Source organism: Gallinula chloropus (genome assembly GCF_964237585.1).
Source record: "Gallinula chloropus genome assembly, chromosome: 1".
Taxonomy (NCBI): domain Eukaryota; kingdom Metazoa; phylum Chordata; class Aves; order Gruiformes; family Rallidae; genus Gallinula; species Gallinula chloropus.
In genome coordinates this window covers 4,176,926-4,249,014 of record NC_140085.1, presented here as the reverse complement: position 1 = coordinate 4,249,014, position 72,089 = coordinate 4,176,926, and the positions used below count along the sequence as shown (strand labels likewise).

General features: G+C 45.1%; 2 protein-coding genes across 2 annotated transcripts; one reads left to right on the top strand and one right to left on the bottom strand.

The window, feature by feature from the left end:
• Positions 1-17,832: 17,832 nt before the first annotated feature.
• On the top strand, positions 17,833-42,370 carry LOC311204972 (uncharacterized protein; the record flags this gene model as incomplete). The annotated part of the gene is made up of 5 exons (XM_084279239.1): positions 17,833-17,893; positions 31,246-31,431; positions 32,098-32,220; positions 33,570-33,806; positions 42,309-42,370. The coding sequence occupies 5 exons, from the start codon at positions 17,833-17,835 to the stop codon at positions 42,368-42,370; spliced, it is 669 nt and encodes a 222-aa protein (XP_084135365.1).
• A 4,960-nt stretch (positions 42,371-47,330) lies between these two features.
• On the bottom strand, positions 47,331-50,947 carry LOC311204970 (endonuclease domain-containing 1 protein-like; the record flags this gene model as incomplete). The annotated part of the gene is made up of 2 exons (XM_084279237.1): positions 47,331-47,887; positions 50,669-50,947. The coding sequence occupies 2 exons, from the start codon at positions 50,945-50,947 to the stop codon at positions 47,342-47,344; spliced, it is 825 nt and encodes a 274-aa protein (XP_084135363.1). The 3' UTR covers positions 47,331-47,341.
• Between the last annotated feature and the right edge of the window lie 21,142 nt (positions 50,948-72,089).

The following is a 72,089-nucleotide window of genomic DNA, read 5'->3' as shown; positions in this document are numbered from 1 at the left end:
CTTCCCTTCCCTTCCCTTCCCTTCCCTTCCCTTCCCTTCCCTTCCCTTCCCTTCCCTTCCCTTCCCTTCCCTTCCCTTCCCTTCCCTTCCCTTCCCTTCCCTTCCCTTCCCTTCCCTTCCCTTCCCTTCCCTTCCCTTCCCTTCCCTTCCCTTCCCTTCCCTTCCCTTCCCTTCCCTTCCCTTCCCTTCCCTTCCCTTCCCTTCCCTTCCCTTCCCCTCTTCTTCTTTTCCCCTCTTCTTCTCCCTTCTTCTCCCCTCTTCTCCCATCTTCTTCTCCCCTTTCCTTTCCTTTCCTTTCCTTTCCTTTCCTTTCCTTTCCTTTCCTTTCCTTTCCTTTCCTTTCCTTTCCTTTCCTTTCCTTTCCTTTCCTTTCCTTTCCTTTCCTTTCCTTTCCTTTCCTTTCCTTTCCTTTCCTTTCCTTTCCTTTCCTTTCCTTTCCTTTCCTTTCCTTTCCTTTCCTTTCCTTTCCTTTCCTTTCCTTTCCTTTCCTTTCCTTTCCTTTCCTTTCCTTTCCTTCTCCTGCCTGATTATCACTGCCATCATCCCAATGACCTTGAACATTGCCCATGTGGCGAAATGGAATATGAAGAGGACAGTGCCAGAAGAAAATTTATCCTGGCTGGAAAAGTTTGGCTTAGCTTTGCTGGCTTGAAAACGAAAAACAACTTGAAGGCATAATAACCTGAGAGAATTGAAAATAGAAAGGCATCTGAAATACTATTTCTTCTGCTAAGGGAACAACTGAAAATGCCACTGAAGAAAACTTTTGCCATATATAGAATGACCCAAACCCCTAGAAAACTGTGGCTTATTTCACCTAGTTTTTATTTCAGGCTTTTACCTAGATTCCTGTTTTACCTGAATTGCATAATGAAAATGAGTAAGTGTCTCAGTACAGAAATACTTCATCACAGATGAAGTTTCCAACACACACATTTCAATATTTTTGATCACAGCTAAAGAAAGCTCCGTTGCCATTGACACGGCACGGTGGAGTGTTTCAGTTTGGCCAGGGATGGATGATAAAAAAAATGCTATAAATGAAGAAATGACCATTTTGTCCTACCATCACTGTCTCAAGCTTGTTTGAAGAACTGAGAAAACATGTTGAAAATGTAACAGTGAAAATATTACACATGACTAGACTCGGTACAGATGGGATGTCTGCCATCACTCAGAGAAAATAAATAAATAAATAGTTGTGTGCCTCTGCTAGAGGAAGGGGTTGGGTAGGAAGTTTTTCAGACCCCTCTGCATTAGCCATAAAGGATATTTTTGTGCCAAAGAGGCAGGTTTCTTACATGCTTAAAATCCTACTCTCTGGGCATCAGTAAAATCTGAGGGATTCAGGAGTTTTGTGTTTGCTGAGAGTTGGACTTGATGATCCTTGAAAGTCCCTTCCAACTTGAGATACCATACAATTGTATGAAAAATAAAGCAGGGGGAAAAAAGGGGTTAGACATCCATTGTATTGGTCATCAGGTTTAAAACTAAATAGCTTTGAAAAGGATTTTGGAAGCCAAAGCAAACAGCAAGGGAGGAATTGGAAGAGAAGGAGAAAATCAGCTTTACAAGCTGGCTTCCCAACCATCACTGTGCGTGCCTGCGGGGAAAGCTTTCTCTCTAGTGTGTCTTTCTTTTAGTTGGCTCTTCTATCAGAGCCAAACCTTGGCTGAACCAGTATTTTTTTCAAAAATTTCAATAGCTTTCATTAGTTTTTGAAGATCAAGTGATGTGAAGTACTACAGTGGAGAACCTTTGCTGTTCAACTCGTCTCCAGGTTTGAAGATTTTACACCAGCAAAGGCCATTGGTTAAAGTCACTTGAACCTTTTCCCACTCCAAAGTGCTGTTTCCCCTTTAGAATTATTTATTCCCTTTGATTTTCCATCCTAAAATTATTGCTTCAATTTAGCACAGGTTTGATAGTGTCACTAATGCATCTCCTATGGCTTCAAGAGCCCGACCTGAGGCTGCTTGAAGGATTCTGGGCTTCTCTTCTCTGCAAATGAAAATATCTCAAACTGAGCACTCAAAACCAGGAGGAGCCTCGGATGGCAATTTTCAGCATCAGTTGAAACATCTGAATGAAAGCTCCCTCCAAATTTGCAGGTACGTTTTTCTGAACTGAAAATACCGATTCTGGATTTGAGATGAAATTCTAAGAACTGTGGGTTGTTACTGAGTGATATGACATTGCTCTGGAAATGCACCGGTACTGATGAGTTACAGATAGGTGAGGTTACCCTTCCGCTTGCTGCAGATTTATATCAAATTCTTGTGAACGACCGTTTTCAGTCCAAAACAGCTGAATCCAAGAATTTGAAGCTCAAATACAATACTTTGGGCTCCTGTCAATGGCCACTGTGACACTCTCAGCATAACCAAGGGTTATGTGGTGGTAATTAGCACGATGATGAGCGCTAAGATGCTCAAAGGGTTTGTGCAGTCTCCATCCTTGGTGGTTTTCAAGACCCAGCTAAATAAAGGCAGGTGGGATCTTATAACACACCTGAGGTTAAGCAGCAGGTTGGACCAGTCCTTTCCAATCTGAATTATTCTATGAGTCATTGATTATTTCTGTGGCTTTGTTACTTGCTATAATTCTAGAGAGAGATGAGATGATGGAGAGGACTTAGCTCCAGGCTTGCTCTGGAATACGGAACAAATGCTCTGACCATGAGAATTGGTGCAGAAGGAATTCTCCTCCTCCATTAGCTGTTTATTTCAGAAGTGGCATGAGTAATATAAAATGGATGAATGCACCTGCTGTGTTCCTTGAGTCATCCACCTGCTCATCTTACCCCAGTGAGGTCCCTATTGCCTGCTTCCAGATGATCTTTGTTCTCCATGGAGGAGCACCATGTCAGAGGTCCAGCTAAGACCACTTAGGTCAATGGAGAGGGCTGGATATTTCCCTTGAGCTCTCTGAATCACTCTAGCAACACTCTGGATCCTTTCTAGTCACTGCATGAAGACTCCAAACACTTAAAATGACTATCCTAAAATATCTGGTAAGATAATCCTACCCAGGCATCAAAAAGGTGTAGGCCACCTAAATAGTCCTCCCATTTCTGATCCTCAGCCTGAATCTCACATACTAATACTGATCTTTCATAGACCAGTACCCTAGTGTAAGCACAACTGTTACAATTTCACAGAATCACAGAATGATTGAGGTTAGAGGGGACCTCAGGAGGTCATCTTGTTCAACCAACTGCTCAAGCAGGGCCACCTGGGTCCTATTGCTAGGACCATATCTAGACAGCTTTTGAATATATCCAAGGAAGGAGACTCTACAATTTCCCAGGGAACCTATACTAGTGCTCAGTCACACTGACAATAACAAGGTGTCTCCTGATGTTCAGGGGGAACCTGCCTGTGAGGATGTGCCCATGGCTTCTGGTCCTGTCCCTGGGCACTACTAACAGAGCCTGGTTCCATCCTCTTTGTGCCATCCCTTCAGGTATTTGCAAATACTGATAACATCCCCCCTGAGACTTCTCTTCTCCAGACTGAACATCCCCAGCTCTCTGCCTTTCTTTACATGTGAGATGCTCCAGTCCCTTCATCATCTTCATGGCCCTTCGCTGGACTCTTCCCAGTATGTTGATGGTCTTTAGGATGGATTCAGGCCTCTTCATGGAAGTGCTGGTCTCCAGCTATGGGATGCTACCCAAGCTGGTGATTTCATGCAATTTACAGATTGCTCTTCTGAAGAACATCACAAAATCTCACCTAGACTGTGCAAGGGATTGCCACATTTTACACAGAAGTCCAGATTCTTTTCCATGTGTAGCCTTTTTTCCATATACAGCCTGTTGTGTTGAAACCTGTTCTTGTCTGTTTTTAATATGGCTTTCTTCCTGTGTGGGGAATGTGCAGTATAACTGGCCCAGAAGCATGTCCAAGTGAATAGCACTGAGGTGAATTTTTGAAGCTGAGATGAAGGTGTGACAAGCAGAATGTGTTGAATGAAGGACTGATAGTTTGGAGTAGTCTGAGAGGACTTGGAGAGTTCTGGAGGACTTAACACATCAACCCTTCATGATTGTCTCTGCCACAGAGGTGCTCAATGCAAATGGAGACAGGCATATTGGAACATCCTCATCCTTGACGCTGGAAATGGATCAGTCTGGTCTAAATGATACAACTCTCCTTTGGGATGCGGACCTGCGGCAAGCCCCAGGCAGCATCTCCCAGCTGTTTAGCAACAATACTTCCCACCCCAGAGTAGGAGTGGGTATGATGGATACATGGGCAAATAAGATCATGTAAGATGTCTTATACAGTTAGAGTTAATCTAATCCAATTTTATCTATCTAAAATTGAGGTGCACATTAAGTTTTCAAGCATAGGCTATGACCAGGTAGTGAATCAGCTCTAGAAGACAGTCCATAGAACAGCACTTTCTTAATTTACTGTGACAGGTTTTTTATATTCTACCTTATGTGCCAGGGGTTATTTTTCTTCCCAGTTTTAATTTTGTAAAGAACTTGACTTGCCTTGGGGTTTTTGGTAACTACAATTCACAACATACCGCTGCAGTAAGAAACAAGGAGCTGTGTGTTTATTCAAAGTATGCTGTCTTATAAAAGAGATAAAAACTTTTACCTTGTTATAAAATAACTCAATGACTGGAAATTAAGACAAGATTAAGAACAAGGGCAGATTAATGTGAATTTTTCAGGGTGGGATTTCTTCCCTCTCCCTTTGGAGATATTATTCTGATTGTTGGAACAGGGCCTGATACTGAACTGTATTGATGGGGAATCTAGCCCAGCCTGGAAATCCCTATGTTTCTCCAGAAAAAGCACTATAACCAGATACAGAGTACCCTAAAGTTCTTAATGATCTGGTCCTACCTTCCTTGGTGGTATGGAAGGGCAAATGAAGAAAATGGAATTCTAAGCTTTCATAATTTTAAATATGAAAATGTTCATCACGTATCTTGTTTTTCTTTCTAGGCTCTTTCCAATTTATGTAAAACCAAGACCTTAACCATGAGTGAGCAATGCCCAGGTATGAACATCACTCATCCTACCGTTCCTGAAAAACAAGGCAGACAGCAGAAAAAAACCCCTGAACCCCACTTTTCAGGTACAGCCTTGTAAACAGCATTATCTCCACTGTCAGAGCAGACCACATGCACGTAAAAGGATGTGTTATCAAAAATATCTATAATGGTGACCTTAAAAAAGTACAAGAAGTGCTAATGAATTTCTTGTTATTTTAGAAAGGGACTTTCTTCTCTGTTGGTGCAGAGCGCTTCCTGAAGCAAAAACAAATGAAGCTCTTCTCTCTTTCTTTTTAAACACAAGGTAGAAACCTTTCTGACTGGGCTTCTGCTCAGTTGTTTCCTAGCCAATCAGAATTAGGAGGTGACGCTCTGAATTAGGACTTTAACAGTGTTGTCTTTGCTCAGAGGCTTCATGACATTAAGCAGGAGAACTTTAAAGACATTTCTGCAGTTACAATCCAGGTTGCTATTAACTATTGTTATCAACAGCAGCTGGCAAGGGGGAAGGCAAGAAAGTGACTTGGAGAGAGTGGAGGAGCCAAAATTACGGTGAGGTGCTCTTAGCTGTCTCCTCTGAGCTCATCCTTCTGATTCTTGTTGCCTTTTAGCAGCAGGTCCTCATGAAGCTCTCCCTTGTCTGGTTTCTCAGTTATGTTTATTGGTTATGACTTAATTTCATTGAATCATAGAATGGTCTGGGTTGGAAAGGACCCCATGGATCATAGAGTTCCAACCCCACTGCCACAGGCAGGGACACCAACCTCCAGGCCTGGATCTACACAGGGCTGCCCAGGGCCCCATCCAACCTGGCCTTGAACACCTCCAGGGATGGGGAATCCACTACCTCTCTGGGCAGCCTGTTCCAGCATCTCACCACTCTTTCTGTAAAAAAACTTCCCCCTAATATCTAATCTAAACCTTCCCTCCTTTAGCTTTAGTCCATTCCCCTTGTCCTGCCATTATCTGCTCTTTTAAAAAGTCGAATCCCCTCCTGCTTATAAGCTCCCTTCAGGGACTGGAAGGCTGCAATGAGGTCCCCTCGCAGCCTTCTCTTCTCCAGGCTGAACAAGCCCAGTTCCCTCAGCCTCTCTTTGTAGGGCAGGTGCTCCAGCCCTCTAATCATCCTTGTGGCCCTCCTCTGAACCCTCTCCAACAGTTCCACATCCTTCTTGTATTGGGGGCCCCAGCTGTGGACACAGGACTCCAGATGGGGCCTCACGAGGGCAGAGTAGAGAGGGACAATCACCTCCCTGTCCCTGCTGGCCACTCCTCTTCTGATGGAGCCCAGGATACCATTGGCCCTACGAGCTGCAAGAGCACTCTGCTGGCTCATGTCAAGCTTCTCATCCACCACAATCCCCAAGTCCTTCTCAGCAGGGCTACTCTCAAGAAGCTCTTCTCCCAGTCTGTATCTGTGTCTGGGATTCTTCCGGCCCAAGTGCAACACCTGACACTTGGCAGTGTTGAACCTCATTAGGTTCCCTCGGGCCCATCTTTCAAGCCTGTCAAGATCCCTCTGGATGGCTTCCTTTCCTTCCGGGGTGTCGACCACACCACTCAGCTTGGTGTCATCTGCAAACTTGCTGAGGGTGCACTCAATTCCATCATCGATGTCATTGATGAAGATGTTAAAGAGCACCGGTCCCAAGACAGACCCTTGGGGACCCCGCTTGTCACCGGCCTCCACCTGGACCCATTAACCACCACCCTTTGGCTACGGTCTGTTAACCAGTTTCTTATCCACTGGACGGTCCACCCATCAAATCCACTTCTCTCCAATTTAGAGATAAGGATGTGGTGGGGGACTGTGTCAAAGGCCTTGCACAAGTCCAAGTAGATGACATCGGTCGCCTTCCCTTTATCTATTTCAAGTCTCATGGTGGAACTGGATGTGGCTGGAGCCTTCCAAGGGTCAAACCAGGATGTCCCATCATGTGGAGCATGCGGCAATGCTCGGACAATGTCACATTTCAGAGTGAGATGCCACAGTAACCGGGGTGCAAACCCAGTTGCATTACAGCAGGTGCAGTTAACACTTCTGTCCTGAAATCCAAAGGAGAGTTCTTTACTTTTGAGCTTATCCTGCTAAAAATTACATCATATGTTAACGCTGACTGGCACTGCTGGACACACCAAGCCACCATGAGAAGCACCATGTGCTGGTTTTGTGTAGATCCGAAGCAAGCCATATTCTTGCTACTTGTCCAGTCTCAGCATGTTTTCATCTCTTCCCCTCCCTCTGTGGCTGATTTAGCAAAGCTCTAGGGCAGTGCCTATTGAAGACGCAGCAGAAAGACTCCAAGTCACACTGCAAAGCTTGATAAAGTGAAAAAAAAAAGGAGCAAGCTATACATGAAAATGTCTGGCCTGAGAACTGGGAACAAAACCATTAATTTGAATGTCTCTGTGCAAATCTTTCAATTCTTAATCTTCTTATTTCCACTCAAGAGAGATAATACAGATACGGTCATCTTGGTGGACATGGTTTTAACACCAAAAAACCAAGCAGGTAGATACAATCTTTCTATTATACTTTATATTTTCATGTTTTCCTTTATCTCTTCTTTCTGTAGTAGCTGGGCTGCACCTATCTGGCATGGCATCTGGAGTACTTTCCTCTTCTAACTTGAAATAAACTGAAACAGCCCTCCAAATTGATGAAGGTCAGTATCTGGATTTTATTAGTCACATCAAATATTTTGGGTTTTCCACTAGCTCACCATAAAACCAGCTAATGACGCTCTTTGTGTCGTGCAGGTAACACACAATGACGTTGGTCATGAGGACATCTGAGCAGGGGGCTGTTAAGAGTCTGACTGATATGAAGTAAATCAGCCCCAGGAAATCTTGCCATCTCTTCACCACTTCAACACAAGTGACGTCAGCATCTGGAGACCATGCAAACCCCCTGCCCCTAAAATCCTCGCTTTTAGAGGCTTCTTTCTTCTACTTTGAAAAAAAAAAAACAAAAACAATTTCCTACATTAAAAGAGAGTCACTGTTGCAAGTCAAACTCTCCAGATGAGGAAATGTTGATGTCTGGAGATTAGAAGTAAAGAAATTTAGGAGCTTGTTGTATGTACCTTAGGACAGGGCCTGTGATTATAAGATTGTTTTAGACTTTTTAAGACCCATTCTCCTATAGCACTGTCTGCAGTTAGCAACATGCAATGATGAAAATAGGGCTTCAGAAAGGCTGAACTGTGACATCAGAGGTATCAATGAAGAAGAGAGTTTGTGTATGTTCCAAACAGATGTAGAAGATCCCACATCTTGCTTTTCCATCCAATTTCTTGCCTCCAGTTTTACTGTACCCTTGCGAAGCACAAGACCATCGCACCTGTGATGGGATTTTGCTGGATGAAAGTGATCTCCAGCCAAGTTTGCACATCACTTGTGCATTTGGGAAATGCAATAAGGTTCAGCTTTCTGGAAGAACAGCCACAGGAAATATGGACTCCTTTATAGACATGACCCCTGCACTTCATTAACATGTTTTACAGTCAGCTTGATCCTGCCTAGTTCACCTTTGTCCTGCATTTTCCTCTCAAGTCCTGGGCACACAGTGGCTATCAGAGGCCCTAAACAGCACAAATGTTAAGACTGGTTAGGATATCTTGGACCTTTTAATACTACAGATTTGCCAGCTGCAGTTCATTATTTTGACCTTTAATGGTATTCACCTTCAAGACTGAAGTTGCCCAGAACTCAGTGCCAAAAACTGCCGTGCTCCTTATAACCTGTGCTCAACACTGCAAGAGTGGGGTTGGCGATAGGGACTTTTCACAGCAAACTGGGGGATAAATCTGATGGTGAGGAGATTGTTTTTGCCAAGGCCCCTAAGAGCTGGTAGACAGTCATAGACACTGAGGCAATGAAGGGAAATTTTTGCTGCTATTTACAGCAGATGGACTTCATAAGTGACAGACAAAAGACAGGTGGGAAGGTCTGGTGAGTGTCCTCAGAGCCAATGTGACATTTGCAGTGTTTGGGTGCTCAGCTTATTGGCATGGAGAAGCAATTCTGTGATGCAGTTCATCTCACCCAAATGCAGACATCTAAAATAGGTCACCTGAACTATTCATCTCTGTTGACTGTGATATTGGACAGGTGACTAACTCAAAAATCTGCATCTGCTCCACCATATGGTATTGAGAAAAGACAAACCCCACCATCCCAAAGTGTCTCTTAAGCTACATCATTGAATCATTTGGCACCCCAAACTTCCATTATCTCGTGGTGATTTGGTAATCCCAAGGTCTCCATCCCAAACCTACAGCTTCTCCACTGCACAATTAGTGCTTCATCCAGGACAACAACACCAGGGTAGCAGTAACAAAATGGACCACAGCAATCTAACCTGATGGAAAAGATACCCGTCGCTTATCTATTTATTTAATGTTTCACCCATAAATTTATCTCTCCAGATGTACATCTCTATTAGAATCAGTGCTCCTTCTCTAGCCAGAGCAATGCTTAATTGCCCCATCTTAGATTGCCTTCATCTGCAACCCCTCAAATGCTGGTTTTACAGAAGGATTTGAGAGCAGCTGAATGCGCATTAGAAAAACACCCTACAGAGAAAATCCTAGAGCAGCCACAGGAAATGATGATTCTTAAAATGATGCCCTGAAGCATGAAATCTGACTTTTGTAGCATAAGCTCAGCCTGAGTTATTTTGACAATAATTTGAGGGATTGCTCTTGATACGGTAAGAAGAGGCTTGGGAACTCATTGAAAAGATGTCATAAGAATGTTCTGAGCCTCATTAAGAGCAAAAGACAAGGCATGAACCCTTATTTTTCTGTGAATAAAAGGGCTAGGTTTAATAATTTATGCTCAAGGAGGAAAAAAAAAAAATCTGTTACTTTAACCTGGCTGATGCAAAAGCCATTTTGACCTTTCTATGTTCAGCTTTTCATTTTCTCACAGTACACTTCCTTTCTGAGGACCGCATCAGTTTTTCTCACTTATACACTTATACATTTCTTGGTTAGTGGTTAGATGTAAAAACCTCCAAGTTACTCTAGCAGAAGATATTTTCTAAATATTTCCTAGTACTACTATATGCATTTAGAATTTGGGTAGGGTTTTTTGTTTGGTGTGTGTTTTTTTATTTTATTTTAATTCATTTTTAATTTCTGTAAGGAACCCCCAAGATCTGTATGGTTCAGAAGGGGTTTTTTTTTTCATTCCCAGGGAGAAGGAACTAGATTAAACTCGCCTGAGAACTGAAATGCAACCGTTTACATTTATTTCTGTGGCATAGTATTCAGCCCCAGTTCTTGGAACATCTATAACAGCTTCCTATGAGGTGGTAAATTCAGAGCTGACTCAACAGAATTCATATCTGTGCCTTCACTGAACTAAAGGAAGGCCTTGAGCTGTGCTTTCTTAAGCAGAAGCATCTAACCTGCTCATAAAACTAATTATGTAAAAGGCTTCCTTATGACATGCAACAGAGAGATTTCTCATGATGGTCTTTAACCATTCACTTGGCAATATAAGGGCCAAAGAGCATTGGGAATAGTATAATGCATCAGTCTGTGCTTTAAAACTTGCTGGAGGTCAGGCTTGTTTCCTCTGATGTTAGATGCCTATGATAAAGGGTATCTTTGTGTGAGTTTACCATCTAGATCTTTATTTTCAACAGGGAAAAGCAAAAAACATCTACAGCATGTTCCGTCTGACCTGTTTAAAACATCTTTTTAAGATATAGCAGTGCCCCACTTGAGTCTGCTTGCCCTCAGAAGTGGTAAAAAGAGTTTGGACAGGCAGCTCAGGTGTTGTGCTCCTATGTGAGTCCTCAAAAAACGGGTTATGACTTCCACCTTTGGTGGGAAAGGGCACTGTCTTGGTTGGACAAAGGCAGATATTACATGTTTGGTGTCCAAGATGGTTCTTATGTGCAATTTCTGTCTGACTTTTATGGCAACAATGCCAAATGCAAATCATGCATTTGTTCATTTGGTCTTAGACCCCAGTACAGTCACAGACCTCTTTAAAACTGAAGGCCTAGCTCTTTCCTGGGTAAAGCAAGTATAATTGGTACAAAATCAGTCAGATACTGAGACCTCCTGGAGATGGGTTAGATGGCAAAAAGGAGGTAAAAATAATAGAACCATAGAATGATAGTCATCAAGGTTGGAAAAGACCTTCAAGATCATCAAGTCCAACCATCAGCCCTACACCACCATAACCACTAAACCGTCTCCCAAAGTGCCTCATCTACCTGTTTTTTGAAGCCCCCAGGGACGGCGAGTCCACCACCTCCCTGGGCAGCCCGTTCCAATTCTTCACCACACTTTCAGTGAATAAATTTCTCCTAATATCCAATCTGAACCTCCCCTGGTGCGACTTGAGACCATTTCCCCTTGTCCTATTGCTAGTCTCTAGGGAGCAGCCTAGCACTTGCCTCACTTTCAGGTAGCTGTAGAGTGTAATCAGGTCTCCCCTGAGCCTCCTTTTCTCCAGGCTGAACAGCCCCAGACCCCTCAGCTACTCCTCATAAGACCTGTTCTCCAGAACCCTGTTTGTTACTCTTCTCTGAACCCTCTCCAGCACCTTGACGTCCTCTTTATATGGCAGCACCCAAAACCGAACACAGCGCTTGAGATGTGGCCTCACCAGGGCTAAGTACAGGGGTAAAACACCTCCCTGGTCCTGCTGGTCACACTGTCCTGATACAGGCCAGGATGCCATTGGCCTTCTTGGCTACCTGGGAACACTGCTGGCTCATGTTCAGCTGAGTGTCAGCCAACACCCCAGGTCCTTTTCTGACAGGCAGCTCTCCAACCACTCTTCCCAAAGCCTGTAGCGCTGCCAGGTTGTGGCTGAAGTGCAGGATCTGGCACTGGCTTTATTGAAACTCGTACAATTGTCTGTCAATCCAGTCTGTCTAGGTCCGTCTGCAGAGCCTCCCTACCCTCCAGCAGATTGACACTTCCACCCGTGTTAGTGTGGGTGCAAAAGGACTTTCTCTGACTATAAATTATAGACTGAGAGCACTGGTAGCAGCCTGCTGGGCTGTGAGTCTAGAAAGGGAGGAGGAAGAGCACAGTCCTCACCAGATCCTAGACTTCAGCACTGACAGAAAGCTTGAGGAGTCACCCAGTTCAGCTCCACATCTATCACTGCTGAAGACTTATCTTCTCCCCTTCTCCATCATCATCCCTCAAGTTATTCAGTCTTTCATTTTAGGAAATGTTTCCTAGACCCCTTTGTCATTCTCACTGCTTTCCTCTGAACTGTCTTCTGTTTTTCTCCATGTGCAGTGCCTACAACTAGGCACAGCTTCCTATCCATGGCTTTTCTGTCACAGCATAAACCAAGGGATTGCTTTCCATGTGCAATACATTTCAGAATTTGATTTACATTTTGTGCGCATCACTTCACCAGTTGGTCTTCTGGTAAGACCTGGTTCATTTTCAGAAGAACTGCTATTTAATCAGTGATGCTGCTACTCCATTTCACAGGCTGTTTTATTCTGCCTACATAAAATACTTGCATTTATTCTTTAAAATGGCATCTTATTTATTTATTTATTTATTTATTTATTTTTCAATCCAGTGCATTGAGCTCATTTTGCATTTCCTTCCTGCTCACTACTATATGCATGGGCTCTCCTGGTTTATCATCTTCTGCATATTTAATAAAGATCATCTACATTAATCACCCAGATTACTGTTGAAACTACTGAATAGCCTAAGATCCACGTTATAACCTGGGGAACACCTTTCAATACATCTTTCTCTTGTCTGACAGTTAATCGCTGCCACTCAATATGCTCTTCTATTTGATACAGTTTTGAATCACTTTAAGGCCATTTTCTTTTCAGGGATTTTCCAATCAATTTTCTACTCACCTTGTAATTCAACTAGGTTATATTTCCCTAACTCGACAGATTAAACATTCTTACTAAAGTCAAGCAAAGAGACTTGTTGTCTTGGGTAAGGAGCTCACCACAGTGGCTGTCTTAAGGCTAGTGTGCTTTACAGAATTAAGTGTAATTGATTAACTATAACTTGATGGTGATAAAGGAAAGGAAGGAATGAGTATGAACACTCAATAATATACTTAATTTATCAGGTGTTTTTTAGACCCTGAAATTGTTCTGCTCAGGCCAGAGGAATGTTGATTGCAAATAAGAATATCTGTAGAAGAGAGTTATCTGTGCTATGCAGCTGTATTTGCATGGGAAAGTATTAAGGAACCCAATCTGTGTTAATGAAGTTGTAACAGTACTCACTACACAGAAACTAAATATATCCAAGGAGCTTTTCATGTAAGCCAGAAGCTCAGGCAGACACTAAGTCTAAGGAGAGTAAGTGTAGAAGTTAAGTCTCTCTGACTGCTGCTGCATCCTAACCTGATGATTTTGGAGAAAACACCAACAGCCAAAAAAGCCAACACAGTGTTGGCTGTCATAATTGGGAATGGGACAGAAAAGATAATTTTGTTGCCATATAAAAACTTGGTGGGACTACATATGGAGTAACTGGTTCCATTGTTATCTCTGCATCTCAAAAAGGATTTAGTGGATTTGGAGAGAGTCCGGAGAAGGACAACTCAAATAGTCATGAGGATGGAGCAGTTGACTTAGAAGGAGAGACAGCAAAAGTCTAGGACTGTTCAACAAAGAGAGGAGGAGGAGGATGTGGGTACGTTAACTGTATCATGGAGGTGAGGGATATGGTAAATGCAGATCATTAGCCACCAAATCCCACAATTATAGAACTAAGAGACAATTTGTAGATCACTTTAAAACAGATAAAAGGATGGATTTAGCCCCACATTGAATCCTGGACCCTCAAGGTTCCCTTTCAGTTTTATGGTCCTCATGGATTTATCACAGAACTTTCCATCAGTGAAAGGAATAGTTAATACGGTTATAATGAACCATGTCCAAGGTGTTTTACAGAAAAGACTGTTTTCAGTCACTAAACAAGCAAATTAAATGATCTTTTGAAATTCAGTCTGTATTTTCAAGGTGGATTTGTCTCACCCATCTGTAGCTGTCTAAAAGGCCCTGTGTCTGGTTTAAACTGGTTATGACGGTTTAATGGCCATCTGCAGATGGGAAGGAGGGAGAGAAGTTCAGATGAGTGATTCATCTCGTAGATGTTGATGTCCAGAAGGGGAGGTGAACCACTCTCTAGATGCACTTGTTGACACTGTTGATTCAAGGGGGAACTTTGACAACTACGTTAACCATACAACTCTCTTTTGACTCGAACCTAAGTCCTTGTTGACCCTGCAAATGTGCTCCATTTAGGATGTAATATTTGTGCTCCTCACGTCTGCTCTGTCTCACTTTTATGGGAAGTAACAAGCAGTTAAAAAAAGCTTGGCCATTATAAATAATTAAGTTGGGTGTAAAATCTCTGAGGATCATTTCTAGCACGTGGTATGGCTAGGGTTTCCTCATACCTCCATTTACCACTGTTTAAAACTGCTTTGAACAGGGCAGTGTTGCAAGAAGATCATAGTGCTGTTCTTTCTTTATCCTGGCTTGGTTTTGCTTGCAACATCATCAGATTTCGAAAACAAGCAGTGCCCAACTGAAAATGCAATACCATTTTGCTTTCTTTGAGATGCTAATGTAAAGGGGCCAAGTGTCCTTGGTCTTGGGAGATCTGGATACAGGCATCTATGATGTTTTTGTTTTCTCCTCAGATTCTAAATGGTTCTGTCTTGGTTTTTTTTTTACATCAGATAAACCTGCACCAAATATACTAAAATCTGTGTCTGCTGCTCAGACCTCCAGACCAAGCGAGTTTGTGCACTAAGAGTTTTAAAAGCACCTGAAGGATTTCAAAAGGCCCTTGTTAAACACAGACCTAAAGAAAGCTGAAGCTGTGTCTGTGCTTTACTTCCTGGTAACTCCATTTTTGCATCTTTCTTGGTCTTGTGGCATTGTATATAAATAATCTTCATAATCTTGTCTGTGGTGACCTAGGCCATGTGACAGGCGCTTTTCCTCCCCGCTCTCAGCTGAAAGAAAGGACTTCTCTGAGCAGTGAAACTCTGGTGATCAATGGAAGAAAGTCCACAATCAACAGGAACACTAAGGCAGCTTTTTCCCCCTGTACCTTCCTAGACACTCAAGATCCTATTTCCCTCCATCACTTGCCAGGTTTCCACTGAAGTTTCATAGCACCTTCCCTCCTTTACTAACATCTAATGTTAATAATCTGATTTCTAAGGCTAATTATGTTCGGTTGGGTTTTTTTTTTCTTCTTCTCATAAACCCCTGTTCTTTCTGTGCCTTGATGACTTTCCCTTTTGCCCGTTCCCTCCGTTCTCACCCTCCCCTTCCCCGCCTTGCTCTGCTCTGTGTCAGTTCCTTGCAGAACCAGCGCTGTTTTTTCTTAGAATCGTTGAGCAAGCTGACCTATTTCACAATGCTGACCTAACTAATTGCTCTCACAAGTGGTAACCGTTTTTTTGCTGACCTTTAAAAGGTCTAAGTGCCCAGTTACTAGTCTTGCTCATGCAAACTGTCCCTGTAGCAATTAGCCACCTGGGGTCACCATTCAGTCCAGTACAACTGATTGCACATCCCATGTTCTTGCTAGGATAAAAACCTCACCATTTCTAATAAAATCTCGGTGGCTATTATCCACCTACATGGAGATTTGCTGCTCAGAAGCAAATGGCTGTGGGAAAGAGGGAGAGCCTCACAGTTTAACTGCTGGGAAAAAAAACCCCGACCTTTCTTCAGCAAAAGGAAAAATAAAACTTGCTGAGAATCTGGGTCTGCAGTCAAAACTGCTCAAAGTTTGCAATCATTAATTGATTGGATGGATTTTGAATAGCTGAGAGAGGCAGACTGAGCTGAAGGGCTGCAGAAAACATCTCCCATCTTTGTCTCCATCATGCAAATAGCTATGAAATGAAATAGTTTGGCCAGGCAAGAAATAGAAGGAGATGTTGAGGAGTAAATCCCTACACCTCCAAAGAACAGACCCCCATGTTTATTAGGGGAAAGACAAATTGTGAATAAAACGTCTGGGATTTCTTTCCAGGCAATGGAACAAATACATTTTACCAACCCAGGTGGTTGCGGTTCTGCACACGCAGCTGCGTATCTCCAGGTAGGTGAAGAACTGGGGCGTAACACTTTTCAGACAGCTGTTTCAAGAGCAAATGTCCCAAAAGTCCTTCAGTGGCCTTTGGTGTGAGTGCTTCCCATTATGTTATTAAATCTGGGGGATGATTTGGTACTAAAATGACATTAGTAAGTATCTGTGGAGCATGGAGCAGCCCTGGGGTAAACAAAGCATTTCAACCACAGCCACTGCTCCAGAAGTCTTGCTTGTTCTCTGTGCCCTCTTGAATTTGGGTTTGGGCAGTAATCTCCTGGCCAAAGCCTGTTTGCCAGCAGACCCTCCAAAACAACCTGTCATCTGCATCAGTGAAGCTGCTCAAAAGATTTCATGAAAAGGGCAAAGGGAGATTTATCAGGAAAGAGAGAGCAGGGGCTGTAGCATCTCTTCTGTCTGCTGTTCTAATGAGTGCTGCCTAAAGTCTTTCTTGAACCTTCCCACATGCTGGAGGAGAAAAATGTACATTTGTGCAACCTCCTGTAGATACAGCAGCTTCACTCACCACCCCAGAAAGGTCCAGTCTGGGTCTCACTCAAAAGAAGCTGCTTTGTGTCAGCAGCCTTTCATAGGACCATCACCCTTACAGGTGTGAGGACAGGAAAGTCTCTGATAATTCAGAACAGAGATACTAACACAGCATCCTTGCTGTCTGTGGCTACAACAGATGGATGTGGCCATAGTGGCATTTTAAAAGGTGTCACATCTATTTCTTAGCATACCTGTTAGGAAGACTTAATTCATTAAGGATTTATAAAGGAGAAGCAAATGTTCAGTATGTGATGATCACTATAGATGACCACAGATAATTTAAATCTGGTTTTCCACACTCTATCCCAACTAATTCCCTAGGTGCTAACAGATAATAATTTCTGAAGAAATAGAAAAACTACCAAAAAGTGTGATGCTTCCCTGGTCTTTTCCAGTTTCCTCTTTGCATTTGGAAAAAACAATTTTACTGCAGCTCGACAAGCCCAGACAATTTAGGAACATGAGAAACCCTTTCCAAGCTTTCCAGCTCCATCCTCACAGAGTTTTCTTTAGATTGAACCGTCTGTCCTTCAGAAGCTCAGCTATCACTCCAAGAAAATGCAAACATACATACATACATCAAAAACCAAATGGAATATGGCTTTATCAGCAGCAGATGAGGACCTCCAAAAAGCTAAAACGATACACTGTGGTACCTTTTCTTTGTGGGAAGAGCCCACAGATGATGCCTGAGGTCCACTACCACACACCAGACAAATACCTTACAGCAACAGTCCCTCTCAAATGCCTGTCCAACCACAGATTTGGGGTCAAGTGGCTCCGCAAACCTGTTAAAATCTTGCCCCCTTCTACTGACCTCAGCTGTAGAGGAACAGCTCTCAAGTCAGTTGCTCTGATGTGTCAAACCACTTCCTACATATGATAGCACGCACCGCCACACTAAGTTTGATTTCCTGGTTAAGAACTACTAATACCTGAAGAGAGAGGAGCTCTTATTGTCTCCTGCAGAGCCATACAGCGAAGCGACGATTTGCTGACAGAATAGCAAAGTCCTCGACGCACACGCAGGGTAGAACAAAGTCCTCGCTGCGCACGCACGTGATGCTCCCCACCAGTCTAACCAGGCAGCAGTCAGCTCCTTGGTTTGGTTGCTCAACTCATCGCTTCTGAGAAACTTCATCATCAGTGTTGCGGAGAAAAGATGTGAACAAGTCCCATGGAGCTCAAGTGCCTTTTGATGTGGCTCTTCTTTGGATCCGTCAAGGGGAACAAGCCAGGTAAAAGACTAATTCTGCCTTTTGGGGAGGGAAAATATGATTTGCTTTTTTGTGGTGGCTGCTGGAGGATGTTTGCAACATCCTGGCTCCTTTCAGGTAGGGAAAGATGTTAAGAGCTTTAAGGAATTAGTGATTCTAAGGAAGTGAGAGAAAAGGGTTTTGTGCCCACAAACCATCAACTGCAGACAATCCAAAGCACTACAGGGTATTTTTTGTCTGAGTAATGTACGTATCCTCCAACCCATTGCTGGCACGGTGGGCAGATCAAAGCAGCCTTGTGCACCTCAGGTAGCTCTTTGAATTTGGGGTTTTTTTTCCATTTTGCATGCAACCTTAGGAAATATAAAAATAGACACTGAAATGTCAGTATGGCTGTAGGTAAAATTGATGGCAATGCTATTAGTTAAGAGCTGCCATTCAAGTTTGCTATGGATGCTACAGATACCAAGTATTCTTTCAGCCACGCCTTCCAGCCAGTAGTGCCTATAAACTGTGAACGGAGGCAAAAAATCCACTCAGCATAATTTTACACATTTATAAATTGTGATACTGCTTGTATTTGGGTTACTTATTGTGACAAGCGCGTGCGCTGAGAAATGGTCTGGTGGTATTTTAGCATATTTCAATTTAAGCTGCTTTGTTCAGAGGGAAAAAGGAGATCTTACATTCTCAGTGCTCCATAAATGTGATATTTCCTTCTGCATCTGCTGGTGATGTCTGGGTTGAGAGGTATGAGCAGAAACAGCCTCAGGCAGGTTCTCAGATACTTTGGTACTATAACTGCTAATGGATCGCCTCTAAGAGGGCTGCGAATTTTACTTGGGGCAGGGCATCTCAAGGGGAAATCACACTGCTTATAACTGAACTCATTAATGCAGGAGGTACCTTCACAAATACCTCACCCCCCAGGTGATTTTATTCTCATGAAAGCCGGTAAGCGCTGTGCCTTTTCCTTCACGGGGCATTTTCATTGCTAAGTCAAGTGCTGGTGCCCATGGCAAGAGTTCAAGTGCTGTGAGCAAAAGCACCTCTCTGAGAAGTTCAATCAGGGATATGTAAATAGGATCGGTTCTGGGATGAGTCAGGTCCCTGATATCACACTTTCTGTATTACTGGGACTGGGACAGGTTGTGAGATTTCTTGCTGACAAGTCTCGTTTATAAGAAATCCTTCTGTGTTTTGTTTTTCTTTTTTTATTTTTATTAAATGGAGGGGTATTAGTGCAGCTGCATTTTATGCCATTTGATGTGATTTAATTCTCTGGTGAATGAATAAATGCACAGCATGGCATTCTTCACTGTAAGCTCTTCTTTCCTCAGCTTCCTGTATTTGTTTTCAATAACTCTCCCAATAAATCTAGTGTTTATATAGATTTTTTTAAAAATTCTCCCTGCAAATAATATGCTGAGGTAGAATCACCTCTTTTTTTACCAAATTAGGAGGTTTTATTGTAGAAATACCTTCAGGCAGAGATGCCTGAAGTACTGTGGCTATAAGACCTATGGTTTTTAATTCATCAGTAGGATCAACAAGGAGACCTGGAACCAGACATAGGAAAGAAAAGGGATAGGATCTAGGTCAAACTGGTCAAAAAACAACTATGTCTTAATTCGTACAATGGCTTAGTCTTTCCAGCTCATCCCAGCACTGGGATGCCTGACCCTGCCACAGATGATGTTTGCAGGATGGTTTCTGTCAAAATGCACTATAAAGAATAAATACCATTAGGGGAAAAAGAAAATAAAAAGCCTTTGTTTTACAGAACTGTTTCACTGATAGGTCTCAAAGTGCCCTCTGAAACTAAGGCATGGGATAATAATTCATTTAGGAAAAAATAAAATACACCTTAGTGCTAAAGAGGAGAAGAGATACACTGATTTTCTCATGAGGAGCATCACATTTATCTCGTTTACTCTGTACTGCACCAGCCCCTAGAAGCTGCAGGCATGGATGAGTCTTGAAGTATGCTAGGTGAAGGTCAAATACAAGACAAAAGCTGGCCTGTGCTCCTATGACCTTTCCATCTTGCTATTCATCTTACAGGAATACACTGAATAGATTTGCAAGTTAAACCGGGGAAAGGATTAAAACTCACAAAAGAAAGAATTTCATTCCACTGAATTTCATTCACACAAGATGGGTACCAGATCTCAGTCATTTAAATGAGAGGAATTTCTTTCCCATTATACTTGCATATTAGTGCTTGCTCCCATGGATTTGCAATGCAATGTAGAATAAATTAAAGTTGTCAAACACATGCAAGTGTTTCTTGTAAGGTCAAGCAGAGAGCAAATACCTTTGTAAACCTTTCAGCAGCCCAACATCCAGCTAAGATTTAAAAAAAAAATAAATTAAAAATAGTTAAAAATGTGGTTGTGCCAAGGAAAAGCAGAAGCTATGGACAGAGATCCTGCAGTATCTGCTTCTGCCTTGAGATGGAGAACTCTCCCCACCTCATCAGAAATGAGATATCATGTTCTTCCCTTTTGTCACAGCAAAAAAATTGGAATCTTTAGTTTCTGCTAAAAGCCACAGCCTTTGACTTTGCTCCCAGGTGCCTTCAGAGCATTGCAATTTTGCTCTCCCTGCTTTCTTCCTTCATGTTCAGCTTTGTCCCTTCTGTTTTTTCTGTTGCATTAATTGTATCTTCAAAGCCCAGCTCTTGGATCTTTTCTACCCATTGTTCCCATCTCATGACCTTGATCCCAAATCTTGCAACTACATGGTTTGGTGAGGGTTATTTTTTTCTCTATCTCCTCAAATCCTTCTCCAAATCTCACATTTCCAAAGTCCTTCCATGGCTTTCTTCACTTGAGTCTCTGCTCCTGAACTCTGCTCTGTCACCTGCTGCTTTTTCTTTATGTTCTCTGTTTGTCAAGTGTGATCCCACCCCAGATAAATATACGGCCCTCTTCATTTGGAAAATCTTCCATGCATTATGAGGTCATAAAAATCATCAACACTAACAAATAATTTCCATTCCCCCTCTTGTTGCTCCAGCAAAAAGCTCGATGACTGGTCTTAGTCCACAAGTCAAATGATGAGTCCTAAAGCTGCATTAGGGTGACTAAGCTGGTGAAGGGATTGGAGAACAAATCCTATGGGGAGTGGCTGAGGGAGCTGGGGGTGTTCAGCCTGGAGAAGAGGAGATTGAGGGGAGACCTGCCTACAACTACTTGAAAGGAGGGTGTGGAGAGATGGGTGTTGTTCTTTTTGCCCAAGTGACAGGAGTTAGGACATGGGGAAATGGCCTCAAGCTGTGCCAGGCCAGGTTCAGATTAGATGCTAGGAAAAAAATCTTCACCAAAAGGGTTATTGAGCTCTAGAACAGGTTGCCCAGGGAGGGGGTTGAGTCACCATCCCTGGATGTATTTAAAAGATGGGTAGACAAAGTGCTCAAGGATATGGTTTAGTAGAGGACAGGGATGGTTGGGCTCGATGATCTCAAAGGTTTTTTCCAACCTAGTGATTCTGTGATTTGAAATCAGAAGAGTCCCATCAGACATTTTTGCACTGTTAGCCAAGACTGGGACACATTCTTGTTAACCAGTTCAACTCTCTATGGAGAGGATATTCTCTGCTGCTTTTCCAACCCAACAAAAGGGAAGATTGAGAAAGTTCCAGCCAAAGAAAGGGCTCTGAATTTCTGCTGCTGTTCAAAAAGCTAATTTTCTTTCTCAGTAATATGCTCTTCACTTCAGATGAAAGTACCAAAGAGGCAGGTGTTGCTGAAGTCACAGCTTTAAATAATACTGTAGCCAAAGCTGTACAAAACCCAAATGTCACACACCAAAACAAGACTTCCATGTACGCTGTTCTCAAAACCAGACACGGTGTTCTGCCACGATACCAGGTGCAGTGGTTGCCTTGAAAAAGTTTGAGCTCTGTGGCTTTACCACAGAACCAAGAATGTTAGAAACACCCAGAAACAATAGAGTAAGAAAAACAAATGTTCCCCATTCTTGACTTCGTACATTTTCTACGCAGTGCTCCGTGCTTGGACTAGTTTTCCTCCTTCTCCCTACCTTAGGAAACACTCTCCCTCTTCCCTAAGGCTCCCTCTTCCAATTCCACGTTTGTAGTCCAAGTCCCCAGCCCAGCCTCCCTGCCAGGACAGGCATGAAATTTATCTCACTTAACTCCAGCCTTCTGCACCACCACCACCTCCACCGAGCTGGACCTCCACCATAGCCAGGGCAGAGACAGTAGTGCTTTCAGGCAAAAGTTCTTCTACCAGACTGCAGATAAGTGTGTGGTGACTTATGTCTTGTAAGTGTCTTTCTTCTGACTACACAGGGAATTCAAATGTCTGTTTGTTGTCGGCTGGGTGATACCATACCTCAAACCAGGAGTAAATCAGTGATAGATAGGCATAGTTGCGTTTAGGAAGAGGAGAAACAGATCCGTGAAGACACATCTCTCCCAAAACTCATTTTCTATGAACCTGCAAAGAGTTCACAGAATCATAGAATGGTTTGGGTGGGAAGGGACCTCAAAGCCCATCTAGTTTCAATCTCCTGCCATGGACACAGACATCGCCCACTAGCCCAGAGTGCCCAAAGCCCCATCCAAGCTGGCCTTGAACCCTGCCAGGGATCCAGGGGCAGCCGCAGCTTCTCTGGACACCCTGTGCCAGGGCCTCCCCACCCTTATAGGGAAGGATTTCTTCCTTACATCTAGCCTAAATCTACCCTCCTCCAGTTTATAGCCATTACCTCTTGTCCTATTGCTACAAGCCCTTGTTAAAAGTCCCTCTCCAGCTCTTCTATAGGTCCCCTGGAAGGCCACTATAAGGCGCCCCTGGAGCCTCCTCTTCTCCAGGCTGAGTTAATGGACAGCTCCTGCTAGTTCAAACTCCCGTTTACTTTACACTGACTTTCCAACAGAGACACATTCTAGCACAGCAAACTCAGCAGACACAGTACTGCCTAGTCTTTAGAATAGGACATACCTCTTCTGCACTGGTAGGAATATTAACACTCATCTCCTGCCCTGTAAGACTGACCTCTCCTTCATTACAGTCTGCTTTAAATCTTGCACCCGGTGATTTCATTGGCATTGCACTTCTGTCACTTAAATTGCAAGCTCATTACTACTCAGATGACTTTGTAAGATAATGTCTGCATATTCTACAGTATAGTTTACCAAAATCTCACAGGCAAATTACCACAGACTTCAGGTTTGCACCCCAGCCCCAGAGGTGGGATCTGTTGCCAGCTTATAAATCCACATGGATGATAAATGACATTAATCAGAGGGGAAGGAAGCAGGCAGAGCTGTGGCTAGCTTGTTAGCAGACCCTTTGGGAAAAAGTTTTGAAGTTAGAAAAAGTTCATTACCATTTCAGTCCAGTTGCTGGTATCAATTTCTTTTCTTCCCCCATATCGGTTTCATCGTCAAGAGACATGCTCTATTTAGAGAGCACATAGTTTCAGGCAGCATATGAAGCCCCAGGGCTGAATTAGCTTTTCAGGCACATCTGGGGAAATGTCTTCTTTTTGGCATGGTTTGATTTCCTGGTGTCTCTGGGGAGAGGCTCTCTTCATCTCTGAACTGGGCAGGTGTGTGAACTGCCTTGTTTCTTCCACTGCTTCCATCCAGTCATTCAGAACAGCAGGTTTCCTACTGATCCTGTCTTACCACCCTAGTATTTAGGGGAAAATCGTCCTGGTTTTGTGCCTTGCCTTTTTAACTTGACATAAGAATAATGTCAGTGCCGGTGACACACAGCCACATGACAGAGGAAATTCTGAGCTTAGGTGATTATGACATGACTCACTGTCTGTGTTTACCTAATACTAAATATATATGTTAGAAAATTTCCCCCTTAGTTTCTCCTGGACAAAAGGTGTTGTTCTGATACCTTCTCTAACACACTGCTCTGGCAGCTCAGAAGCACAAGAGAAATAGGCAGGAGAGCTTCATAAATCCTAGTACTGACAGCATATCTGCTATGAGCAGTCTTGTGTTGGGTTGGTAACTTGTTTGAATAGGAAACCTCAAGGAAGAAACCAAAGCACTGAAAGAACTGATGGTGATTTAGCTAGTGGGTTTCTTTCCACTGAGCCTCACTAATGATGCTAGATTTTGAGGGTAACCAAAGGCAGCTAAGCTTTATTTAGGATGTGGCAAAAGATGGCATGGCAGGGTACTCTGCCTGGCACCAGCCTCCAGCAACTCCTATGTGGTATATGATAGCTTATATGGAGGTCCCAGTTGCCCTAAGACACCTCAAAGGGCACCAGGCACCATCACTTAAGCAGGAATAGCAGGAATCCCACCTATCTTGTGGCTCAGATAACAAGGAATGGCTTTGTGGTTCTCAGAAAACTTATCAAACAATTTTGCAAGCACACCAAAGGTGACAATAACTACTTTTTTAATTCTCATGTTTCACAGATGCCTATCATCTGAATTCACTAGTCTCCTCCTAATTCCAAGGGCATGTCTTCCTTCCCTATATGATAATATCTGAAACCATTTCCAAAATTTCAAGAAATGCTGTAGGCACCTCAAACCCCATTAATACAGGGAGAAATGCAGATTGCCAGCTGCCTTGGGAGACCTATGTGCTCTAGCAATTCTGCAACCAATAGCAGTGCTAAAGCCCATGAATGTAATTACACCAACTTTTCTCTTTGACTCATTTGAAGACATTGTGTTAGGAGCTCTGGGAGCTCTTCTGGGTTTCATGGCCAAACTATAGCTTCCATTCTCAGAGAGACTTCGCTGAGTGTGCAGTCATTATTAAGAGTTATTATCACATTGACTGCCACATTACCCAGAGTCCTAGCTGATAATTAGGACTTGTTTGTATAAATGTGGTACAAATAGCTGACCAGCGCAGGAAGTTTAGGACCCAGAGGTAAAGCAGGAAAGTACAGAAGTAATTCTGATCAGCATGTTGCATGACTTGTTCTTGAAAGATGGGTGAAAGACCTCTTACAGAAAATAAGATGTACAAAGACACCTGTTGTGGTTTAACCCCAGACAAGAACTAAGCCCCACAAAGACACTTGCTCACATCCCATGGAGGGATGGGGGAGAGAATTGGAAGAGTGAAAGTGAGAAAACTCATGTGTTGAGATGAAGACAGTTTAATAAATAAAGTAACATACATGCATGCAAGCAAAGCAATCTAAGGAATTTATTTCCCACTTCCCATGGCAGGCAGGTGTTCAGCCATCTCCAGGACAGCAGGGCTCCATCGTGAGTAACGATGACTTGGGAAGACACATGCCATCATTCTGAATGTGTGCCCCTCTTCCTCCTTCTTTCCCCAGCTTTATATGTTAAACCATGACATCATATAGTGTGAGATATCCCTTTGGTCAATGAGGTCACCTGTCCAGGCTGTGTCCCCTCCTAACACCTTGTCAACCCCCAGCCCACTCGCTGTTTGGGTGGTGTGAGAGGCAGAAGAGGCCCTAGCTCTGTGTGAGCACTGCTTAGCAGGAACTAAAACCTTTCTACACTGTCAACACTGTTTTCAGCAGAAATCCAAAGCCCTGTAGTAGCTACTGTATTGGGTCTGGCTGAGGTGGAGTTAATTTCCCCCCAGCAGCCCTCACAGTGCTATGTATCAGTGTTGATAACACACCAGTGTTTTGTCGACTGTGGAGCAGTGCTGGCACACATCAAGTTTGTCCTTCCAACATTTCCTTGCCCCCCCTCACTAGTAGGTTGGGGGTGGGCAAGATCTTGGGTGGGGAGACAGTCAGGGCAGCTGACCCAAACTAACCAAAGGGATATTCTGTACCATATGATATCTTCTTAGCAATAAGAAGCTGAGAGAAAGGGAAGGAAAGTGGGATCAATCATTTTTTAATGATGTTTGTCTTCTGGAGCAACTGCTATGCATACTGAAGCCCTGCTTCCTGGGAAGTGGCTCAGGTCATGCTCAGGTCCCAGACTATTAAATACATCCTCATTAACCACACTCTCCCCCCTCTCCCCTTCACATCCTCTGATATAATAGAATCATAGAATGCTTTAGGTTGGAAGGGACCTTTAAAGGTCATCTAGTCCAACGCCCATGCAGTGAGCAGGGACATCTTCACCGGTTGCTCAGAACCCCATCAAGCCTGACCTTGAATATCTCCAGGGATGGGATCTTCACTACCTCTATGGACAACCTGTGTCAGCGACCTACCACCCTCCTGTTGAAGAACCTTTTCCTAATACCCAACCTAAACCTTCTCCTTTTGAGTTTAAAACCATCACCCCTTGTCCTATTGCTACATGCCCTCAGGAACAGTTCTTCTCCAGCTTTCTTATAGACACCTTTCAGGGACTGGAAGGCTGCTGTAATTTCCACCCAGAGCCTTCTCTTCTCCAGGCTGAACCAGCCCAACTCTCTCAGCCTGTCTTCACAGGAGAGGTGCTCCTGCCCTTTGATCATTTTTGTGGCTTCCTCTGGACACGTTCCAACATGTCCATGTCCTTCTTGTGCTGAGGGCTCCAGAGCTGGACACAGCACTCCAGGTGAGGTCTCACCAGAGCAGAACAGAAGGGCAGAATCCCTTCTCTTGATCTGCTGGCCACACTGCTTGTGATGCAGCTCATGATGGGATTGGCCTTCTGGATTGTAGATGCACAGAGGTGGCTCATGTCCAGCTTCTCATCCATGAGTCCCCCCCAAGTCCTTTTCCTCAGGGCTGCTTTCAAGCACATGAACTCCTAACCTGTATGGATAATGGGGGATTGTCCTGACCCAGGTGCAGGACCCTGCATGTGACTTTGTTGAACCTCATGAGGTTCACCTGAGCCCACTTCTCCAGCCTGTCCAGGTCCCTCTGGATGGCATCCCATCCCTCCAGCAAATTAACTTCAGCACTCAGGTGTCATCAGCAAATTTACTGAGGGTGCACTTTAAGGTGCACTTGTTCCAGCATAGCTTATCCATGGGCCACAATGCCTTCAGAGATATACCTGTTGCAGCACAGACATGCAGCATGGCCACAGGGGCTTCAAGATCCTCCTGCTCCAATGTGCACTTATTCGCAGCCACAGATGATTCGTGGTGTCCTGCTCCCACACAAACTCCTCCACAGGCTGCAGTCCCTTTGTCTCAAGTTTTACACTGTAGTTCCAGCCTGTCCAGAACAGCAGCACAGAAACAGCAGTGACACCCTGGCCATCAGCCAGCCCAGATGCATCACCATTGCTGTCATCACAATGATCCCAGGCTGAACAGAGTCAGTAGAGCACTACAGGAAGCAGGGAACAAAAAAAGCAGCCAGTAACAACCATTAGACTACTGTAGGTAAGGCATCAAGCCCCAGGGCAAGTACAGGAACTTGCCAATTAACAGCTAAACAGCAACAACAGCTAAAGATTGGATCTAGCACATTCCAGTCAAACCTGTTGTTATCTCAACCCCTTCCAGCCCCATGTTAAGTGCAAAAAAGGGTTGTCATGGTTTAACCCTAGCTGATAGCTGGGCTTGCTCACTCACTCCCACCCAGGTGGGATGAGGGAAAGAACTGGAAGAGTGAAGGTGAGAAAACTCATGGGTTGAGATGAAAACAGTTTAATAAGTAAAGCAAAATAAAGGTGTACAAGCAAAACAAACCAAGGAATTTATTCCCCACTTCCCTTCAACAGACAGGTCTTCACAAAAGCACAGAATTTTAAGGGACCTCAAAACATCGTCTAATCCAACCCCTGCCAGAGCAGGATCACCTAGATTAGGTCACACAGGAACGTGTCCTGGTGGGTTTTGAATGTCTCCAGAGAAGGAAACTCCACAACCTCTCTGGACAGTCTGTCCCAGGGCTTGAGCACCTTCACAGTGATAGTTTTTTCCTTATGTTCACATGGAACTTCCTCTGCTCCAGTTTGCACCCATTGCCCCTTGTCCTATCATTGGACACCACTGAGAAGAGCCTGGCTCTGTCCTCCTGACACTCACCCTTTATATATTTATTGACATTCATGAGGTCACCTCTCAGTCTCCTCTTCTCCAAGCTGAAGAGGCCCAGATCCTTCTTCCTGTCCTCATAAGGAAGGTATTCCACTCCCTTAATCACCTTTGTGGCCCTGTCAGCCATCTTCAGGACAGCAGGGCTCCATCATGCATAACAATGTGTCCCAGTTTTGGCTAGGGTAGAGTTAATTTTCTCTCTAGCAGCCAGTGTAGTGCCATGTTTGGGAGTTAGGCTGAGAGCAGAGCTGATAACACACTGATGTTTTCGTTGCTGCCAAGCAGTCAGGGACTTTTCAGTAGTTCATTTTGCCCTGCAAGAGAAGGCAGGGGAGCTGGCGGGGGACATAGCTGGGACAGGCAACCCAAACTGGCCAAAGAAGGTATTCCATGCCAATTGCATCATGGTCAGCATAAAGGGTGGCTGGTGAGGGGAGAAGTGCACAGCTCCAGGACATGCAGTTTTTTGGGTATGGTCCAGCTCTGGGACAGCCCTGAGCTGTACAGCCTGAGTTGTGTGGTTGGGTGAGAAACTGCATTGTCTATCACCAATTTTGTATATTTTGCTATAAAAGTCCTATTATTGTTATTTTTCTCTCTGCTGTCCCAGTAAAGTGTCCTTATCCCAACCCATGAGGTTTGCCTTTGGTCTTTCTTTTCCCTCTCCCTCTTTCCCCCAGAGTGAGCACCCGCGTGGTGCTCAGCTCCTGGCTGGGGGCTGAGCCATGACACGATGGCTTGGGAAGACAAACACCATCACTCTGGATGTGTGCCCCTCTTCCTTCTTCTTTCCCCAGCTTTATATGTTAAGCTATGACATCATATAGTACGGGATATCCTTTTGGTCACTGAGGTCATCTGTCCTGGCTGTGTCCTCTCCCAACACCTTTTGCACCCTCATCCCACTCGCTGGTGGGGTGGTGTGAGAGGCAGAAGAGGCCTTGGCTCTATGTAAGCACTGCTCAACAACACCAGAAAAACCCCTCTATATAACAAAAACATCTCTATATTTTCAGCACTGCTTCCAACACAAATCCACCACCCAGCCCCATGCTAGCTACTGTGAAGGAAATTAACTCTATTCCAGCCAAATCCAGATCAAAAGTGAGAAGGGATAATAACAATGGGTATCTCAACGTGTCCATAATCATGCATGGCTCCTCCCAGTGTGAGGACTGGTATAAGTACAAACCCAAAAGGTGATGACTTTGATATCAAACAGATTGGTGGGGAAGTCTAGGATGGGAAGAGAAGCCAATGTTTTGAAAGGTTACGATGGTTGATAAGCAGAAGTTTCTTGAAAATGGGAGAAAACTATTTGACGTGACAGTGAAACAGGAGTCAACAGAGGGAAGCAAACAGAAGGTCATAATGAGACCTAGGAAATTAATCTTTCCAGATACTTTCTACATCAGAGACAAGAATATAGTTGTAAAGGCCAAAGATGTAGATACTGCAGTGGTTTAGATGTGAGAAGGCAAGAATCTGAATGACGTGGATGAAATGAAATGCTTGGATCCTAGGAGTGTTGTGTGAGATCCAGCTGCAAGGGGGATGAGTTGACTCGAAAGTGCCAGCTTGGTGGGTACTGCTTGCTGTCACCCGTGTGCAACCATTTCTGCAAGATCCTTATCTGGTGTGTGCAAGTTCAGAAGAACCTAATTTCATTTGATCATTGATTAAAACAAAAGTTGCCCTTTATGATGAGTAGACTAAATGCTGTGGGTTTTCTTAAGAAGAGACTAAAGAGATTTAGGTTTGAGCCTTGTGCTGAGATTCAGATCTGCAGTCTGCTTCAAAGAGGCTTTTGAAGTCTTGAGGGAAACATGCTTTTAGCTTTCAGGGAAAGTGAGAGTGATCTCAACTTGCTGCTAATCTGATAACTCTTTAATTTTAATCACCCTGACAGTCTGTGGTAAACCATGTGGTTAACTATTTCGGGTACAGTCGCTTCTCTCGAAGCCACAGTCTGATGCAGTTTACAGGGTGAATCCTTTGATAACACGATACAAGGGGATTAAAATATCCCTTGCACAGTTAAGCCACTCACAATACCTTTCATTGGCACCTTCCTCAAACTTTGTGACTTTTACTAGGTGGCAAGATGATGAAAAGTAGCAAGGGCAGAACATATCAAAGCGAGAAAATGATGGGTGGCTCTGAAAGAAAAGGGCATCACAGGACAAGGTCTGTGAGCTGCTGATTGGGTTGCTGTCAGCAAAGCATGGCCTTGTTTCAAGGAGAAGGCACTTTGGGAGTCAAGGACAGACACCAAATGATGCACAACTATCAGGGATTCAAGGCCCTTTCACAATCATTCTTGCTGGTTGCTTAGGCTGCCTTAATTATGGCTGCAGAAAATGTGAAGACACAATGACTAAGAAATTTTATTCATAATTACTCTTACTATTATGCATAAGCATCAAGGGCCACAGATCGTGCACCCAAAGATCCCAAATGCCAGACCTGATGCAACCAGCCTGTTCTATCAACGTCTGGGTCTCCAGCTCAGCTTCAGTGGGCTTTTCAAGTGCACTGAAATGATCCAGCTTAATTCATTCCAACTGATTGAGAAGTATATTTAGATGTGATTTGCTGATGACACAGCACTTCACGTCCTTGTTTTGGGACAAGTTATATTTAGGTTTGCAAACTTATTTCACAGTAAGTTGCTCTTTGGTGTGCTCAGACAGAACTGAGAGTCTACTCCCCTTTCAAATGTTTGCTTATAGATGATTGCAACTTTTAATGACTTAGTTTTGCCTATAATGCCTCACTGGTGCAGGCAGTTAACTCTACAGTATGATCATGTAGGGCTTCACTAAGAAAATATTGGTAGCATTTCATGATGCCCATCTGCTGAGTGCAGAAAGAAAGGGCTCAATCATTTGCTTCAGGCAGAGGGGTCCAGAGCCTGGTGCCTCCCACCACCACTTCCAGCTGCTGCAGAAAGTCCTTGCTGCAGTATCCTTTCCAGAAGAAACACCAGGGCCCCTCCTAACCAAATACAGGCTTCATGTCACTTGGGGGAGACACTCCCAAGGGATTTTTCTGTATCCTGAACAAATTTATAATCATATACAATGTCAACAACCAACTCCAACGTGAAGAAGGCTTTGGAGGGTGGGATTGTTCTGAAATTAGAATTAAAAACATTCATTTAAAATAATTAATAATTTTGCCAGAGCTTCTTCTTGTCTTAGAAACAATCAAAGAAATAAAGCTTTGCTACCCTCCTGTTCCCTTCGGGGTACCCAGTTTCATCCCTCAATATAATTTTAGCCTTATGACTGAGACCTGAGTTAGACCCCAAATACTTAACAGAGCTCTGGACATGATCTTGTACAGATAAGACAGAAAGATGTGGGAAGTCCTTGGTGAATAATGTAGATTAACAGGCTTTCCTGATTCCTAGGCTCTCTGTCAGAAGCATGCCCACCGCCTCCAAGGACTGAATTTGCTGATAATGCTATTGTGTTGTATCCACTGGGCACCAAGCTGTATTATGTATGTGAAGAAGGCTATGCAAGAAGAAGCGGTCAGTACTTGGGAATTCGATGTGACTCTACACAGGGGGCTGCTTCTTGGATCTACACAGACTTTGAATGTGTTGGTAAGTGATTATTGTCCTTTTTCTACATTTGTAGAGATTTGTTTTTTTCCCAGTGAGTCAGTGTAAGATGCTTGGCCAGAGAAAGGTGATGAAGCTGGTGAAGGGTCTGGAGCACGTGTCCTATGAGGAACAGCTGAGGGAGCTGGGGATTTTTAATCTTAAGAAGAGGAGGCTGAAGGGAGACCTTATCACTCTCTACAATTACCTCCAAGGAGAATGTAGAGAGGTGGGAGTCCATCTCTTCTCTCAGGTAACAAGCAATAGGACAAGAGGAAATGGTTTCAAATTGCAGAGATTTGGGAGATTTAGGTTGGGTATCAAGAAGAACTTCTTTACTGAAAGGGTAGTCAAGTATTGGAACAGGCTGCCCAGGGAAGTGGTGGAGTCACCATTCCTGGAGGTATTTAAAAGGTGTGTAGATGTTGTGCTTGAGGACATGGTCTAGAGGTGGACTAGGCAGTGTTAGGCTGTGGTTGGACTCGATGATCTTAAAGGTCTTTTCCAACCTAAGTGATTCTCTGATTCCTCTAGCAAACGATTTTTTTGTGTGTGTCTTTGAAAATTAAAACTTGCTTCAATTCTATCCTGCCTCTCAAAGTTTGGGTGTTCTGCCTTTGCTGTGCTATTCATCCTGCTGCAATTCAGCAAATATAACTTCTTCCACAGATAAGAAAATTCTGTTGTCAACAGCTCCCACGGTGGAGTTAAATTTTACACAGAAGCCAGGAAAAAAACCAGAGGGATCCACATCCCAGGAGCAAGAAAACCTTCCAGAATTTTACCAGAAAGGTAAGCAAGAGACCATTCATTACTGTAACGTTTCTCCCACTGATGTCCATGGAAGAGGTGTAAGATGATGATGAGTAATTTTTAATCATTTTGACAGTCAGAGAGAAAGAAATGATTATTACAACACCTTGGTTGAATTAAGTCTAGGGTGTAAGCAAAGGAATATTTTATATTACAAGAAGTAATCAGGATATGTATACCAAGCCTACCTAATATATATAATATATATACATATACACACACACTAGGGATATATATATATGGAACTTTTAACATATATATATATATACACACACACATACTGGGACCTGTACTACTCAATATATTCACTGATGACCTGCATGAGGGAACAGAGTGCACAGTCAGCAAGTTTGCTTGTGACACAAAGCTGGGAGGGGTGGCTGACACACCAGAAGGCTGTGCTGCCATCCAGCAAGTCTTAGGCTGGAGAGTTGGGTGGGGAGAAGTTTAATGAGATTTAACAAGGGCAAGAGTAGGGTCTGGCATCTGGTGAGGACCAACCCCAGGTGCCAGTACAGGTTGGGGACTGGTCTGTTGGAGAGCAGTGTAGGTGAGAGGGACCTGGGGGTCCTGGTGGACAGCAGGATGACCATGAGCCAGCAATGTGCCCTTGTGGCCAAGAAGGCCAATGGCATCCTGGGGGGTATTAGAAAGGGTTAGTTAGTAGGTCAAGAAAGATCCTTCTCCCCCTCTGCTCTGCCCTGGTGAGACCACACCTGGAATATTGTGTCCAGTTCTGGGCCCCTCAGTTCAAGAAGGACAGGGAACTACTTGAGTCTAGCACAGGGCCACTAAGATGATGGAGTGGAACACCTTCCTTATGAGGAGAGGCTGAGGGAGCTGGGCCTCTTTAGCTTGGAGAAGAGGAGACTGAGGGGTGACCTTATTAATGTCTATAAATATGTTAAGGATGAGAGTCAGGAGGACAGAGCCAGGCTCTTCTCAGTGATGGACAGCAATAGGACAAGGGGCAATGGGTGCAAACTGGAGCAGAGGAAGTTCTATGTGAATATAAGGAGGAAATTTTTCACATTGATGGTGATGGAGCACTGGGACAGGCTGCCCAGAGAGACTGTGGAGTCTCCTTCTCCAGAGACATTAAAAATCCACCTGGATGCATTCCTGTGTGATTTAGTCTGGGTGATCCTGCTCTGTCAGGGTGGTTGGACTAATGATCTTTCGAGGTCCCTTCCAGCCCCTGTCATTCTGTGATTCTGTGATATCTTGCTTGTTCATATTTTTTAAGTATACAAATCCTGTTGTTTCAAGAGCAACAGCAGTGTGTAAAATCTATCTGCTTAACTGTGTGCTGCCTTGTGATCCCACAGGTTTTTGTGGTCCTCCCAAGACTGTTCCACATGCCGTTTTAAACCTGAAGAAACAATATTTCGTAGGGCAAGTATTACTTTTCAAATGTCAGAAAGGTTTAGATAAGCAGCCTCCCATCTCTGGCATCCACATATGCAAGAAGGTGAATGGCAAAATCTTCTGGAGCTCCCTTCCCGTTCAATACACCAATGACAGCAGTTCTAGCAACAAGTGGCCTTCACAGATTACTGAGTCAGGTAAGATGGTAGCTTTGACATCACATTAGTGTCATGACCTGTTCATTCGAGGTCCAGACACCCCAACTCAGCACATTAGTTCTAGGGAACAATCTGCCTGGGGTTTGGGATGGAGAGATCAGCAACCTCGGGGCTCTGACACTGATGGAGATGTTATCTTTAGCTGATGGAGATGATATCTCCATGGACCACATATCTGCATCCTACTTTGCCTTGAGTGTCCTTTCATACTAACTGCAAATTTTCAGGAATTTATGAGCACATAGATCCACACTGCCATATACTGGGAAGAAAATAGTAGAATAAACTTTTCTCTTTCTTTTTGCTGGAAGCTATAGGTCATCTATTGTTACTTCACAGTAAGGGACTCCAAAAGGTGTATCCAAGCATCACACATGATTCCTCAGGGCTTTCTGATCCAGAGTTTAGCTAGTCCATAGCATACAGCAATGTGTTTCAGATCTTAAAACACCAGGAAGGTGTTTTGCACGAAGGGACAGCAAAGAAGCCCACCAACATTGTACTGTAGTCTTTCCAGACCTAGATTCAGCAGGGCATGCACCATTGTGGTCTAGTATCTTGAATTTCAATGGTTTGGGGAGCCAACAGGACTCTCAAGTGAGGCTGCAGAAATTCTCTCTTGCTTTTATGCTTTTAAATGTGTTAAGCAAAAAAAACCCCTAACCTTCATGGCCTCTACTCCACCCAAATTGCCCACCTTTTCTGATGGCATCTCAATTCTACAGTTCTATAGTTAACGATTTCAAGATGCAGAGAGAAAACAGAGCCCCTTTCCCAAGAGTCTGTGACAGCACTGAGGGGCTGGGGCTATCTCTGGGCAGCTACTGAAGATGGAAGGACCCAGTTGTCCACCACCTCTACAATCCTCAGGCTTTTATTACCCTTCCAACCTCCTCAGAGGCAAGGGAGTGCAGTGGGCTGAATTTTGAAGTGGTGGGAGCCAATGAAATGTTGACATGTAATGACTTTTCCTACCCACAGAAAGTGGAAAAAGCCTTTCACCTGTATTTGGGCCTTTAAGGGGAAATTAGTCTTGCAGAACTGTAGATGTCTACTGCATAGAGGCCCACATCTGAATTGGAATGCCTTTAAAGACATCAGAGAGGAGTAGATGTTCATAGTGCTGTGTTAGCTGTCCTATTTTACATCTATTTTAGCATGAGATGAATCACACCTTTTAAAGACTTGTTTCTCCCCAGTTACTATAGCAGAGCCCAGATGACTGTTTCAGAGACCACATCTATGTAACCATAGGTCAGATGAATGCCAGCCTTGGTGTCCCATACCAGGCCATGTGGTAGAGCAAGATGCTTTGGGTAGGCCCTTTAGCCTGCAGAGCAAACTTTCAGGTGACTCTTGGCCACTGTTTCCTCTCATTACTGCTCTGACTATAGTAATAAATCACCTTTCTCCCTGGGCATGATATTTCAGCATTGACCCATGGCTTTCTCCCCTTCTTCACAAATCTAGCTCTTTTGGAACAGTGCACAGATCAAAGGATTCTAGATAAAGCAGTCACAATTTGTTGTTTGGCTTTCCTCCCTCCTTTAGGACAGTGATTTTCTTTCCATTGATAATTTCAGTTGGTACTACCAGGATGAAGGAAATTCTTGCTACGATGCAAATTACCCATCAATGTACCAGTCAGAAAATGGTACAACCTAGCAAAGAGCCAGAGAATACAAAGGTTTGAAAATCAGGGTTATGTAAAACATGAAACTGGATGATGAAATAGGACATCTTGGCCTTTAATTCAACAGGACAATAATTGCAGTTTGCCACAAAACTACACTGAAACCTGAGCAAGGTCAGGTCTTCGTAATTAGCACACCCAATATTTATTTCCCTGAAGTGTCGCCTTTCTCTTTGTTATGATGGGAAACATTCTCCCCTTTCTCAGTTCTCATCCCAGTATTGAGCACAAAGAGATTTGTCAGGAGACCAGTTTTACGGAACCTGTTGTTGAAAAAGTCCCCATATCTCATACTGACTCAAGTCTAGATCTTCCTTTTCAGAGTAAGGGAGAAGCTAGATTAATTTCTTGCACAAGAGAAGTTTTGGGTTAAATTTCAGGGGAAAAAGGGGTTGAAGCCATGTTTCCAAATCCTAGTTTGGCATCTTGAAGGCCATCCTTCCCAATCTCATACGAAATAAAGACTTCAGCTGGATCCTGTTGCCTGGAAGACACAGTTCACTTCATGCCCAATCATATGTTGATATCCAGGCTGAAAACATCTATTGATGGCCAAGAAACAAACATGGCAATTGTTGCGTCTGCTGTGTGGAGGGAGAGATGTCAGACCCAGACTGACTCTATCCTCATCACCGCTTTGATGCTCACACCAGAAAAGCAAACAGTACAAAAATCAAGATTTTTTTTTTCTCTCTCTTTGTAGATTTGCCTCATCCACCCTCTTCCTCATCTGTGATACTGCCAATGAAAGGTATGCCTTTTTGTTAATTGGATCAACTTCAGCCCATCCCCCAGAGTAGTTACTTTGCCTTTCAATTTGCTCTTCTACCAAAGAGATACACCTCTGTTATAAGAGCTAATAAATATACTGCAAGAAACATCTATGTCCATGTATTGGGTGAGAATTCAGTACAGAAAGTGTAAATAGAGACGATTTAAGGACATAAGCTTTTTAGAGAGAGATCTTCGAAGACTCATAGAGGATGCAGAAGAAAACAGATCGACTGCAAGTCTAGTTTTTAAATGAAGCAATTTTCAGATTCTTTCTCTGAGATTTTCTGTGAATTCAGTGAACAGCTTCAATTGGGAAAAAAAAAAAACCCCAGGAAAATGTAAATATTTAAATGATGTGTTTCTTTCACATTTTCAAAGGAATAAAAAAAAAAAGAATGGACATCATATAAAATATTTTCTCACAGGTAAACTGATGCATTTAGAGCAGTCTGAAGAGGTCTTTTTCCTCTCCCTTCCCCATCTTTCATTCAACAATTAGCTGCTAAAATAGAAATCGTCTTTTACTGTTCATATGCTCAAGACTTTGCACAAGAGTTCTTGATTCCAGATGGAGTCTGCTGACAACTGTAGCACACATTATAATAAGGAGGAATAATGGAGTGAGATAAAGGAAGGGAAGGAGGAGTGTGGCAAACTATGCCAGAGGCCTCAGCATCGGTACTCCCTGGTTATTTGGCCGTGGTTGCTTTCTAGTTTCCCAGGTCCTCTCTGACTGGGTCCTGTTTGCCCCAGGGAGCAGAGCAGTGGGGCGATATGGAAGCACTATTGTCTCTGGGCATGAAGGCAAGATAAGCCCCTATCCCATGTCTTGCCTGTTTCCCCCAGTTGGAATAATTGCATTAATTACAGGCAAAACCAGGTGCTAACTGTGATGATTTTTTGTTTGTTTGTTTGTTTTAACAGCTATATTCTTTGTTCTGCTTATCATCCCTGCTGTCTTTGTGTGACTCACCAAGCAGAGAATACAGTAAGTGGGATGGAACCAAGATACTATGAAATCTAAAACCAAAAAAACCCAAAAACATCTTATCAGTGGAAGAGCTATCAACCAGACCCAGCCATCTCGGTACTGTACTGCTTAGATTTCTGAGTACCTTCTTTGGTATGAAATGAATGACCCTGGATTTTGGGTTGTCTGGTTCAGCTATTGAATACTGGAACAAGAAGAAGAGGAATCAGAGCTTTTGAAATCAAAAAACCATGCTTTATCCCAGACATTGTGGAACTGAGAACGACAGTTCGAATGCTGGGTGGAAAATTAATCTCATGGGGAAATTAAGGGTAATTATGCAAATATGTTGGTTTCACATAGATTATGCAACCAGTCTTTTTCTCTCTGGCTAACCTGTGAGAAGTCTGGTGGAGCATCTGCCACCATGGCCACGTAGTTCTTCTTCCTTCATCCCCCTGATTTCTCAGTTGTGTCATGACGACTTTGTACTTCAGACTTATTTTAGTCTGGCCTCCTCTCTGTTTCTATTACTACTCTGAGATGCACGATGGTTGTTGCTGTTTACAGGCTACCCACCCTAGTTAATCCATGATGTCCCTATTTGACACTTGGGAGTTCTCCTTTTCTCCTCTCTCTTTGCTAATTCTCATCCCCCTTTCTCTTCCTGTTCCTTATCAATTACTGATGGTCTCTGGTTCTCTGCTGAACGGAGAATTTTCTCCAAGAGGAGGACCTTGTGAAACCACATCAGCAGTGTCTTTTTTAACCAGTTCACAATGGGATAAAGCCATAGAAAGTGTAGACAGCACATTCAAGCATGTTTTAGTAAAGATGATCAGCCGTGGTGGAGATTGTCTGGCATTGTGGGATTTCTGAGAACATGATGGGGGAAAAACTGTCAAGAATGGTCTACATTTCACTGGCCCTGTGGTGGAAAGAGTGATGAAATAGCCAGTACCAGATGAAGCAGCAACTGAGATCCTAAGTAGCATCTCCTGCGAAAAAGACTGTGTGGTTTCTCATAGTAAATACAGAAGAAGCCATAGAAAAGTTGACTCTTCCCAGCTGTCTTTTTCCTGCTGTAGAGAAGATTTCCCAGGGAATTGCAACATTAAGACACAACCTCATGAAATAGGTGCCTTGCCACAGAAGTAATCAGATTGTACTGGCAGCTCCAAGACCAGCAGTGGCAAATGAAGAGGAAGCCTGGACACTCAAATCTACTGCATGAAGGAGGCTGAAAACATTTTGTCTTCATTCTTACAGGGACAGAGTGACTTTCCACCTACAGAATATGTGTGGAGGGAGCACACCCCATCACTGACAGACAAGGCCTGGCTGAAAACGCTTCCAGAAACACTTCTCCTCCTACCATATAGCAGATGTACTGCTAATATAACCGCAGCCTCTCAGAAGTAGCTGGGCGGACACGCGGACCGCTTGCCCAATCATGTTAGATGGTGGCACCGTTGTTACAGCCCCCACACCACCTTCCCCACAAAGAGAGATGCTGGACACCTGGTGTCCCCTGTCCCTTCCCTACCCAGATGGCTCAAAGGCAGTCACGCTTTTCTCCTCCTCACGCTGTACCTCCTGGAAAAGGAAATTAAAACCATTTATGCTCTGCACATAAGCTGAATATCTCACTGGCTTCCCTCATGATTCAGTATCCACATGCATTCATCATCGCCCCCCCTCCTTTCACTATTATTTTGGACTAAGCCCTTCCATAACAGTTACTACATTATTCCTCCAGCCCAGAAAAGGATGCTGTGGATTGTGGCAGCTGATTAATTTGACAGCTCCTTGCATAGCTTCAGAGCACCAAAGAACCTAATGCAAAGGCATTTGAGGACAGACTCAAACATACACAGTACTTGTCATGTTCTTATATTATTGGGAAATTGTGAAGTTGGAATGGTCTTCTGCTTCTTCTTGGCCATATTCAGCCTGGCAGGATGGGGTTCATCCTACAAAACACAAGCATCCATGTTTGAGGCAGACACCAGGGAGGAACGACTGCCTTTAAGAGAGCAGTTCATCTCAGCCTATTGCCTATACATAGATGGATGTGCATGTTTATGTTTATTTATCACACACACACACATATATATAGGCCAAATGACAATGTAGAGGGCAGGTACAGTTGGACTTGCTGATCTTAAAGGTCTTTTCCAACCTTGTCATTCTGTGATTCTGCGACTTATGATCTAAAGACACGTGATTCTCTGACCCTAAACAATGCTCAGACTGACCAGATTTAGCCATAGATGTTTACATGGCATGCAACAAAGCAAAACGGGGTGAAACCCTTCCTTTTAATTCAGGAGGTATGAGACATTAGGGTCGCTTCCTATTTTGTGACAATATATGTGTCATTGCTTTGCTGGTTTGCATTCCTGTTGAGTTACCCTCACTCTATGGGCTTGGTATTTATACCTCCCATGGCTTTTTTTATTACTGTTGGAATAGGGCTTATTTGTACTATGTATCTTTATAAAAATGGATGTGTAATGGTCTATCACATGCTGTTGTATTATATGGGAGCAAACAATCTGTATTTACGTACACCTGTCAGCTGCTCTGAAGGCTGCAAGCAGTGCTACTAAGCTCTTATGCTTCATTTGGTTGATGTGGTATTACCTATTGCTAACATACCTCTGTTAAAGGCTGTGTTTAGGCTGGCACAGCTTGTCCCGCTCAGGGAATTTCATTGGAGAAGGCCAGTATTTAATCTACTCCTAGCATGCATGTTGTTATGCAGAGAACAAGAACAGAGTCATGTACCTCCTACTGCTCCAGTGGTCTTTCCTCCTTTCCCTAGCCAGCTTGACTCAGGGGCCCTCTCTCCATGTTCTGTCTTGGTTTCTTGGAAATTAAGGGACACTGCTGGCAAGGGATGTGGAGGCAATAGCAGGTTACAGACCGGACAACTATTATGGGGTTTAGTTTTCCTTGCTATATGTGTCTACCTAGAGAGCCTGAACCCAGGTCACCTCCAGCATGGGGGCTGTCTATGTACTTTATCAGGAAGCTATAACTCTCAGTTAAGCTTTACTCTACCCCTCGGTAGGACTTGTTGACCCTCAGGTGAAATGCATGTGACTGAGAACTGACCCTCCAGTACAACAGGCAGAGAGCAGGTAGGAATCAGTAGGACCCAGCCTGTGAGCAAATGGTTGCAACTGGAAGAGGCTGTGGCCAGAGGCACACCGTCACCACCGCGCTTGCTCCACGGCTGCTCTCACTTGGTTCACACCAAGATACGGGGGGTTGATGTTTTTATTCTGTAAACTTTGACTTTTCTCAGCATGGAACAACAAATAAACTGCCATAATAAACTGTTACAGATGTTTAAAAGGCAGCCTGTACTTCTTGTTATTGATCTAAGCCTTGAAAAATGAGAGATGTATCTTCTGTTGCCCTCTCACGCTAGTGAAAGGTGTGACAGAATCAGGGACCTGCTGCAGGAAGTTTTATTCTATCCACATCATGCTCACGTATATAATATAACACTTAACCTTTAAAATGCAGAAGGAAACTGAAAATATTTGGCAATTTATGTCTCCAAAATAGATAATGGAAGTAATTAATGTTTTTTTTTACGCTGTAAAGGCAGCTGAGCTCCCTTAACCCTCCCCAAGGGGTGGGAATACACAAACTCCTGTACCATTGCCAGGATCCCAAGTGTGAGAAAACGTGTTTTTCCTGAAGTCTGCAGTGTAAGAGTTGTTTGTACATTGCAGTACATCAGCAGATGTGCCTTCATATGGGTGCATCCATGTCAGCTGGTCCCATCTCAGTGGAGATAAGAGGAGACTAGAGACACTCAGCTATCAAATGCAGATGTCCACCTTGGCTGAATAGTTTTTCATACCCCAGGGACTGCATCAGCCATTGACTCCATTGACTCTACTGGGAGCTCAGACAGCTGCTCATGTGGAAATACTAATAGATTGATCTGATTGTCTAAAGATAACTATCTGCCATGATGCATGGAGACATCTACAAAGGGCTGGAACAACACAGGACCCATGGGAGGCCTGTCCTCCTCTGCACTGAGGATGCCAAACAGCATGATTTGCTTGTGCCCAGCCTGCAGAATTACCCCTATGTGCAGCAATGCCCAATGAGGGAGCTGGATCCTAGCCCTAGAAGTCAGGAAGTCCTGCAGAATCTGTGACTCACCCCTGTAAATTCATTGCTGAAGAAACCTGATAAAAATATTTCCTGCCACCCTAAGATAAAAGAATTTCTTAATTTTAAATTTAAGGGTTTGGGGTTTTTTAATGAAAAATAAAAAACAATAATAGGTGAGGATCTTATGAACAAGTACTGTTTGGTGGCCAAAAATGGCCCATGTCTTAAGTAGATACAAGGCAAGGAGACAATGAAACAGTACAGGTCTGCCTCAGTGACAGCCTTAACACTGCAGCTGCCTACACATTTTCTACATTTGTTTTTGCTTTTTCTATAGGAATAACAGCATGGCAGGGCAAATATGTGCTCACCTGGGCTGCATGAAGGCATGTGAGCAGACACTTCAGGGCTCCACCAAGCACCAGTCATTTCCAGGTCTCTAATCCTCTAGTTATTTTTTTCCCCTTCAGCCTTTCTGCAGAGAAATTCAGGGAAGATATTCCCTACCTAGATTTCATTTTCAAAGCTGTACCAAATAAGTCCCTTTCCATCAAGACACTCCCAAGGTGTCATCCCAAACATAAGGAGGTCCATGTGGGAGGAGGGTGCAGTCCATGGCTGCAGGGAAAAATGCTGCTGCTGCTGCAGAAATAGTTTGAGCCTCATGCAAACACCCAAGAAACTGGTTGTTCTACCCTGCCCACAGCCTCCACCTTCCCCTGTCTTCCTCACACAGCCCCTTCAACCACCTGAAGTACCGCCAGGACCCAGCTATGCAACACCCAAGGAGTTCAACGGGGTTGAGGGCTCCTAGATTGATGCTGAGAGCTCAGCAATCCTCGGGGAGGCTCCTGGGGAGATGTCACCGTAGGTGTCCCCAGGAAGCCTCCCACCTCCTCAGGGAAGCTGTCGGCAGCGCGGCGGCGAGCTGACGAGAAAGTTGATTTCGCTCAGCAGGTCTGAGGCGGGAGGTGGGTATCAGAAACATCCTGCTTCAGCATTTCCAGACTAAAAACGATCAGAATTTCCATTTCAAGGGGAATTTGGAAACTCTTGGGGTTTTGTTCTGATTCAGACTGAAACCACATTTTGAAATGACAAAGTTTCCTCTGCACGAGCACCCTGTTTTCCAGCTCGCGCTGCTCAAAACCAAAGTTTTCTCTCTCCTCCAATTTTTAGTATTTTCATGCTGCTCAAACTCCCTCAATCCTCAGTAAAGTTCTGACTTGGGGCAGTTCAAGAAGAAAATAAAACCAAAGGGGTTTATACTTTCTTTTTCAGCCTGAAGTGGCAGTGCACAGTAAAATGAAGACAATACCATCATCTCTTTATGGATTGGAATTGGTGACACCAAGGTGACGTTGCAAAGAGGTCTCAGTCCCAGTCCAGTGCTCTGAACATGCAGAGTCAGGTCTCAAAGCCCAGAAGTAAATTACTGTTTAGCATTCATGCATAAAGCATCGGTCTTCCTTTACTGAACTAGGAAAACATGAGCAGGTTACTCAGAGATCAGATTCAAGTAACATAACTGGTGAAAAACATGTGGTTGTGTAATTTGTCAGAAACAGCATGCAGATTTACATGGTAAGTACTTTACAGCAGTTGGTGTGATACTCAGAAAGCAAACAGTTCATAATAGGAGGCCTGGCAGCCTGGATCTGATAGCATCAATCTCACCCATAGCATTATAGCATGTGAAAAAAAAGCAATAACCTGAGTGGTGTAACATTGTACAGACATAGCATACACCCTTCCAGCACATGCAGTGTTATCTCAGTGTGAACTCTCTTCCCCAACTCAAAGCTTTATTGTTTCCTTCTCATCAGACCAGAAATCCTCATTTTCCTTCCTGCTGAAGGTTTCCTCTAAGCCCAGTTTAAGGTTGGTCTGGCAGAAGTTTTCATTTTCCCTCTCCACTCATTTGCTACCTCTGTGCAAATAACCCAGTTGTTTTGATGGTGCCATTCCAATTTTGTAAGGTCTCAACAGATTCTTCTGCTGTCTCATACCTTTAGCTTACATATTCAGGGCCTTTCTGTTTATCCCATGCTGGGTTTGGCTCTTGGAGGTGCCATGATTTGTATCAGAGAGAGTGTGGGCAGTAGGTCTGGGGAGGTGATTGTGCCCCTGTACTTGTCATTGGTGAGGCTGCACCTCAAGTGCTGTGTCCAGTTCTGGGCTCCTCACCCTAAGAAGGACATTGAGGTCCTGGAGCGAGTCCAGAGAAGGGCAACCAGGCTGGTGAAGGGGCTGGAGGGCAAATCCTATGAGGAGCAGCTGAGGGAGTTCAGGGTGTTCAACCTGGAGAAGAGGAGGATGAGGGGAGACCTTATCACCACCTACAACTACCTGACAGGAGGGTGTAGAGAGGTGGGCGATGGTCTCTTCAGCCAGGTGACAGGAGATAGGACAAGGGGAAATGGCCTCAAGTTGTGCCAGGGCAGGGTCAGATCAGATGTGAGGGAAAAGCTCTTCACTGAAAGAATTGTTGGGATGTGGAACAGGCTGAGGGGGTTGAGTCACCATCCCTGAATGTGTTAAAAAGATGGGTAGATGAGGTGTTCAGAGATATGGTTTAGCATAGGATGGGAATGGTTGGACTCGATGATCTTAAAGATCTTTTCCAACCTTGTGATTCTGTGACTCTGTGACTTTAGCCCTTTACATCACAGCACTAGAGATCAGACAGAAGATGCTGCAGAGATGCAAGGATTCATTGTCCTTCCATTTAAGTGGCCAACAATAACATTTCACATGATTGGATGAAAAATCAGGAGGGACAATTGTTTTTCAAGTCTCCGGGGTTTCCAGCTTACTCAGTGACCTTGCAACAACAATGCATGACATGGAAATAGACATGTTGTTTGTTTTTAAACTGAAGATTCCTCTCTTCTAATAGCTCCTGGTGAGATAAAGCAGCGGGGTTAATGGAATTGATTTATTTTTTTACCTTTTTGTAGACCCACATCTAACTGAAGAGAGGAGATTCCCAGTGGGACCTCCTGTGACACTCAGGAAGGACCCTCATGGCTCTGAGCCTCATTTCCCAGAAAAAAGCCTGTCCATGCAGGTGTCTCCCCCTGGACAATGAGCCAGGGGATCACCTTAGTAGTGCCACAAACAGCATGTGCTTCATGCAGAACCATACAAAGGACATTTTCTGCCTACATGAAAGAGAAAGGCAAATCCAATAGCTTCAGTGTGTCCAACACAGCAGATGGAGATGGCATTTCCTTTGCCCAGGGGATGGCAAAGCCTCAGTAAGGTGCTCCCAGCCTGCCTTCTCCATGTGGCAGCTAGAAATGCTCCCAGAGAGCTTTATAAACCAGCATATTGTATTTACTCTTGCAAAATGTTATACTAGCTCAAAATCCGGATGTGTCAAAGGAGCTTTGCCCAGATGCTTTCTCAAGCAGAGGCCAGATGATGCCACACTCTGTCTCATTTCCTTCTTTTTTTTCTTTGGGACAGGATGTGACAACATGTTGTTCAGTTCAAGGAGTTTGAACCATGGATGTTTCTGGAAAGGATATGCAAACTGGATGATTCAGCTCTTTGCAGTGAAGCTCAGACAGTTGGGGAGAGCTCTGTGAGCTACCTGCCTATTCAAAATCCCCCCTTGGGCAATGGTTAGGTCCCATCATCCCCTCACAGCTCCTGGGAAAAAGAATTTTTCCTCTGTGTCTAAAATCCCACCAGCCCACTAGTGTCCAGAGCTCTCCCCAAAAATGGACACAGAGTGAACTGAAAAATTACCTTCCCACCTCAGTGCAGATGTATCTTCCCAGAGGACAGAGGAGCTTCCCACCCCACCAGAGACACGATGCATGGAGTGGCTCTGGGCTCACCAAAGGGCTGTATCCCTATTCCCTGTTCATAGCCAGGGCAGCAGAAACCAGAGTAAACCACAGATGAAAGCTGCCTGGGAGGATGTTCCTGGAGCTGGGAGCAATGGGGCTGGGGCAGTCCCCTGCTCAGCTCCAAGCTGGGGTGCTGCTTGGGGGACCTCTGATACCTGCTGGAAGGCAGCCTCCAAGCTGATTGGTTTGGTTTATTTTTCTTCTTTCTATGTATTTCATGCACTTGCAAGAGCATTTCTGGGTACTGCCAGAGGAAAAGGTCCCAGGGACAGCCCAAGGAGCTGATGGAGGGGTGACTCATGGGGGTGGTTAGGGTGTGGGGGATTTCAGCAGAGCCTAGGAAGTAGGGGTGGCAGGGCATGGGACAGGCAGTGGTGAGGATGAGTTTCAATCCCCAGTTGGTGCAAGGAGGGGGTTGAACAAGTCAGAAGAAGCCTCACCATGGCAGCTGGAGACACTAGGAGCAGAAGTCCTTGATGTCACCAAGCACTGCCCAGTGGTATGCAGTGGGGTCTGGTTGCTTGCACTTGGGAGTCCAGAGATGCACTGGAGATGCACTTGGGGAAATTACTTGTCCTCTGGCTGCAGGCTCAGGTGGGTACAGGTGTCCCCAGGATCCTGCATCAGATTGGCCAGCCCCACCTCATGTCTTCCATACATCAGGGCATCTCAAGTGGCCCAGGATGCCTCTATTTATGAATCTGAGCCATGCCTGGATCTCTGCTGGCTGCAATCAGAGCTCAGACAACCAGAACACTTGGAGACACTTGCATGTAGGTATCTGATTCTGCACCTGAACCCCACACCACCCCACCTTTCTGTGCAGCCTCCAAAGAGGCTTGTCCTGGCTAAGCAGGCTGATGAAGTCCAGGCTCAAGCTGCTATCTCTGTAAGAGGGAATGTTTGCATGAGCTTTCTGCACCACGATCCACTTTGTTCATGCACATTTGTAGGAGTAATCGCATCTTCAGACTGGATTTTTGGTGCAAAGATGCTGTAGTTATTAGGGCATTATTAGTAGTGGAAATTTCAGTGGGAAGCAAATTCTAATTCACATGTAAGGTGACCCTATGGTACAGCACTGGAGCAAATAATTTATATTGTAAACTACTCAGAAACTAAATTATATGTCACACATTGAACTTTTACACCCATTGAATATATTTCACAAAATCAGCTATGAATAAATATACAGAAAAGGTTCAGAGTAGAGCAGAGAATGAAATTATCCAACCAATGTACCACAGAAATTTATCTTTGCCTTGTCAAAGCCTGCTGTATGTCTGATCCCTGAGTCTGGTTGATACCTCAGCTCCTGCCCTCAAGGTGTAGTGTCCAAAACTAAGCAAACAACCTCATAGTAAAAGTATGTAATCACAGTCTTCGTGTACATTCAGTGATAAGGAGCCTAGTGATTAATGTTCCTTCTCCTTGTTTTACCTTCAAGAGAGCTGGGATGTTCCTCCTAATCTTGCCTCTGCTTTCCTGGCCCCAGGATGAATCACAGAATCACTGAATTGTTGAGGCTGGGAGGGAGCTCTTGATGTCCTCTAGTCCAGATCCCCGCTCAAGCATGGTCAGCTAGGGCAGGTTGTCCAGGATTATGTCCAGTTGGGTTTGGAGTATCTCCATAGATGGAGACACCACAACCTCTCTGGGTAACCTGAGCCACTCTAGACACACCCCATTCGTGAGGAGGTGAGGGCCAAGTCAGCAGCACATCACTAACAAGGAGAGGAAGGAACTACGATCTGTATGTGGGCATGGGAAAAAAAAGGCAAAGCCCCTCTAGTCTCAGTGACAAGCTCTGATTTCCTTGCCCACAGGCTGTCGTTATCCAGCCTGCTGCTCCAGAGTGGCTAGGGCAAGGACTCCTCCCTGAGACCTCCTTCCAAGGGTGGGCAGCAAAGCCAACCTGGCCTCTTTCTCCTTTTTATCAGGGTCCAAGGTGCCCTGAGGGACAGAGTTGGGAAACTGCTAGAGCAGGAGGCAGGACTGACATGACACTACACCGGACAATGCTGCAGGTGTTGAAGGCTCAAGAGCTTTTCACACATGGGACAAGAAGCGAGGCTCAGTCTCGGGGACAGTCACTGTCAAACAGAGAAACCTGGCCGCTCCTGTACATCTGGGTCAACACATCCTCCAGCTCCCCCAGTGTGAGGAGCTGCACCTCATTCTTGTCGTTCTCAGCTATGACCGCCCAAGCCTTCCTCTGGTTGGTGTCTACCTCACAGCAGGCGCTCGACCAGAGGAAGCTGGGTTTATTAACCCTCCCCTTGGCGATATAGTTGTTCCCAGGCACGGCACCCACCACGACGTAGGTGGTGTTACAGTCCTGGGTCTTCCTGATCATCGTTTGCTGTTCGTAGTTGTTCCAGGCGCCGCCGTTGAGTTTTTCATCCTGGGGCACGATGTTAGTGAGGGTGAAGGTAGCTGTCCTGCTGCTGGAGTCGCCGTGGTGGCCATTGGGGTTCAAATGGCCACGGTTCAAACCCGTCAGGTTCTTGTAGTCTTGAAGGATAGCCTGGCTCTCGCTCAGCTGCTCTAAGCTGACGTTGAAATGATTTAAGAGGGTCCACTCTCTTTCCATCGTTTTGGGGTAAGTTGGACCCATCAGCTTGGCAGGTAAAGAAGAGGAAAAGGTGTTAGTATTGGAGATGGGGGTAACGGAGCAGGATTGTCTGGAGCAGAAGTCTCTGAGTGCCAAGCACCCATTTTTTTTTTTGTCGTCTCAGGGTATGAAAGTGCATGAGTCACACTGAAATCAGAAAACTGCCCCTCCCCAAAGAGTGTAAGAGATTTTTTTTTTTTTAAAAAAAAAAAGCTCAGAGCTTGACTGCTCTCATTTTGACTTGTGACCTTTGAAATCCAGCCTGTGTGTGGTGGGAGTGTGGGTGAACGTATGAGACAATGAGCATTTTGCTACTCTCAGGTCTGAAAGGTGACTTTGGCAAGACCTCTCCTCTGCCACCTCTGGTTCCCTTTCCTCCCTTTTCCACATCCCACACCTGCTCAGGGCTCTTCTTGGTTCCGCCCACCCCCATTAATCACATCCAACCTTCATCACTTGCATCTAATCACGCTATCATCAGCTCTGGCCTTTGCTCCATTTCCACAAGATCTCTCTCAGCCTCTCTGAAAGGTTTTTCAGGTCTTTTTTGTTTTAATTCAACCTGTCAACATCCTGGTGTTTTACAAGCTGAGGGAAAACAACCACACAGATATCCTCTTTGAAGGCTGTGTGTCTTTGGGAGTTCTGGAAGGTAGGCAGGATAGCAAAAGAGTGAGTAGAAGAGCCATGGAGCCCACAGGATGACCAGGAAGAAGTGAAGAGGGCTCAGACCTTTCTGCTCCTCTCCTGCTTTGCCCCTCACTCAAGAAGAACTATATGTGGTTGCTGCAGGTGTATCACACTCCTGAAACAACAGTGCTTGCCTCCTCAAACACCATACACAAGGAGTTTGTTGGGAAACTGATCCCAGAGGGGAGGTTTGCACAGGAAGTCTATAGTTCATTGCAAGCACGAAGATTTTTGCTCAGTAAGGAAAAATACCTCAATGTAAATGGGATCTGCTACTGTAGTGCTGATAATGTGTCTCAGAGCTGATCTATGCCAGGGACCACACAGATGTGTTCCTTCTGTGGTCCCTGGCATAGATCAGCTCTGAGAGTTGATAATAAGTTAGAAATGATCAGCCTCTTAAAGGAGCTCATAATCCCCCAGAAAGACCCAGGGAACCTAAATACTGCAAAAAAGACCTCTGAAGAAAGTTAGCAAAATCTCAGATTTCACAGGTAGCCTGGGTCCATGGTCCAGGAGGAAAAGAGGGAAGGTTTTACCCCATCTAAATGTGGAGGCTGCAGTGGTGCAACACCAGATTAGTTGCCTGAAGTCCTATGAGTAACAAGTGCAAATGTTTTTTGTTTGTGGTTTTTTTTTATAACAATAATACCTTTCTTTTCACACTTATGGAAACATATTTAGTCTTCCTCTGGGACAAGGTCTATAGCTTTCATCTGTGGCTTGTTTTCCTCTAAATTCCCTATTGCTACTGTGTCACCAGCAGTGACCTGAATTTCCTCTTCTTCTGTTCCATAATTTGCTTTGTCTTTTTCACTCAAGGTCTGAAGTTCGTCAGAAGGACATTTGGGAGGCCTCTGTGGTTTGCAGAGATCTTTGTGTCTGCTGAATGCTCCTGAACCTAAGCCTGAGGGCAACTGCAGGTGGATGGAGAGCATGCCCTTCTGACTTGACTGATACTGATCCTACTGACTTTTCATTGCCTGAAATCATAGATAATCATAGATAATCATAGATAATCATAGATAATCATAGAATGGTGTGGGTTGGAAGGGACCTTAAAGATCATCAAGTTCCAACCCCCCTGCCAAGGGCAGGGACACCTAGGACACCTAGATCAGGCTGCTCAAGACCCCATCCAACCTGGCCTTGAGCACTTCCAGGGAAGGGGCAGCCACCACTTTCCTGGGCAACCTGTTCCAATAGTGCAGAATTTCTTTCTAATATCCAATCTAAATCTATCCCCCTTCCAATTTAAAACCATTGCTCCATGTCCTATCACTACATGTCCTTCTAAAAAGTCCCATCCCAGCTTCCTTGTAAGCCCCTTCAAGTACTGGAAGTCCACTACAAGGTCTCCCCTGAGTCTTCTCCAGGCTGAACAAACCCAACTCTCTCAGCCTGTCTGCATAGGAGAGCTGCTCCAGCCCTCCAGTCATCTTTGTGGCCCTCCTCTGGACCTGTTCCAACAGTTCCATGCCCTTCTTTATGCTGGGGACTCCAGAATTGGACACAGTACTCCAGGTAAAATATCACTCAATAGATTTACAGTGTTAATCCAACCCTCTCATTGCTGAGTGCCTGTACCTGGTCATCTCACCCAATTCTGAGTTTCTCCGTGCCACTTACAAAGCCAAAATGAATCTTAACTGGGAGCAAATAAGCTGTGCCAGGGATGCAAAACAGCTCAGGGTGAAGTGGAGATCAGAGCCCAGCACAGCTGGTCCCTCAGATTTAGCTGCTGTTGGATGCATTTCCCCCATCATTTGCTCCCCTACCACAACATGGGACAGGGAGGAGGGGGGACATTTGACTTTATAATGTAATGTAATGTAATTTGACTTAATGTTCCTATAAGGTCAATGTGGAAAACTAAACACTTTTAGGATATGACTCATCTCATCCCCCTGCTGATGTCTCAGATGCACCAGAGGAATCATGTGGTGAAGGTTTTTGAAGTTAGATGAGATGAATCCCATCCAGTGAATCCATTTACATGTCTGGGATGGGATGGGAGGAAAAAGAAGTGTTTGGTTAAATGCTGCAGCTCATCTTTTAATGACTGGAGGGTGACATGCTGTAAGAGAAGACACTCACCTGGGGCTCAACCAGCCACGTTTTAGGTCTCTTGCCAGGTCCAGGCTGGTAGATGTAAGCAGAGTATACGGGGATACGTCGGTCCCTGTCATACAGAGTGGCAAAGTAATACTGGTTCTGGTAGCGCTGGCAGATCCAGACTGGGCTCTCTGGCTCTATGACATCATTTGGAGGAGTTTCCCGGAAGAAAAACTGAGGACATGAACTTTCAAAGGATGTCACCACCTCACTGTGTCCCACCCACAGGCAGCTCGCTAAGAGCTGCAGCAGTAGCAGCATTGTGGAGGATTTCAAGTGAAGGGCTCTTGCTCACCTGGAGGGAAAACACAGACACTCAATTTGGAGAAAGCTTATCATGGCCTGGAGTAATTTTTGTGCTTGTGGGATATGTCTGGCAGAGGTGGGAGGACTTTGAGAGACCAAGATGGGGACAACTTCTGTCCTCCTGGATATGGAAAAATCAACAGGGGAATAAGGGTGAAAACTAAAATAGGTTTTAGGTGCCTAGAGGATGCAGCAGTGGGAGAAGCCCTTCTGAGCAGTGATCCAAACCCACCCCACATCTATTCAGCTCACACAGAAAAGCTTTCTTGGAGGCACAGTTTTGGAACAGGGTTATCTTTGCCAGCCTACCTACACTGGCCAAGAGCTCAGTGGGAAGGCAGAATCTTGAATGCCAACACTTTGGGGTTGGTCTTTACTCTGCTTTGGTTTGCACTGGTGCTGAAGAAAAAAAATCCTGGAGCAACCCAAGGGCTGGAATCCCCTATTTCAGTTTACCACCTCGCTCCCTTCTGCTTGGAGGACCTTCCCACAGGAGAGGACCCACAGCTGGGCACATACTCTGCCCAACTACCTGCAATGCTGAGCTGGGTTTTAGTCTCATGAGGCATTTGGAAGGGAAATAACAGTGCTGCTGTGCTTCCTACATGGCTCTACAACTTCACATAGACATTGAGTTCTTCTGTAACTCCTCTGTGCTCATAGCAGGGTTAACATCCCCTAAAGTTAGAATCACAGAATCACAGGATGGTAGGGGTTGGAAGGGACCTCTGGAGACCATGTAGTTGAACCCCCGTGCTAGCTCAGGATCACCTCAAGCAGGCTGCACAGGACAGTGTCCAGGAGGGCTTTAAATATCTTCAGAGATGGAGACTCCACAACCTCACTGGGCAGCCTGTCCTGGGGCTCTGCCACCCTCCCAGTAAAAAAGTTCCTCCTCATGTTTAGGTTGGAACTTCCACTATTCCAGTTTGTGCCCATTTCCTCTTGTCCTGTCCCTGGGCACCACTGAAAAAAGACTGACCCCATTCTCCTGACCCCCACCCCTCAAGAATTTATGAGCATTGATAAGATCCCCCCTCTTATCTAGGCTTCTCTCTTCTAGGCTAAAAAGTCCCAAGTCCCTCAGTCTCTCTTCATAAGAGAAATGGTCTAGTCTCCTCATCATCTTTGTAGCCCTTTTTGGTACCCCCTCCAGTAGCTCCCTGTCCTTCTTGACCCAAGGGGCCCAGAACTACACACAATATTCCAGATCAGATGTTTAACCCAAAGTGGTCCAGCTTGAGGTCTGGGCTCTCCAACAGCTGATCCTGGGAAATGTGCAGCTCAGCTTGTGTTTTCAGGTTGTCCAACCCCAGACAACGAACGTACAGACTGAGAAGAGACAAAGCAGATGGTAGCAGCAAGCACGAGGGATGATGCCTCTATCTCATCGGCACCCTGGCTGCTGCTGTAGCAATGCAGATATCGAGGGACAGCTCTTCCCACCCTTGCACAGGATTCCTGCTGATCCACATCTTTAGCTTTGCTGATTGTTTTTCCTGTACAGTGAAAGGTGCTGGTGCAGGAATTTCTATTTCTTGAACAGAAACAGGTCCTGTTTTGTCATACTTAGATGTTGACCTGATTTCCAGCAGTCAGCAGGAACTTTCTGTTTGGAGAAAACTTCTCAAACGTTCCCTGTGATGCTGGCAGGGATTCAGGGTGCTTTATCTGCTTTCAGATGCCCCCACAGACTTTGGGATAGCAGTGATATTTCCATATTCATCACTAGATGTTTGGCTAAGTGGTTTTAAAACAATTACCATTAGAAATAAGGCAGGGGGACAAACAGCTAAAGGGATTAATGAGGGAGAAAGCTACTGCATCACAAAATCCACCTGGGGAAGTGTCAGAGCTGAGGAGTGGGGAGAGACTTGGGAAGTTACCTTGCACATGTGCACTTTTCTTATTCTCTTCCCTGACCCTTGCATATTATTTTCCAGTTGGATGCAGGATGCTGAGCTAGAGATACCCTTGCTCTGACTCAAGGCATCCTGTCCATTATCTCTTTACCAGCCCTGGATCAGGAACGTGGTGACCAATAATCATAGAATCATAGAATTGTAGGGGTTGGAAGGGACCTCAAGAGATCATCGGGTCCAACCCCCCTGCCAAGGCAGGCTCCCTAAGAAATATCACTCAGATAGGCATCCAGACGGGTCTTGAATATCTCCAGAGACGGAGACTCCACCACTTCCCTGGGCAGCCTGTCCCAGGGCTCTGTCACCCTCACTGTGTAAAAGTTCTTCCGCATGTTGGTGTGGAACTTCCTGTGCTCCAACTTGCAGCCATTGCCCCTTGTCCTGTCCCCACAGACACTGAAAAGGGGCTGGCTGATTCCCCCTGCATCCCCTGCTTAAGAAAATTATAAACTTTAATTAGGTCCCCCTTTAGTCTTCTCTTCTCAAGGCTGAAGAGTCCCATCTCACTCAGCCTATCCTCACAGGGGAGATGTTCCAGGCCCCTAATCATCTTCGTGGCCCTTCTTTGGACTCTCTCCAGGAGATCCCTGTCCTTTTTAAACCAAGGAGCCCAGAACTGGTCACAATACTCCAGGTGGGGCCTGACCAGGGCAGAGTAGAGTTTCACTAAGCTGAAAACTGAGAAAACTGAACCATAACAAGCAACTTATTAAGTCCTCTCCAGAGCACGACAGCATCTTCCCCAGCTCAGGCAGAAAAGTTACTGAAAAGTCTTTTGCACCACCTCCTCCATGAGCTTAATATATATATAGAGAGAGAGATAGTGAGAGAGCTAACTTCATTTCAAATGTACAGAAACCAACCTACCGTGTGAAAACCCAGCACATAAATATTTCTATCCACAGGCCTCTCCCCGCAGCCCCGAGGTGGTAGAGGGTTTTCAAACGCTTCCGCTACTGCCTGTGACCCCGGGGCGGTTTATATATGATCTCCAGGAAGGCAGAGCTGTTCTGCTTTTGTTTCCTCAAGCAGGGTTTAGAGGAAGGTTGCCTCGGGGTGGAGCCAGGGCCTGTGTTTTTCCAGAGGGCTTTTGCAAGGTCATGGGCAGAGGTATGGTAGTCAGTGAGCTTTCCCCACTCCCTCCTCCTTATTCAAAGAGTTTGATGTGAATTTTCCAGGTGACTTGGCAACAGAAACTTAACTACAGGAGGTGTTTTGCAGCATTTCTGATAACCTTCCCTACACCTGCAAGCCAAACCCTGTCACTGGGCCAAAATAGGACCTTGAATTTATGCTTTCCTGGAGTTGCACATGAGAGAGGGTGCAAACCCAAGTCCCATTGCTGTGTGCTGGAATCATAGAATCATAGAAGGGTCTGGGTTGGAAGGGACCCCAAGGATCACAGACTTCCAACCCCCTGCCACAGGCAGGGACACCAACCTCCAGGCCTGGATCTACATAAGGGCCCCATCCAACCTGGCCTTGAACACCCCCAGGGATGGGGCACCCACCCCCTCTCTGGGCAGCCCCTTCCAGCACCTCACCACTCTCTCTCATCAGGCAATATTTCATGAGATGAGTGATGTTGCCAGATCAGGTGCAGAACCTGTGCCTGGCTGCACTAACCACACTCAGATCAGGAACTTTGCACCCAGCATCTTCAGTGCATCTTGTATAAACTTTGCCAGACTCCTGTGCTGCAGACAGGGGTGTTCAGGCACAACCTGATGCCTGGTGCTGACTCTTAGCTAGCCAAGACCTTCTGGAGCCTGGGCAACAATTCATCCTCAAGAAAAAAATATGTCCAAGACAGTAGAAGAAATTGCAATAATCAAGAAAAGTGATAAAAACCCACCCCAAAACAATTAAGAAAATGACAAGACAGTATCTATTTTCCTACAATTAAATTTCTCAGGTCACCATCAGGTATCTCCTTGTGCAACTGTTCCCAAGGCTTCCCATACTTATCGTTTCCATGAAGCATCCTTGGCCAGGTTCAACATTTGGCTGGGGTGGCAGGAATACTGCCACTGCTTCAGAGCATCCCAGGAGCTTTTGGTGACTTTTTCAGATGGGTGGCACTTTGCCAGCACTGCTGAAGGCAGACCTAACAGGATCTGGGGGATGAGCTTCTAGGAGTGCCAGTTCATTGTGGGGTAGTTTATTTCCCTTTGGTACAGTCTTCCTTCTTCCAGGTTTTGAGCTGAGCATCATCAAAAGTGCATTTTTTCATGGACCCTACCTGATTTGATTATTTTCTCAAAGGCCAGGAATCAGCTCACATGGTGACAATTGCCCAGCTTCTTCCAGACTGTATTGCCCCTAAATATCTCTCATATTCTCCATATCTTTACTTTTCTGTGCTTGATTTTCTTTCCCAAGACATGCCTTCTATCCTTTCCTTCCTTAAAACTTTAGAGAGCTGCAAAACAAACTCATTTTCTCCTGGAAGGGAGGATGCTAATGCTCAGCCACTGCAGCCCACCCTTTGTCTGATGTATTGATTCTGAAGCTGAGGAAACACTTTAAATACTGCAGTCAGTGGTGGGAAAGGAGCAGGAGCTTACCTTGAAGCAGAGTCTCAGAACAAGCAGCTGAACTGTTGCTTCACTCTTCTCCCCAGAGAAAAGGTTCTCTGATCCCTACTGCAATATATACCCAGACATAAATCTCAGGGAAAAGAGGGGAGATTTTTTTTTTCATGCCTTCCCAGAAATGGGGTGATTACTGCTTTTTACCATTTCCTCAGGATTTCTCCCAAGTTTGCTGACTTGCAGTGTCACATGTGAGAAGCAGATAACTGCATCTGGTGAGTTCCCTTTTCATTTCCTCATTCCCTGTGGGGCACTGCCACTGCTGTGGCTGCATCTACAGGCATTTCTGTTCCTGGCAGACCATCTCTGGTGGCATTAGACCAACCAGCCTGTCTCTGAGTACACGCAGATGTTCATAGCCTGCTCTTCTCCAGCCCCTCAGAATATAATTAACATGGTCAGGCTACATATTTCCCTTTGCCTGGTTGCAAAGGCTTTGTAACAGCACTAATTAATGGCATCCTAGAGATCCTGGGGTCACGCCTCAGTGTCTGCTTGCTGCTCTGCTGTGCCCTTGTTCAAATCAGATAGCAATCTGCCCAGGAAGGAAGCTTGGTGGAGACAGGGTTTCTTCCCTTAGGAGTGGATAAAGGGTTTGGGGAGATGGATAAAGAGGTCAGGGTTTGATAGACTGCACCCTCTCCACTTCAAAGGGCAGAGGGAACAGGAAGGGTTGGCTCCTATGCTGTCTCTGCGGACAGCTGGAGGAAAGATGCTGGTTTTCTACATCATTAATGAGGTGGGACTATGGATTGTTAATGATTACGACCAAGAACCACCAGAAATGGGTACAACAGAAGTCAGGAGCTCTAAGAAGGGTCCCTTGTCCTGAGCTGCACAGTGGAGCAGAGTCAAAGGGGTCTGCCAATTATTTCATACGAATTATTTTCATACAAAGCTTCAGGGGGCATGACTATTTTATCTTGAATTTTTAATTTCTAGACCAACATCTCCACCCCAGGCCACACGCTGTGTGTCTGATACCCTGGGTGTCTCCAAATGCCAAGGCTTCTTTCTCTGACCTAGCAAACGCTCCCTCCTGTAGCCCAGTCAAAGCCTAGGTCAGAACCAGTTCTTCACACTTAATTTCACTCCCTGAACTCTGTCCTTGCTCTCTGGGTCTGATCTTACTACATTTTGCCAGTGCAAGAGCTTGGCTGTTACAAGTACATCTCAAGGTACGGGAGCAATGAGATTCTGGGGTTCTAGTTTAAGACAGGGTTTGATGGACACTTCTAAAGAAGAATAACAAGATGCTGAGCTTAATGTCCAAAAAATCCTTGTTGGTGCTCTGTTTTTAGCACAGTAAAGGTTCAGGTCATGGTTGGAGCGCTGCAAGCTCACAAGAAGTCATTATGCCCAGAGAAATGCAGAGGATGGGCAGGTAGCACCAAGTTTCTTCTTGGTCTTTAAGAAGGACTTAAAAAAAATCCACAGTGAAACAGTAAAGCAGCCACAGCAGGTACCAGCTGAGGTAACACAATCAATACCCAGCTGTGATATCAAAAATGCAATGGAAACATCGCTCAGGATGTCAAAAGGCCTGATGGTGAGATCCCACGCAGAGCAATCTGCAGCAAGCCAGCCTTGGAGGGCAACAAGTTTTTTCCATGTAACCAGAACCAACAAAAGATAACCTGAGTTAACTTTCACAGCAGAACTTTGAAATCCTTATGTGGGCACTCTTTGTCTGGAAGGGGAGAAAAATGGGTCCAGTGTAGCTGGGAAGAAATGGGTGGTGGGAATGAAACCCTTCTACCTGTCCACAGTGTTAATTAAACTGGGCAGTGTTTTCTGGGTGTATCCAAACAAATGTTCTGTGTCTCAAATACAGATAATTGCCTCATATGTGCAGTCTCAGAAATGCAGTAACGAGTTGGTTGCTATAAGGAGAAGCAGCAGTGATCCTCTTGCCCTACTTCTGAAGTCCAGGAGGTCATGGTTTTGAATTTCAGTGATTTTTTTTTAGAAAAAATGTGCTCTAATGCTTAATACCTGTCACTATTCTGCCTTTCATGTCAGTGTAGGCAGTGCCTACGTGCTACCCAGAGCCATGCACTTGCTGGGTGGACTGGTGACGTGAGTGATGTTGAATGAGCTCTCCTGAGGTGGTCTGTCCTGTAAGACAACTTGGAAAGGTGAGAGATGGGGAAATCCTGTTGGATCATCTTGTCCTCTCCCAGTCTGGAGCCCAGAGATTCATAGATGAAGTACTTCTGATAATTCTTCCATGATGTGGTTGAAAAGAAACAGGACTTGTGGCATTTTTCTCAGGAAATTGTATTGAAGTCCAGATCTGGACTCATCAACTCACCAGGGGATTCTGAACCAGCAGAGTCAGATAAGGGCACTCTGCAGAAAAAGAGGTGCCACCAAAACCTTCTCTTGCATCTTCAGTCCCCATGGAAGAAGCAAATGAATAGCCAAAGAGAGGCTAGAAGACTGAACAGCGCAGGTCTTCAGGAAGGAGTAAATCTCAGCAGCAGAAGCCAAATACACACGGGAAAACAAAATGCAAGGAAGACAAACACAGCTTGGGCATGTGAGTGGAGAAGATGTATGCTATTCTGGGCTGTTCTCCTTAGAGGGCAGCAAAGATCCTGGTATCCCACAGCCACAGGCAGGATGCGAAGATGTCTGGATGCTGGACATGACCCCATCACTGACCTGTGTGTCACCTCCGGTTGTGGGGGGGGTAATGTGCTGATGTGATCGAGGGCAGAGAGGGCGCACAGACACCCCGGGGCCAGTGCACTCGTTTGCAACAGCCAGGATGCTGAGACATCGATGTCTCACTGTACCGCTATGCCGAGCATGCTCATCCGTGCCAGCTGCTTCGAACAAGCGTGAGCTTCAAATGAGGGCTGGAAAACCCACACAGATGAAAGACATGAAGTGTCTGTCAGAGGCAGCAGCTGCTTCTTCTGCCCCTCCCCAGGGTTCCAGAGGTGGCCTCAAAGCAGCTCTGCTGTGCAGCCCTCCGTTAGGGAACACGGCCCATCTCCCATGTAAACAACACAACCCTTGTCTGCAGCCATGTAACAGGTATCACATTTATGGAGTAAATTCAGGAACAGGGTGAGGATGATGTAGAAGATTTACTAGGCTGCTTAATCCCTCCAAGGAGAGTAGGTATGCATTGTTAGTTTTAAGCAATTTACCTTGAGCTATTCTTCCACACAACATGCTGAAAGCTGGCTTACGTCAGCCCCTGCATTGTGGAGACAAATATGCTCAGAGCATCCTTTCCCCACGAAGATCACGCAGCATTTCCTATGTATTACTGTTCAGCTGAAAAAGCTGGCACGTGATTTGGGTAACTTTAGTGATATTAACTCCACCAGACAGAGCCACAGTCCCAGTGGGTGCCAACCTCGGTGACAGCAGGGTCTCTTTCTCAGCACCGATGAAGCATCATCCTTCTACAAAAGCTCACCAGCCGAGAGCTGTTGGGTTGCCTGTGGTTACTTTCACTCTTTCAGTTTTGTTCAGCTTTGGAGACGAAAAATCAGGCTGTTATTTTCACTTTCCTGTTCTCCTGCAGCTGCACGGGGCCTGCTGGGAGGGGTAAGGCAATAAGCGAAACCCCTCTCCAGAGAGGCACGCTTGGTACTTCTGTGTGGTGGGTGGTGATGGATGAAGAGATGGCAGCAAGGAGAAAGCAGGATCTTTTCCTGGGAGTGGAGGTAAAACGCAGACAGCTAAAAGCAGCTGATGCAATACTGATGTAGAAGGGAAAATCTCTTGTGTTTGTATCTCAAGGCACATGGAAATCTTGAAACAGTCTTAGGGAAAACACTGACAAAGGAAGAAATAACAAGATGCCTGTTCCCGAGATCTCTGTGCTTGGGATTCATTCATCCTGTTTCAGGCACCTGAATAAAGGATTTCCAAATCCATCTTTTACAGTCAATGCAGAGAAAAAGGTGTTTCCAGAGACGAGTTCATGTTGGCCCAAATTAGGCAAATGTAAAATGTGAAACTGTGGAAAACAGTGTTAAGTAGGCAAAACAAAGGCAGTCTAAGCTGACAGCTTGGTCACCAATGCCTGACTTTTAGATACTTAAAGCCTTGCCCAGTAAACCCACCCCCTTCTCTTGGTGCCTCTGGTTTTGGGGTATATCGGATAAAGCACTGCAGGCCAAGTCACACCATCATTGGGATCATGTCTCCAGGCTTTCAAGAAGCTCTTTCCCACGTGCCTAGGAACAAGCTTGGTTCTTGCACTGTGGCATGAAAATCAGCAGAGAACTTCTGTTTCTTAACACCTTCTGTGGACTAGAAGTAGTTGATGCAGTCTAGGTTATGTCAGACGGATGGGTTTCCCCATGAAAAAAAAGTTGTTTGCTCTAAGTTCATGAAACAGCCCCATGACTCAGGCTGGGGAAGGCTGGCTTCCTTCTGAATTCATAGTGCTGCACTAAAAAAGGCGAGTGTTGAATCGATGGGGAAATCCTGCCGGTGAGGTCAGGGCTGGGCGTTCAGGGATGGAGGTCTCTGCAGAGGAGTCAGTAAACATGGTCCCCTCCTGACTACCTGATCTTCCATGGGTCATGAGGGATTAGCGGCAAAGGGAAGGCCTATACAGATCTGGGATCTGCCCTTTTGGATTTTCTGGGGCTTGTGAGACCCCTTTCTTCCACCTCTCCAGTTTGCTTCTCCCTCAAAGAGCTCCATCGTTCAACACAGCAGCGCAGTGGCTTGGCTGCTGTACCTGAAGTAGTCAGCCCCAGTCTTCAGCACAGCCTCTCAAGGTGAGCAAACAGACTTTCCCTGCAAGCTTGGAGCACTTCCCACTCCCCCTCCTCCAGGTTTCGTCCACCTTTATGAGTGGAGGGTCGCTTACCTCCAGCAAGGTGCAAACTTTATCTGGAGAAAAGCAACAGCACCAAGCTCCAGCTGAACCCTGGTCTCATTGACAGCAGGGGAAATTAAAGGGTAGTAGGTCAGGCTGGAAAGTATCTCACACCCTGCAGCTGTTCCTCAGGTAAAGGGAAGTCCCAAGACATTAAAGCAACCCCAGTGCCTGAATTTGTGGGATTTCCTTCTTCCATGGTGCAGTGATAAAAGCACACTTCTTCACAGGCCAGGGCAACACTCACAACTGGGCTTTGATTTCACAAACAGGCTGTTGAAAACTAATCCAAGCTGTGGTTCCATAACAGAGACATTTTTAGGAGGATGAAAAAATCTTTACTTATTAGTCCCACCTGTTTATTAAGCCTCCTTTTTGTTTCTCTTCTGGAAGACATTTGTATATTAGGGCCAGGATTTCACCATGTATGTGGACCCCCCCAAATCCTGTTGAGACCTACCTGTTTTGAATGCCTCTGAGACATGCTACTGAGGTGGAGTGAGGAGGCAGGGAGCACACATCTTTAGAAAACAGCTTGAGGGATTCAGGCTTGTCGAGTCTGGCAAAGGGGAGGCTGAAGGGCAGCTGCTTGGAAGGGCAGGGATAACGAAGTCAAGCTCTTTGAGGTAGAGCCAGACACTGTAAGAAAAGGCAGCAGCGCCAGACTGTGGCTTGGGAGGTGCAGATTGGACAGCAGGATAACAATGTCTCTAGGCAGGTAGCACAGAGCTGTGACAGGGCTGTTGGGAAATGACAAATGATGAATTGCCAAGGTGACTCAAAGCTCAGCTGGACGGGACCACAGCCAAACCGGTCTAGAGCTGATAGTGCTTCCGCTTCAAGCAGGAGGCTGTATTAGAGCTCTCCAGAGAATGTTTCCAACTAACACTTCTATAACCCTACTGTAGATACACCTTTCATCTTCACCCCTCCTCCCCTCTGTGGGGACACACTCTGACATTGCCTGGAAAATTATATCAAGTCACTAGATGGCCAAATTCCCTGGTCCTGAGCTGTGCATTAAGGTCTCTCTACAGCCCAAAGCCACAGCAAACACACCACATACCTACCTCAGAGAGCCAAGAGGAGGGCACGTTTCCAGATCCTTCTTCAGACTCCTCTGGGGGGGTGGATGTCAATCAAATGAGATCCCTTCAGCTCATCTTCCCTCATGAGGACAGACGGATGATGTCCAACAGTCTCTGCACCAACCCAGCTCCTCTGCCAGCCATGCAAAATCGTCCCACCATGAGAACTGCAGCCGCTCACGAGCACCAGGCCTGCCCTCTCTGCAATGAACACAGGCTGTGTTACTGCACATTAATTATGCTGAGGGTAATTAGCAGTTACGCCAGCATGAAGATTTCCAGGTAGGCTGCTGGCTCACTCTATATGGAAATTAGATTGTTGATTGTGAGCAGAAATATGTCAGGCCAGACTCCAGAGGAAGAGCCTCGTCACTAATTAGAAGGAGCATCCCCTTTGCTCAGGGGTTGTGCTTTGGGTTGTCTCTGCTGGACTTGGCAAACCCTGAAGCCTGTGGATGTGGCAGGGCAGGAAGAGACAGCTGTTCATGGTGGGCAAACCTGATCCTCACCTCTGAAGATGTCAGCTCTGGTCACTCAGTGTTCACTGCCTCTAGACAGAAGAGATGTGATAATGCTCATTGTAGGAGGGTGGCGGAATATGCCAAGCTACAGGCACTGTCTTCTGTTAAGAGAGTTGTGATTTAAGGGAAAACCCTCAGAGATGCTGAAGCTGTCAGGAGAGATCTCATTCCAGCCAAGTATAACCTATGCATTTTGTCATTTTATCTATTTGTGACCTTCTTGCCACTACTGAAAAATCCAGATTTGTAAGTAAACAGATCCTTCCTTCCTTCCTTCCTAAATCTTGTCAGTGCTCAGGCTCCTTGATTCCTGAACATAACTGTGATAAAAGGACTCAGAGGTAACGCTTAGCTTTTCAGAAGGTGTTAAACCCAAGGGTACTAAGTCTAAAATGCCATTAGGAGGTTGACTTTAGGAGTTCATTCAACAATCCTACCAAGCTTAAGTTCATTTAAGAGAGCATAAGCAAACAGCCTGCTGTTCCCAACTTTTTCTTACAGTGGAGCAAAAGCCAGCTACTGAAGTTGGTTGTGTATGGTGGGAGGTCATCGTGAGACCCTATTTTGATTGCCCAAGATGTAAGAAGTTAATATTTTCCAAGTGCTTTTCAGGGCTGCATATGTTAAAGGTTGTGATTAAATCTAAAATCAGCTAAGTCCACTCTTTACTACCTGCTACTTAAAATCTGCACCCAGAATATAAGCTGAGGACCAGTGAGAATAGAGAGAGACAGCACTCAGATCCAGAGACCTGGTGCTGCATCACAATGTGTGGGTGAAGAAAGCAGCTAGAACACAAGTCCTGGCCAGGAATATTTCCTAATTCAGCTGTATTCAAAAGGAACTGGCCCTCGAAGCCAGACAAACACAAACAACTGCAATAACCCCCCCCCCCCCCTCCTGTTTCACCCCATCGAAATGACTCAGAGTCCCAGATTTGCTTCTGGAGATCTGTTGATGGCTAAGCAGGATTTGTGCTGCTGAAGAGCTAGTTCTCAGCACTCCCTTCAGAATCAATAAATGATGAATACACGTTTCCAGGGCACAGTTCACACCAGACAGATGAACTGAATTATACCGTAGAAGTGCTTATTTCTCCCTGGTGACTGTGGGAGATCCCAGAGTGACAAGCTCTGATTTACCCCTCTAAGATTACACAAGATGAGTCCCACTTTGTGTTGCCACCATGATGTCTATATTTCATATTACTTAGCCAAAGTATAACATAAAAATACAAAAAGTATCCTTTTTTCAAGGCCTCTTCCTTATGGACAAACCTCAGATGCTGACAGCCCCTCCTCACCCAGTCTCATGACCTTGGTGTGTCAATCCAGCAGGAATTTCAGGTGGAGTTTCGTAACCCTCTTGGAGGACCTGCTGCAGTTGCAGCACCTTTCTCATGTGGCAGGTTGCTCTCTTGAAAGCACAAGAGAAAAATGATCAGCATAGCAAGAAGCAGGAGGGAAGGATGCGCTTCATGCAATTCAGTCTTAATGTTCTTTCTTCCAGTTGTTTGATGTGGTTGGAGAAGCCAACAGAGGGTGAGGACCAGAGATACCTTGCTCTTACTTCTTGGCAAGGTTCACTGGGTTTAGAGTAGTGCTCTGCAAGTTACTCAAGCCCAAAATAGCTGTTAGCACCACAAAAATCATCCTGCGTGAAGATGAGCTCATGCTGAACTAGCTACGGGCTAGATGCAAATTTGAGGTGCTTGAGAAGTGAAGTCAAAAGCTGTTTGTGCAGGTGACTTGCTCTGAGTCAGACCTCCTGCTAGACCAAGAGCTACCTCATGGATGCAATGGAGCAGGGCAAAAGTCAGCTTGTACCTGCAGGCTGACTCTTCCCCTTGTGATGCATCCTTACCTGTGACAGTCCTCCTTCAGATGACCTCAGAGGGCTGAGCACAACACAAGAGGGCCAGTGACACTTCCTTTGTGGCTTGGTTGTCTGATGGAGATAGTACTTTGTGGAACATGGCCATTGCCAATAGGATGCCTGAGAAAGTCCTGACTTTCAGCTCCAAGGATGCAGAATTCAATGCTTATTTTCCCTGTAAGCATGTGGAGAACAAGTCCACTGTAAAAATATACCTGTGTCCATAATAAGCAAGTGGGGAAATTTGACATGGGTATTTCCAGGAATATGTCAACAAGGCACAGTGAGTCACAAACTGTGGTAAGCTAAAATCAGCATTTCCTTTGTTTTGTGGGTTTCTGCACCAACATGGTTTTGAAAGTGTTATATACGGTCAGCACCCATCCTTCCAAGTAGGGGAGAGAAGAATGGGAACATGGAGGGCTTGTAGGTCTGACTTGAGTAGGGTGAGAAAATGAGCCACAACAACAGGCAAATTCTTCAGTGGTGAATGAAGATTTTCCTCTAACAGAAGCAGACAGGAACCTGCACGCAGCCAGACCTCACCTCAGCTGGCTCTTTGATGCCTTTGCTGAGATGAAGGCACATCCCTAGAACACAAAATTCACAGCAAAGCTCTGACTGCCAGGACCCATCTCTCAGCAAAGGATATTTACTGGGGCAGAGGAGGTAGCTGATGGGTTAGAGAAGCAGCAGCAGCCTTGTGTCTAGGCAAGCTGCAACAGCACTCGACCTACAGTCCACCACATGGGTCTAACCAGAGGCTGTTTCGCTCTTGAAAAGCAAAAGCAGAAGTATTTGCTGACACCAGTGAGAAAACCAGCCCAGCAAAACTGTCTGATAGAAGATGCATTTGCAATCCAGACTGGCTGAAAAGTGGCAGTTCCCATCTGTAATAGATCTCTGGAGGTTATTTGAGGTGTTTCTGTATGTTTAATCTTTGTGGTGGGACAACACCTGGTTGCCCTCACTTGATCTCTAGGTTGCCTTGGTAGAAGAAGGCAGTTCTGAGTATAAACTGCTGCACCTGGGCAAAGCCCAGAGAAAATGCCACCAGTGGCATTTGAGAGTGTGGAAACATAAACCAGAAGCATACCAACCTCAGGGTGGAGGGACTGGATGCAAAGTGGTGGGCTTGCTCAAGCTGTCCAATGCCAACATTTGGAGACATCGTAAAACTCATGGTGGAGTCAACCTTGAGCAGCCTGATGTAGCATTGTTGTTAGAACTGCTGCAAGAAAAAGTTTGGACTCTCCAGAGCTCCCTTCCAACCTCAGTCACTCCATGGAGATCTTTTTATTCTTGCCTGGGCTTCACCAGCTGCAAAGTGTTGCTTCAGTGGGAGCCAACTCCGTGTCTCTCACACTCCATGTGGATGCTGACCCCATGGGAGTGATGAATGAGGAGACTGACCTGGAATTTGCCACCTCTTTTTTTCTCTTTTTTTTTTTCTCCTTTTACCTCCTGTATCTGCAAAACATAGAAGTCTCTGCTGAATAAAAACATCTTCCTATGGTTACAGAGGGTGCTACAGCACTCAAAGGAGGTGTGTGTGGGGGAATGAGTCAGCGTGGAGTCAAGTCCAACCTCAAATGTCAAAAGGCAAATCTTTATAAAAACCATGGACATTATGAAAAAGATCTGGAAAATTATTCAAAATAAGACCAAAATGCAGGTCAATGTGGGTAAGACTGAAGCAATAAGCAGATAGAAAACACCAGGTTTAGAGCTTCGTTTCTATGTCCTGATTCTTGTTTTTAAGTCAGCCGCAGACCTAAATCACAGAAATCAGCACAAAATGCACTGGCTGATACTCTTTAGGTTTGGGGTTTTTTTTTTTTTTTCAGTGGTAAGAAAAGTTTCTGATAAACTCAGAGCTGTTACCATCAGCCCCAACACGGAATCCTGGGAGTTGTGCTACAGGAAGCACGACACTGAGAACGTGACACTCTCCCTCTCTTTTTGTCCCACTCTCACACTTACTCCTGGATATTCCCTGTGGATGCTTTGTTTGGAAAGCACACTGGGGTTGGTGGTACCAAAATTGCCTTGAAGATCAATGCGTTTATTTCGCAGAATCACAGAATCATAGGGGTTGGAAGGGACCTCCAGAGATCATCGGGTCCAAAGCAGGTTCCCTAGGACAGGTCACACAGGTCGGTGTCCAGATGGGTCTTGAATATCTCCAGTGAAGGAGACTCCACACCCCCCTGGGCAGCCTGTCCCATGGCTCTGTCACCCTCACTGTGAAAAAGTTCTTCTGCATATTGGTGCAGAACTTCCTGTTCTCCAACTTGCAGCCATTGCCCCTTGTCCTGTCCCCACAGACCATTGAAAAGAGGCTGACCATTTCCTTCTGTGTCTCACACTTGAGATATTTATAAACATTAGTAAGATCCTCTCTTAACCTTCTTTTCTCAAGGCTGAACAGCCCCAGCTCACTCAGCCTTTCCTTGTAGGGGAGATGCTCCAGGCCTTTAACCATCTTCGTCGCCTCTGCTGGACTCTCTCCAGGAGATCCCTGTCTTTTTTATACCAGGGAGCCCCGAACTGGATACAGCACTCCAGGTGGACGTATTTAATGGAAACCTTTCAGAACAAAATTCTTCTGTAGGGTTAAAAAAGGCAACTCCCCTCTCCTTTTGTAACCTAGGGCTTAGCCAGACTATTCCATTACAGAGCTGATCTCTCCTAAAGGTCACGTGTGCCCTCCAGCTATTCAGGTATTACTTGTCAGTGCTTATAATGGCAAGTCTTCTGCTCATAAAATCATAGAATCATAGAATGTTCTGGGTTGGAAGGGACCCCAAGGATCATACAGTTCCAACCCCCCCTGCCACAGGCAGGGCCAAGAACCTCCAGGCCTGGAGCTACACAAGGTTGCCCAGGGCCCCATCCAACCTGGCTTGGAACACCCCCAGGGATGGGGCATCCACCACCTCTCTTTCTCCATGTGTCACACCACGTGCTGAACTTTTCTTTCTCCTCTTGGAAATCACTCAAACGTTTCAGAAGAGGAAGCAGACGAATGGAGTCAAAGATATTATTTACTCCTGAACTACTCCATCATGCTCTAAGTCATTTTCATTTAGCATCCATTCAGGCAGGTCATCTAGATAGACTTTAAAAGGCTGAATGTTGCTCTCAGTCACCCAAACAAACTGGCCCGTGGGAACAATCCGTCCCCAAAGATATGCAAATAACATTTATTAATGCCAGGAAAAAAAGCTCATGGCTTTATTGGTTTCTCTACCAGTCCTGGACTGACTTCCCAGTAGAAGACAAACTTCAGGGAAAATACAGAGAATGTCTTCATCCACCTTCTGCTCAGCACAGCGCTGAGACACCTCAGTGGGGAAGGGGCTTTCCCTGGGAACCACCTTCTCTCTGCGTTGCTGTGCACAGGGGTAAGCAGAGCTGGGATGGGTTTGGGGTTTTTTTTTTTTTTGGTCTTTTTTCTTTTTTTTTCTCTTTTATTTTTCTTTTCTAGGAGAAACAAAGCTGCGTTGCTGAGTGTCAGCAACCCCAAGACAGGAAAGGGGGGTTGTGTGCAGCGTGTGCTAGATAGTGTTTAGCTACCGTGTAGGAAGTGGTGCGGCACTTCCACGTACGCAGCAAGTTAACTGAGACTGCAGCACCTTGGTTTCAGCTGGGGACTGACACAAGCACAGCGAGCCAGCCAATTGGCATCCTTCACCCCAAACAGGAGACAAAAAAGAAAAGGGTTTTAGTCTTTGAACTGCGCTTACCCAAGTCAGCAAGAGCTGAATTGCAACTGGGTTTCACGGGCAAAACACGACGGTGTTCACTTAACTTGCAAGCACAGGGGAAATTCTTCATGAGAAACGTCAGACCTGGTCCTCCTTTGACTTGTCTCTGCTATGTATGAAAAACACCTTGCTGGCTCCAGGAGTGGGAGCCAGAATTTCCTGAGCTCCGACAGGGACTTGCCAAAGGACTACTGCAAACACCTAAACCCTCTTTCTCAGCCTCTCTACTTTGATACAACCAACACAAAACACTTGGGAGCTTGTGAGTGTCCTAAACAGCTCAGCAGATGGGCATGGGAAGGACATTTCAGCCAGCCTCCAGCAAGGTTCAATCCACAGTACACCCTTCCTGGCAGCTGTCTATCCCATCTACTCACAAAACTTTACTTGCTGTAGCCTCCGCCGCATGCCTGGGCAACACATGCCTACCTGCATTACCTAACTGCATTGGCTGACCTTGCTATGGATTTTTATTTATTTATTTTTTCCCTATTATAAATCCTAAGGTTGTTTTAACGTCCAGTGCATCAGCATTTCAAGGAGGAGGTGGTCAGCCTCCTCATGCCACAAGCTGCAATTCAGGACAGCTCCATGGTTAATGAATTGAAAACAGGGCAACAGGGGAAATAACACACAAATTCTGTCTTGATTTTAGTCCCCCAAATCAGTTCTTTCCTTTCATGAATGATTTGATGAATAACCATTATTGTTCTTTAAAAGTGTGTGTTTTGGAAGAGCTTTGAAACTTGTGAATGCTTCTAGATGAACATGAATGTGCCTGGGTGCTTGGCTCATTTTCCAATTTAAAATAAACAATAATGAGATCTCAAACACAAAGTTCTCTGAAGAGAAAGAAAGAAAGAAGCATCATTATAGGTACGGTAAATCTTAAGCTCTTCATTGACCTCAATGCCAGGAATGTAGAAACTAGGTCAGCTTCAGAAAGACGAACATCCTTGTACTGAGTGTGTGGGGACTAAATCAGAAGGACAAAACTGGTCTGGGGCAATGGAAAATCCCTTCTGACCATCATAATGATGTGTTCTGAACCATCATAATAAGACCAGGAGGAACTTTGATCGGCTTCTCAGTGCAGAGGGTAGGTTACTGATGGCTGACACCTATAAAGCTGAAAGTACAGAAAGAGGCAGCAGACACTTTCAACTCACCAGGGCCTCAGAGACTCTTCTGGGATATTTAAAAACAACCACTAGAAGTCGTCTTGGGAAATCTGAGCGGGATGAGAAGATGGGCTTGGATTAAGAAAGGGGAGAAGTCATGCTTATCTTTAAAATAAAAAACCCAGGACAGTGAGGAAGAGTTGGATCCTGGGAATCATAGAATCACAGGGGTTGGGAGGGACCTCCAGAGATCATTGGGTCCAACCCCCCTGCCAAAGCAGGTTCCTTAGGACATATCACACAGGTAGGTATCCAGACAGGGCTGGAATATCTCCAGAGAAGGAGACTCCACACCCTTCTAGCCAGCCTGTCCCAGGGATCTGTCACCTTCACTGTCAAGAAGTTCTTCCCCATGTTGGTGTGGAACTTCCTGTGCTCCAACTTGCAGCCATCACCCCTTGTCCTGTCCCCACAGCCCACTGAGAAGAGGCTGCCCATTTCCCCCTGTGTCCCACAAACTATAGAACTGTGAGGACGAACTTCACTTCATTCTGGAACAATGACAATGACTTGTGGGGTTTGCTTTGGCAATGCATGCGATGACCTTTGAGGTCAGCCACATCTCTCTCTCTAGTCGTATGACTGTGCTGGAGTTTGCTGTTGATTTACTGCGTGCGTGAGATCAAATGACTCAGTCTTTTGGAGATGTTCCACCACAAAGTCATAAAACTGAATCTTGCTCAGTTACCCCGAAAACTAGTTAACTAGTGAAAATGTGCCCTGAAGGTGTGAAAGACACCACAGCTGCCTGACAGAAAACATCTGGTACCCTTCTGACCAGCACCTTTCCAAAATGTTAAAAAGGGGCACAGTTAATCCCTGCCAGTTCCTTTCAGCTTAATCTCTTTGCAGCTGCCATCATGTCCCTGTAGATTTGATCTGTAGATGAGGCAAATGAACACAAGCCTTCCCTGAAAGTTCTTCAGCTCGGTTGCATCTCTCCCAGAAGCAATGATGAAGATACTTCTTTTGCTGTGCCTGAGCCCTCTGGGAAACGCTCAGCAGCGAAGGACAGTTCTGAGTCAGAGCTCCTTTCTTCTCTCATTTTACCAAATCTTTAAACTGTCTGGATCTGCCAGAGACACCAGTCCCTGGTGCCACTTTCGTCATCTCTTTTCTTTGAAGTCAAGACTGTAGACCATGGTGGGTGAGGAAGACACTCCCATTTGCAGGCATGTGCCCTGAAATTCTCCTTTTCAATCACCAATTCAGGCGTCATCACGATTTGATACAGACACCTGAAAAAACATGCAGCTGTAACTGGAGGTAGCAGAGGTCTCAGCTGGTTTCTGGGAGCTGGAGACAGTTTTCATCGTTAAATCCCAGGAAGCTTCCAGTGGGTTCCTCTTGCTGCAGAGGGTGAGAGGAAAAGAAGCAGGATCCAGTGGAAGGAGTCTGGTCATTTTTAGGCAGCTGTCAGCAGTCAAACCACCTGATTCAGTAGCTTTAGGCTGAAGTAGCAACGCTTCCAGTCACCCCCAAAACAGAGCCACAATCCAAGAGCTGATCACCAAACTCACAGTGGTTTCCAGACCAAAGCAGGAGGAACCTGGGGTACTTGAGGACTTAAAAGGTTGGGATCTGGACACTTGTGTCATGGGCACCTGAGACCAGCTCAGCATTCCCCAGTGATGTGCCCACAGTGGCACTAGAGAGGAGCGCAGGAAGACAGCCTCCATCATCATCTCCAGCCAAGGTTGAGGCTGTGCAGAAGGCCTGACAGCCACAGGAGCACCATGAGACACAACCCTTCATCTATCTACGAAATGCTCCCTGGTCCCCATCCAGCCTGTTCTCCTCTTTGAATCTTCTTATTCTGCCTCTATTCCTCTCCTGGCTTCCCTGGACCTCACAGCATTGTTCTCCTCCCTTCATTCATCCCTGTCCCAATCCCCTACAACCCTGGCTTCAGTTTCACTACCTCTAACCTCACCATATGTTTACCCATATATTAGACACACTTTTAACATAAATTCACTTATTCATGTATCATATATTTAAATATAGCAGGGAATGCAGAGAGATGCTTCTACATGATACGTATTCCTCAGATGCATGATCGGTAGATAGCTGTGACTTAATCAAACAGATCATCTACAGTACATCATTAGCTGCATGATAAGTTAATTCTCATACTTGGGGTCTTACCTGCTCTCACCTCTTCTTTGCATCAACAGCAATTCTCTACCTACTAGACCTCCTGCTTCCTACCAGGCATAGTGTTGTATTGTCAGATGGAAGGGAAATGAGGTCTGTTCCCTCCAAATTAAACCTTTAGTGCAATCTAAGTGATTTTTAGTGTCCCCCCCAAACGGGACATTCAACATAAGCCATTTCCCTGAGACAAGGTTCTGAGTGCTGTGGGTCATCCTTGGCCTCCAGCCTTGGCCATTCACTACGTATCTCCCAGCTGACTTTCAGGGCTGTGTTTAGAGGTCTGCCCCATTCCCAAGTCAGCACCCCAGATGTTATTCCTTTCCCATCCCTCTGTCTGTCCTGCCAGAAATGATCCCTTCAACACAGACCTTGTGGGAGCAGAGCAGCACTTCACATGGCATCCAATTTATTTATGAGTAGTCTGCAAATCTGAAACTGCTACCTTGATAGATCTACAGAATTTATTCACACTCTACTCCTTGGAGTTTCAACAGTAACTCTTTCAGAGCTGGAGGGTCCATGGGACTAGCAGACCATAACCACCCTCTTTAAGGTGGGCTACCATAGGCAGATTTTGACTCCAGGTTTCCTGGTATGAGCCCAATCACAAAAAATCAAGAGACTTTTAAGTGTGCAGCATTAATTTCTAACTCCCCTCCTGGGTGCTTGTGTCAATTCAGATTCATTTCAATGAAGGGGAGCAATGAGAAAGGCAAAGGACAAAAGTTCAGGGTGGGAAAAAATGGGGAAGAAGGACAGTGGTGGTTTTGGGACTATTGGGGAAGAAGATGGGGAAGTGGTGGCACTTTGTCAATGTTCTGAGGAACAAACCAGCAACATAGGTGGTATGAAAACCACAGGGAAGACTTTCAGGAAGGAGGTTTTGGAGGAGACGGGTGGATGACATGAACAAAAGCAGAGTTCCAAAGACCCAGTCAGTGGGAGAGAAAGCTTCCCTCAAGCCCAACAGGATGGAGCAGCTCAGAAGATATATGTGGGCCAACACTCAATTCCCCCACTTGAAAGCATTAAACAATGGCAAAGGTGAAAGAGTGGGTTAAAATAAGGCAAGCTCACAGCTTGGGTGTCCAGGAAAGATGGCACAAGACCCCTGTATTCTCTGAGTTATCCACG